Source organism: Labrus bergylta, chromosome 18 (genome assembly GCF_963930695.1).
Source record: "Labrus bergylta chromosome 18, fLabBer1.1, whole genome shotgun sequence".
NCBI classification, from domain to species: Eukaryota; Metazoa; Chordata; class Actinopteri; order Labriformes; family Labridae; genus Labrus; species Labrus bergylta.
Genome location: NC_089212.1, coordinates 21861480 through 21933568, shown reverse-complemented (window position 1 = coordinate 21933568; position 72089 = coordinate 21861480). Strand labels below are relative to the sequence as shown.

The 72089-nt window shown below is 40.4% G+C and overlaps 2 protein-coding genes across 3 annotated transcripts; both read right to left on the bottom strand.

The window, feature by feature from the left end:
• Window positions 1-23893: 23893 nt before the first annotated feature.
• On the bottom strand, window positions 23894-44589 carry ppp2r5ca (protein phosphatase 2, regulatory subunit B', gamma a). Of its 2 annotated transcripts, XM_020642689.3 has the most exons (14): window positions 44391-44589; window positions 36720-36919; window positions 34568-34678; window positions 34150-34242; window positions 33923-34053; window positions 33753-33812; window positions 33246-33354; window positions 32899-32952; window positions 32504-32674; window positions 32267-32394; window positions 30914-31015; window positions 30664-30736; window positions 28631-28747; window positions 23894-27048 (listed from the first exon to the last, which is right to left on the bottom strand). In XM_020642689.3, exons 1-14 carry the CDS (start codon window positions 44482-44484, stop codon window positions 26914-26916), a joined length of 1578 nt encoding a protein of 525 aa, XP_020498345.1. In that variant the 5' UTR covers window positions 44485-44589; the 3' UTR covers window positions 23894-26913. The 2 variants fall into 2 exon arrangements, with proteins under 2 accessions (XP_020498345.1, XP_020498346.1); XM_020642690.3 differs by lacking the exon at window positions 28631-28747 and having other exon boundaries at window positions 44391-44588.
• A 1-nt stretch (window position 44590) lies between these two features.
• On the bottom strand, window positions 44591-53047 carry LOC136183305 (serine/threonine-protein phosphatase 2A 56 kDa regulatory subunit delta isoform-like). The gene is made up of 4 exons (XM_065966660.1): window positions 52552-53047; window positions 52389-52454; window positions 51250-51400; window positions 44591-44670 (listed from the first exon to the last, which is right to left on the bottom strand). The coding sequence occupies exons 1-4, from the start codon at window positions 52576-52578 to the stop codon at window positions 44591-44593; spliced, it is 324 nt and encodes a 107-aa protein (XP_065822732.1). The 5' UTR covers window positions 52579-53047.
• Between the last annotated feature and the right edge of the window lie 19042 nt (window positions 53048-72089).

Below are 72089 nucleotides of genomic sequence, written 5' to 3'. Positions count from 1 at the left end.
TCAGGTTTTTTCTTTGTCATCCAAAAATGTCGTAAATTTACAAGAATAAAGTCATACATTTACGAGAATAAAGTCGTTATTTTAGTCTGCAGTTATACCAGAAGAGCAGCAGTCGACTTTACGAATATGAGGAACGTGGAGCATCTTGTGAAGTTATAATTTAGTACAGGTGTAACAAATAAGGAAATACTTAATCTTTTGGCACATCAGGATCACATTGTCATCAGTATCAGGACCCTAAAAATATACTGCAAGAAACTGGGGCTTTTCTGAAGAAGGAACCACACTCACCTGGAGGAAATTGTCTGTTTTGTGGCAGAGGAAATGCCTTGAGGGTTCCCCTGTCACCGAAACAATAATTTTAACCATAGCCTATAATTTAATCGATTTAGGAATGTAATATTGTAAATAAACAAGTTTATCCTGGTAAATGTAAGACTTTATTCTGTAAATGTTTGACTTTTTTTTCTTTAACGTGGCCCTAATATTCCGTTGTAGTAACCTATTTGAAAAGCATGGCGTACAAAAAGATCATTATCGTATTATGTTACACAGACAGTTCATCGTTAATAGAACAGCAAGTGACTTTTTCTTCAGTTAGGGGATTTATGAATACTTTGTATCTGGTTTTTGAACATTTCCACTGTAGAGTTTTAAATTCTTCAAACTCCATCTGCTCCCTCACTGAACAAACCCCAAATATGAATCTTTTTTTTATTTCAAAAAGTTGAACTCCTGGACACAAGATGTGTGCTACAATGTCAGTATCTGTCCCCTGAGGCTAGTCTACACAGCTCTCATGTAAGTTGACAACAGTACCCGAGCATGATTAGCTTCCAAAGTAGTTTGAATGTCACAAAATCATGTAAACAGAAGTCTTGAACTCAGATGTAAAGGGACTTCAAAGAAATGTTTTGCCCTCGGAGGATTTAATTGACGACAGGCTTCTAGTATCAAACTCTCAACACATGTTTTCAGCAGAGTAAAGGTCAAATACACAAGTGTAGCAAAATACATCTGGGGGGAGTTTCAAGTATGATCTTCGTATCTGTAATCAACCGTCAAACAACATGTGCTGTATAAATGAAAAATGGTGTGGTCACTTGTTGGAGAAATAGAAAAAAACGTAAGTTTGTTGAATAACCTGGTGTAAAATGTGCTCAAACAGAAACTTAAAAGTTGTTTTTATCGCAACATTAACATTTCTTATGGAAATTCATGCAGTCATGTTATACGCAATTAATCACAGCAATTGGAAGGTGTTGGAAAAGAACTGAAACATTTTCACCAAATGAGATCCAGATCATTTGTGAGCCAAACATGAAACAAGGATACGAAACAGAAATCTAAACAAAAGCCGTTCCAGCACCTGCAGCACAGCCTTCACTTTGTTTCAGACACAACTGAAATGAGGTGAGACCAGGTCACTGCGAGGTTGACTTTATAAACTGAAGAGAAATGCTTAGATAGTATGCAAGTCATGGGTTGACGAATCAAGGCTAAAATGTGAGACAGGCACTGAGGGACCCGGACACATCAACTGATTCATGTACTGGGAAAGGAAACATTATCCAAATCTTATGGTGTCGTGATAACAAGTAAACGATACGATATTTAAAAAGAAAAAGGAAATTGAAGACTTGGAGAAAATTCCCATTTCTTCAGCAAAGATCGGATATTGAAATGGGCTATGAGATGTGACAAATGACCAAAATGTTGTCTGCCTCTCTCCTCTGATTGGTTGACAGATCAAAACAAGATGGCAGCATCTGTCTAGCCGAGTGAGCCAACTACAGAAAATGACTAGAATTTATACATAAATTATGGATTACCTTCGTTTGAGGGGATATAGGATCCGGACAGTCTCTGAAATTACACTGATCTTCTCAGTGAGATAGAAAAGCCTCTGGATGTTGGAGAAACTGAGGCAGTGATCAGAGCGCAAAGGATTATGGTCTCTGTAGTTCCAACTTCCCTCCGCTCTGCTCCACTGCGGCTGAAATAAAACTACGCTTTTTCCCCCGTAAGACCTGTCTTTTCATACTGTCACAGGTCCAAGATGGTAACGAGACACTTTTGTGTTTGCGATATCGCGAAATTGACGATACCGTTACAACCCTGCGCACTACTGCTCGTTTTTCTTTGCTTATTTGGTTTCTCTAGAGCATTTCAGTAACTGGTAAGTCATATACGTCTATTTCAAAAACTGAATTTCTATCATTAAAGTTACAATATTCTGTGGCTCACATAAACCAATTAAAACAGCTCAAAGAGTAATCCATGCAAAATCAAGCCATGGTCTAGTTATCATATTAAAAACTCAAAGCTCATAGCTTACAAAGTAACGGAGCTGGGAGCTAAGAATTTTACCGTAAATGCTCCAGGCCATGTGCTCACTGAAGCATCAGTTCAAAGCAAGGGCTTAATGTAATTCTCTAGCACAACAGGATTTGTATTAGTCCCAAAAGGGTCAGTGAGGTTAAGAGCCGTTAAGTAGTAGTGTTTAAATCCTTCCTGAGCTCAGCCACCACAATGCAGGGCCCCCCACACTCTGCTGGACTCATTTCACCTCGGGTTGTGGACAACCCGGAAAGGCAAAGGGGAATGTGACGGCAGATGCATGTGCAGGTCAGCATTTTCTCCGTCACATGACATAACGAGTCGATTACCAGTGATTGGGATAGTTTTAGTGGTGGTGCTTTGGTTTTGACTTAATTGTTCAACAAAGCTTGTTTACTACGAGGGTCATCTTGGGTTAAACAGACTCCAGGGGCTTAACTGCTGTATCATTAGCGAACATGACTTCTCTGTCCACTGAGTGATGGTGTGTCATTGATAACCGAAGGGCTGATGAAGGACTCCTTATGTTAAATCCTACCTGACCTTGTTTGGCCTAAATAGAAATGAAAATTAAATAATATTGCAGACAGGATATATGTTCATACCTGTATTTGCAGAAAGTTTGTCTACGTAGGATTATTGCAGTACAGCAACTACAAATTGCCAGCAAACATGAAGAAAAAAAGACTCTCAATAACCATCTCACACCAAGGAGAATAAATCACAGTTGTAAATAGAAAACAATAGCAAAATGTTTTAGGGCCTTCATTTTTTCTTTAAAACAAAAATAACGTAGAACCACATTGCAAAGCTGATGTGCCGCGGTTCAAAGACAGATTTACTCAAGATTACATCAGAGATTGGCACCCTCTAGGACAGGCATGTTAACTGAGGTAACTGAGGTGGTGGCCTGGTTTACAAATCTCTATCTTCAGGTCAGAGAACAACTCTTACAGTGCATCAGTAGGAATCAATGTGGAACGTGACTAGGGCTGGGAATCTTTAAGTGTCTCACGATTTGATTCGATTTCAATTCTTGGGGTCACGATTCGATTCAGAATCTATTTTCGATTAAAAACGATTCTGGGTTCATGATTCAAAGTCTATTTTTGAATCGGTACATACTTCAGGATCTGCTCCAGTCATCTGTGAGACTGGCTGATTTTCTTGCTACTCCATTTGGCATTTTACTGAGTTAAAGAGCTGGCCTTAGCACTTAGCAGGGAGTGAATGATAAGCAAAAAAAAAAAGATTTTTGGAAGTTGTGAATCTATTTAAAATCACACATGATAAGAATCTTGATTTTCATATAAAGCAATTTTTATCCCCACCTCTAAACGTGACATAGGTGCCCTGTTAATACCAGCACAACTGCAGGAGATAAGTGCATACTTATAGAGACAACAGTCTTAAGTTCAGACCGGTTAGGGTTGTTCTGTTTTGTGAATATTTTAAGTAAGCTAGCCGCCAGTATCAAACACAATACCTTTATTGTTTTTTCGGGCCAACAACAAAATTGAGGTATTCATAGTATCGAGTCACAAGTCTTGAAAAATCAGGACTTGAGACAAACTCAAGTCTCAGTCCTGGACTCGAGTACTACAACACTGCAAAGAATAGATGCAAACCAACTAGCCTAAGTTAACACCAGACAAGTGGTCAAACAAGGTGAACAAGATCGAGATATTTATAGTATCGAGTCTTGAAAATCAGGACTCGAGTTCGAGTCCAAGACTCAAGTACTACAACACTGCAAAGAATACATGCAAACCAACTCTAGTGAGTAAACACCAGATATTCTGCAATTGTTTGCATATATGCACATACTGCATTACAAGATAAGATATACTTTATTGTCCACAAAGCGTCATTTGGCTGTCTACTCGCCGTTATATTGTATAGTTTCTGCTTATAATATGTCTACACTCATGCACTTTAACTTATGTCAATACTGTCCACTGTTTTTTTATTTAATCTTCCATATTTAATCTTCCTATTTAAGACTAGTAATGCTTAGTTAAATCCTGGTTGTATATATTCACATTCTTAGTTTTGATATTTTTAGTACTTATTTACTTGTGTTTTTTTACTCATATTGTGTGTTTGGATAACCTGCTGCTGTAACGCCACAATTTCCCAGTTTGGGATCAATAAAGTAATTCTATTCTATTCTATTCTATTCTACATTCTATTCTATTTGTCTTGGACTTTGTCCTGCAGTTACAAGAGAATAAAAAAGAACATAATCATACAAAACATGTAATAATTCCACATATACATAAAAACACTCCTACAGCAGTGACATATTGACAAATTGCACGGCTCCTTGTCACATCCTACAATACCTCCTATTCAGAATATTAATGGGCATCAGCACAAATAAATGTTTATAGCGGTTCAGCTTAGTCTGAGGGACCCTGAATCTTCTCCCAAAGGGTAAAAGCTGAAACTCAGAGTGAAGAACGTGGGTCGGGTCACGCACTTTTTTCTGTGCCTGTCTAACAGATTGTTCAAAGAGTGTTTGAAGAGATGGGTGTTTTTTTACACCAATGATTTTCATTGTTGCACAAGACGAGCTATCTGGGGTTTCAGCTGAACAGACAAGTGACCATACCAGGCTGTTTTCCCGTATCTGTTCATGCAATCAAAAACAGCTGTGTTAATCTCACACATCATTTCGGAGAGTTTTTATCCAGCACCTTCAAAAATGTCAAGCTCACAGCATAATTTGTTGCTGACAATATCCCAAATTAGGTCCTTGATCTGTCATGGCTGGTCGGCATCCTTCCCTTGTTTGGAATAATCTACATAAGATCAATCTAACTCATGTTTGTTTGTGTTCAAACATATGTCATGCCTTCATTTGTAACGAGAAGAAGAGCACAAGATATTTCTGAGAATAGTTTAATTCACAACAAAATAAAAAAAATAAAAAATGCAATCACCCAAGATATATATCATTATTACCCTAAGCACTGATAAAAGTTTAAGCACGTTTAAGAGCTGAGCCTGAGAATCTGAGTCTTAGGTACAACTCCCCTGGCACCATCCTTTGTACCCTACTTGTGGTAAGCATTTAAGCTTTGTCTGTTATGCTTTCTGGTTTGTTACGAGCTTTACTGCCTGCTGCCTCCCACACATTTGGTTTCATTCCGTTTAAAACTACATGAACATGACATAAGGCTTGATGTACACATGGTCAGCTATTCCTTTACTGTATAGTTCTTAGATAAATGTCAAATGATTGAAAATGTGTCAACCTTTGGATAGTTTATTCAAAAGAACTTTGCAGACTTCTGGTCTAAACTGCATCTCCTATGGGTGTGATTGTTTACCCAGTGCAGATTTACCTTGGATGAACCGAAGTATTTGGCTGCAGGTAGACGTGGGCGAGAGAAGGAGAGATAGAGAGACAGGGGAGAGAGACGGAGGGGGGGGGACAGGGTGAGGGATAAAGAGCAACAAAAAAGGGAGAGACAGAGAGTTACAGAGCGACCTGTGTGAGCAATCCGAGCAGGCTGAGCAGTAAGAGGTTGATTTATAATTAGAGTGAATGTCTGTTCAATACCCCTGCTGTTCCGGTGATGGCTCCATTGCACAGAGAGACGGCTCTGCTGCTGTGAACTTAATTTGAATTCTGAAGCACCACGCATCTTCCAGCATTTGCTGATAGCCTCATATGTCTGTGACAGAAGATATTAAACAAGATTTTCTTTTCAGCATGTACTACATATCTTGGTTGCCACGGTCGCTTGAATGCAGACATATCAGCATTAACTTGAGTCAAAGGATATGTTTTCTATCTTCGTTCAGGTTGGTCTGAGTACAGCCTGAACATATTACTTAACATTTGAATGCTATTAAGTGTTATCTGCACCTCATGTAACGGTAACATGCTAAATGGTTAGTTACTCTGTTACTACTACCATTGCAGGAACATTAAGTGACATAACTTTTGGATATTTTCCATGATGTTTTGAAAGATTTAGTTTTGGGCTTTTTGACTTTACTTGATAAGATAGTGGATAGGAACTGAACCCGGGCCACTCGCTTAGGGGACTACATCCCCTGTGCATGGGGCACGTCCTAACAGTGTTTTCCACATATAGACGATTCCTAGGCAGGCCGACCTGTTTTTATTGAATTTTTCTTTTATTCATAAAATGTCTGCGTGCACAAGAGAGCGAGAGAGAGAGAGAGAGCGTGCAAGAGAGTGCAGGCGTGCGAAGACCTTTTACGGCTCCATGCAAAACAACAAAACGTCCCTCTTAACTACTGCACAGAGATAAGACACAGCAAAACCAAGAGAGCAGAATCACATCAGCTTCAGAGAAAGAGAGAGAGAGAGAGAGAGAGAGAAAGTCCACTGTCCATCCCTCGTGTAAATGCACCGATTGAGGTGCCTTGCTCCTATCAAAACTGAATCGTCTCATGGCTTTGTTTTAATAATGTTAATGTACAGCTGCTTGCTGATGCTGTGCTGAACTCCTATAGATGACGGGATATCGAGTGGAAGTTTTCAAATCGCAAGGCATAGTTCTTGTCTTTTTGTCTGTACGCGGATAAATTGAGCAGATTAAAGTTGTTTGTTGCAAAGACAAAATTAATTTAGAGGGAAAAGCATATTTGATATTAATACAAATATAATATTAAAATATACCCTAAGATAAGTTAAAAAGAAAAGTATGTCAATCCCCTGCATTTATGTGAATACCAATTTAACTGCAGTGTTTCCCCTACCATTATATTAGGGGGGCGGCCCGCCCCCCCTGCTATTTTTGGGCTTTTTGTGTCTTTATTGTAGGGATAGGATAGTGGATATAGTCGGAAGTCAGGGAAATAAGTCATTTAAGGATACCTTTCCGATAGAAAAGGACAGCTGTCATTAAAAGTAACACTTGAACACCAAGATTCCTTCAAGTGTTTGTGTCGCCGTGTCGGCATGTCGGCTTGTCCCCCCCCCCCCCCCCCCCCAAACGCTTTAAACCTAGGGGAAACACTGAACTGTGATAAGTTGATATTATATATCTCGCATCCCCCTAATTTGACTTATTGCCAACACAGATGTTAAAGAGCCCATATTCTGCCCTTTTTGGGGTTCATATATTTAATCTATGTACCTACTAAAGTATGTTCACAATAGCTAAAGTTAAAAAAAAGTGTCTGTTTTCATGAACTGCTGCTCCATGCACCGGCTCGCTTCTGACTCTCTCTCTAAAGCTCTGAAGTGCCCACGTTCAGAGTCCCCACGTGTGCCAAGTCTGATCTGATTGGTCGGCTGAGCAGATTGCTCTGCTGTAATTGGTCAGTCACTCAGCACGGTTCTCGGAAATGTCCCACCCCTTTTGCCATATTGGGAATGCAGCCACTGGCTCCGTCTGAGGGGAGCATAAACAGCACCTTAGCACTACTGTGCTACTGCAGGCTACGGCATATCGTGGGCGTGCTACAGAAGTTAATGGGCGTGCAACATGAGCTGCTGGGCTTGCCACAACGAGCCAATGGGCTAAGATCAGTGATATCACACTGACAAGACGTCACACTGGCAAATTTCTTTCGAGGGGGGCTAGAACCGAGAGTTACATGCAGCTAATGCTACAGCTAATAGGAGGACGTAGGAGAAGCCGCGTTTCTGCGGACTTTGAATTTTTGCACATAGATGTGCCTAAACATGCACTTGGAAAACACACTAAAGAGCATATAAAACCAGAAAAAGCATAATAAGGGCCCTTTAACCACTCAGTGTATGTAAAATTTGAAAAGTTCTTAACAGCACGGACAGAAGATTCACACACTATCATTAATATCTGACTTAAGACAAAATACAGACATACAAATGTACAAATAGGTTATATCTACAGGTCAGCACAAACCAAACCAAAGCAGGAAAATTAAAACTGTAAACAAAGGCATAACAACATGGTACAAATTGTTTTCTGTGCAAGTTCACACCATTAGGTTGAACAGGAAACGTCACCTTCCTATTTCTCAGACCAGGGCCCTTTCCGAATAGTCACAGTTCAGTAGGCAGTACGTACTATTCAGTATGGAGTTTCAGTATACTGAACATTTCAGTATGGATACTAACTTCCAGGTTTCATGCCGTATGGATCGGATGCGTGCTTTCAGTTAATGAATTGTATTTTACCACCCACAATGCTGTGCGAAATTAAACGTAAATCTTCACGTCACGTGCGCCTCCAAATCAAAACAAACGAGCGTGGATTAATTTAATCAATTTTTCATCTAGAGTTAAAGTCCCGACTGAAATCATTACTTTTAATTAACAACAGAAAATATAACAAATGTCTGCATTACTATAAAACCTTTCCCCCTCTATTTAAATCATGATTTCACTATTTAAATGCGTCTTTATTGGTTTACTTTATATTCTGTATATTACTGTCTTTCATTTGTTCTTTATGTACTGAATGTTATTTAGTTATTTAATCTGTCTTTTACTTGATTTACATTGTGATATTGTTTTTTGTTTACCTGACTGGATATGCGCATTACTCTTCTTGAATAAAGCTAAACAAACAAAAAAAACGTTGAATGCGGCCGGTTCGGGAAACATAAATGACGCCACTTCCATACTGAATGAATCAGACGAAGTAGGAACAAATATCTGCCTACTGTGTGTGCATACTGAATAGTAGGTACTAACAGTATACAGCACGGATAGTACGTACTGCCTACTGCCTACTAAAAGATTGAGTAGGTACTTTGCAATTCGGATACGGCCCAGGTGCCAAATTACAAGGAAAGAAGCCAATTTCAAAACAGTTAATCCCTCAGTCTGCAGCAGGGTTTGATGCAGAAGGCAGTGGGCCTGAATTTCTGTGAGACAGGCAAAGACTACCTATTCCCAATCAAATGGTAAACCAGTTGTTGGACCGAGCAACCTGAAGTGCCATAGAGCCACAACACAAGCAAGTATATCAACAACATGTAATCTCCTGGAGAAATTGTTTATACGAGCCAAACAAATTAAAAGTTTATTATAAGGTGCAACTTTTGTCTAATTCGCCAAACCATTTTTGGTTTTCTGCCTTTTTATCCAATACAAACGTTTACATAAGGTATCACTCATGTTTGGCTGTGGACAATAAATGAGCACACCTGGAGATACAGCTGGTACCCAGGTATTAACAGTATCATATTCAACAGCTGTCTAAGAAAGTTTTGACGTTTATTAGGAGTTTACTGCCAGTGTTGCTCATTATGTTGATTTCAACATGAAAAATACCAATGACTACATTCTACGCTGTCGAAGGAAATGCTGCCATGAATTCTTCCAGTATCTATACCACTCAAGAAGTTTCTTTCTGTAAGTTCTTGTTAGTGTTAGGGCAAGCCTTCAACATGTATACTGGAGATATATGACATCCTCTGTTATTAAGGATATGATAGTCGACTGCTTCAGCAATTACAGTAAAGAATGTGTGCATCTGTGATGTCAGCAAAGTGATCTTCAAAGAGGTATATAAACATTTAATAACTATATGCAAGAAAAAAATTCAGTTGGTGATAAATGAGCTTTACATCCTTCCCTTCATTAGTTGCTTCAAATCTGTTTCAAATCTCCGGGATATTTTCTCATAAAACAAAATGGTACCCTATCACACATAATCAAAACCTCGCAAATTCACCCACATCCTCATATTTTGGAAGAAACTGCAGGTTACAGAAGGGCATCTACTTCAACACCTCCGGCTTCTAATACAACTTTCACACCCAAACTTAAATTATCAGTATGTCACGCCAATGTAGGATGTGAATGTATATAATTCTGCAAACATGGTCATTACTGAGGTGAGCATGAACATCTTGCCTTATCATCGTGAAAATTAAAGCTCATGCAATTAGCCTCCCACATTCAAGCATTATTCATAAAGCTGAATGCATCAACATTGCACACCTTCAGGTGTTGCCACATAGATGCCTTGTAAAGTTTATTGGCTTCCATAAGATTACAGATTTCAACTGTTTTGATCAGTGGCCGTCAGTTACCTTTAAATGTACTCTCTTTCAACATTCAGTGAATGTAGAGTGAGGAGGAGAGGTTCAAGATACATGAACACGGCCATGGACTTAACATTGGCGGTTAAAGCATACACGCCATATGGAGGGATCATGAGACACAAATCTAAAGAAAGAGAAAATGTCAGAAAAACAGCTTGCATGTGGGAGGAGTGAATGTCATACAATCATTAGGCAATGTGAACATTTTCTCACATTTAATTTCTGCTAAGCTCTTCTACAGAATGGGTTGGATAGGTTTTAACAGATTGGTTTATAATTTGTATTTGATGAAAACCACTTTAAGTTTGTAGATAAGATATATTGTGTAGAGAGCATATGATCTGAATTAGTGTTTAGGGATAAGACCACAGCCAGTTAAGTCAATTGCAGCTATTCAGGAACTAAATGACATTTACTAATAATTCAAATTGAATCTTCTTAAAATTTGCACTAATCAATGTTATGAGCTTACACTATTTGTTTTTTCTACCAAACAGGGGATTGTTGCCATTGGTGAAGCATGACCATTATTGGAGTTTTTGTGACTGTGACCGATTCCAGTACTGATTTGAGAGGGGAAAAGATTACAAATATGGTGGCCAATATCGCAAGTTTTTGAGCAGTTTTAAAATTACACATTGACTGAGTGCATGACACAGCATTATTGCACTAATATGACTACACAAAGTTGCTCAGGAGGCCTCTCTCTCAAACGATAAATTACTAAAGAAACAATTTGATATAATTATGCATCGTCATTCAAACTTTGGCTGACCACAGTCTACTCATCTGTGAAGCTCTGCGAAATATCGTACTTGATGCTAAATAGAGTTCAAATGTGCTCCCAAAGAGCAAATGATGAAACCAATTTGCAGGAAATAGTCCAATCTAAAGTCTATGCCAGTGATATGGAGCTGCAACAGGTAGCACAGAGGCTGATCAAGATTTGTCCATGTTTAACATGTAGAAGGGGTCCTACACCGGATGCAGAGGCTGGAAGACCTGTTCAAAATACAGACCGTATTACTGCTGCATACACACTCCAAAGGTGACTGTGAACTCTTTAGGATCCAAACCTGCAGGGCGGTGCAGTGCAGCCTTTGTTGTCAAAAAGGCAAATCGAAGCGGGGATGCATTTTTTCCTGACATACTAAGCAGAAACTGCGGAGTCTGGAAGACGAGGGGTGCGTTCGAATTGTCCCTCCTGTCTCCTTTCACTCTCCACTTTACCTTAACCCCGGAAGCATTTAAGTGGCGGCCATGATAAGAGACGTTCGAATTCTCTAAAAGTTAAGGAAAGGTGGGTCAATGCTTCCTTTATAACCTCCTTTAGTATAGGATACACTGGACCATCCTTTACGAAAAGAGATGAGATATGCCGCCCCACAATTCCTTGCGGCTGCTTAAAACATTATGTGTAGGCTATATCTTGCAGAAATGTAACAATTAATTTCATACAATCATATTTATGTTGATGTTGATTTCTGAGTGGACAGGAAGCTGAAGGTTTCACTTTTGTTAGGCTACTTGTAGCCTGGTGGTCTATATTGCTTTTATTTCAATCCCAACCTTGCGGTAATCAGGATTATGTCACCGGTAAGAAGGCACAGGTGAAAGTTTTTTAGATGCGCTTTTTGTAGTCCATTATCTGAACATTGTAGTTTCAACACGGCGGACCCAACCTCCGTCGGCCCGTCGCATTTAATGACGTCGCCTAGTGGAAATGTGGTCGGATTGTCAGAGCGACGAGATCTCCTTTCCCTAAGTCCTTTATGAATTCTCCTAACATCTTTCCTTAACCTCATGACGTTTTCGCGGGGTTAAGGTAAAGTGGATCGTGAAAGGAGATAGGAGGGACAATTCGAACGCACCCATAGACTAACTACTACCAGTTCATGTAAAGAAACGGTACAACAAAGAAACTCAAAATGGAAAAGACTTTTGCACTGAGAAGACATGAAGTTGTCTGTGATGCACCCATGGTTGAGGAAGTCAGTGAGGTATGTAACTTTTATCTCTTTAACAACAAGTTTAAATTAAACTCACATACTGCTAATATCCCTGGCTGAATATTAGTCTTTACTACTATACCATAGACAGTTGTTGTTCTATTTACAAAACCTTTCTAACGTATGATTATTGTTTAACCTGTTCTTTGTACAGATCTTTGTTTTCAGATCAATAAGGAATTTAAGAGAATCACCACAATCCCACTTGAATTTAAGTTCCTGTCTCAGCTGGACCTTCACTCTGATAACCTGACGAAGCTGTTCAAGAAGAGAGGAGGAGAGTCGGGGAAAACGCTTTGAATGATTAATACAAAAAAGGCTGATATAAGTAACACGGCACCCTGAGTTCATAAAAACCTATACATATTTAGTTTGATTTGTTTGAATCTTTTAGTTGCCATCGTGCTCGCATTGCTAAACATTTTTTAAAGTTATCTTCCCAGCATGTACTGCTCTTTGATAAAACCTTTACTCTTTTTTCTTACCCATGTTTATATGTGTACCATACCTCTTGTCCAGTTTTTATAAAGACATCACTAAATGTTGTTTGATGTTTTGATTTGAATGCTTAAACTCCTGGTTGTTGCTAATGCATTAACACAAAGAACAAGGTGCGAGACAAAATGTCATGTGGAGTCAGAAAAGCGAGGAACTATATTCATGTGTCTGTTTTATTTTCATGACAAGTGTGTGCTGCAAAAACTCCCCATAAAGCAAAGCTTGCCACATGTTGTTCAGTGGATGGACCTTCTGCAGCGTGCGTTGCTCTGAAATGACTGAGCATAGTTGTTGTAGACCTAAGATAAACTAATTTTACCGGGGAACGTTTGCACCTTAGCTCATTTTTGTTTATTTTTTCACAGGATTTCCATGCAGAACTCTTTTACCGCTGAAAGCCTCTGGAATTTTCTACAGTTCAAATTGTAACAGTGCCACACAGGTTTTACTGGCATCCGGCACTTATGCTTTTTCATTTTTTTGCTATGGTTAGCAAACAGCTTTGGATGGGCATACAGTACAGCCACCATCTGGCCGCAGTACTGCATTACAACCATTCCCTGGTAAAAACAGATGACATAATAGTCGCATTAACTCTTTATTTTGTAATAAACTAATAACTATTTGAATATTCAAATGGCCAACCTCTGGTTTATTTCATGTACGTTGAAAGCATCACAGTACATTATACTGTAGCTCTATTCCGTACGCTAATTGTTTTTTGAATGAATGTTAAAAAAAGCTGCACAAAGTAAGGATTTTGTTTTTTCTCAGTGCAGGATATGTACAGCCAGGTGAGCTTGAAATTAATGCTGGATACATGACGCATGGATGAGACAGACAGAGACACTGCAAGTTTGTTAGTTTTCAAACTTAATAACGTGTTGTAGCTTACTTCAGGAAGAATTCTACAATATATTTTGTATTTATAGACAATTAGACATTTCAGGGGATCGTATTTGAATTCCATGCAACTCCATATGAGGTCTGGACCCCAATGATGGGAAAGCCTGAATTAAACAAACTTAGTTTGTAGATGGCTACTTCAACAGAGCTACACTCATTTGACAGAGTGGTAATGTTTTACTGCATAATAAAGATTTTATTTAGATATTGCTGCCTATTCTACCAACTTGATAATTTGAATATGAAGCATACATAATTGATATGTTGGTCCTTATGCTGTGACCCCTGTGTCCACAAACTCAGCAAAACAGTCAGAAGTAATGATAATAATAAGGATAAGACTGGCATTAAGTACAAGTCTGACCAAGTAGGTGAGCAACAGAAACTACATTACATGAATGCGCCTTTTATAAAAAGTGGGCATGGAGAGTGGCATGAGAAATTAAGTTTGAGAACCACAGTGTTTTAAAATGTCCCTCTTTTAGAGAACCCCATTTGATAAAGACCACTTTATGAGTGTAATAACACTATTCAAGAGTTACAATTTATCAGCAACAAGGTAAGCCCACCACGTTTAGAAATGGGCTCATTCACAACAGAAACATTAACATGAACAAGTCACTCACTGAGGTGAGTCTCTCCCCTCAAAAGGTCTCTGATAGGCAGCTAGAAGTGGCGTTTGAGGTCGACAGCTCATGTGGGAAACTTTCTGACTACAGGAAAGCGACAGCAGGTCAGGGGAAAAACAAGAATAATCTGCTGACGAAACCGTCCAGAATCCACCAGGTGAGCTGCATTATGAAGGACGTTACTTAGTCTTCTTCTTTTTTTTGGCGCAGCAGTAACTTAGCAACAACAAACGACACGTCAAAACTCCCGCCATTTGAAAAAAGTGGGCGTTAAATAAAGCTCCGGTTATCTGGTTCGCTGATAGACGCAGCTGGATGTTTACACTGCTGTGACGCCCACTGCACCTTCTTGAAGGTTAGTATGGTGTTCATGTTTTGGAGGTGAGCTGTTTGGATTTCTATCTGGATCTATCAGAGGTGTAGTGGTGCCCATAGAAAAGAGATTTAGGCTACTAGGAGGGGTCATTCCTTCACCATCCTAGGAAAAAAATAATTGGAGCATACTAGGCCTACTGAATAGTGTCAATCAATAATGATGGGATTCAGAAAGGGTGTAGAAGTATAGACTACCCTATGGAGACAGAACACTACCCTGCATATATCCTGCATGTTTTTCAGCCCACCTTTTGTTGATTTGAAAGCTTATTGTATTTCTTTACAATATAAATAAATACAAATAAAGAAGAGCTGAATGAAAAATCATACCTAGGCTACATGAAGACTTTGTCTAAAACAGTTTCAACATAACTCGGCCTACTTAAATCATTTGCTTTTCAGAGGATTTTAAATGACTTGGAGGCGGACACATCTGGCTGTAGATGTTCTCCCTGTTGTGTTTGTGGATGATCTTGTCAAACATTTGCTGTTGAAATTTGCCTCTTTATAATAATGTCATTTTTATGTATTTGTATATGTAGCTGCTCTTTGTTTAAAACGCTGTAAGCTGTGAGCTGCTGCCTGTCTTGATACTGTTAAGAAAGAGATTTTTTTTAAAATCTCAAATCATTTATTTCCTGCGGTTGAATAAAGATTAAATAAATACAAATGATAATAAATTAGCAATAGTATGAGGCCATTTTATATATTCTGTACATTTTGAAAATACGTTGCGGCATTTTTACACATCACAAAAAAAGAGCAGAGCCCAGATGATAAATACACGTTTAATGTGCTGTTGGCTAAATCTGATTTATCACTTTAATTGTAGGATCCTGTTATCCAAATTGGCATGCCATTTTATTGCAAGTATAAGAACTGTGGGAGATGATTTTGCATTTTGACTTTCTGTTATTGCTTACTGAGATGCTTAAAAATGTGAAAGCCTTTGTAACTAAGATATATAGACACATGCAATTCTACTCTTGACATGTCCAAACGTCTACTGTAAAAAAGGCCTATTACATAACCATATCTTCTGGTTGCCATTGCAGAGGTCAAGATACATTGAGTCTTGGTGGGTGCACCACTTTGCAGTACTTTGACCTTAAATCCTGACCCCAGGTCCAATTTGAGTCTTTTTGAACTTTAAACCAGCTTGATCAATATTAAAATTGAGTCTGATGCTGTCAGAATCATTTGAGAGTTGACCATCTGCTCATTAAGATGAACATGTGTTATAAAACATTCTTCCAAACACTCAAACATTTGTCAGTAGTGGAACAAAAAGTCAGCTGTTTTGGGAATAAACGTGCCCTGTCCTCTGCTGAACCCACTGTGATACTGGGTCACTGTTTCTGTACCGTAAAATGTCTGTGGGGGCATTGTGGTCCATATGAGGACAGATTAGGGTTTCGATGACCCCTCGATCTTTTTTCAGCTTTGTCCACTTCTCTATCTCAGACCTTTGACCATTACTCGCTGTTTATTGAATCACTGTTTTTTTTACCTGTTGTGGATTTCCCAGTGATGGATTAGGTTTTGTGTTCAGATTTAGCCTCTGTTATTTTAAAGAGGTTACATAGGCCCGAGCAAGGCAATAGTTTGCAAGCTATACGTATGTTCTGTATAGCTTTTACCTCTAATTATTCCCCATTGCAATTTATATATAGCCTATACCGTGTTGTGTATGAGAGATCCCTTCAAGTGATCAACAGAATTGCTTGAAAATCATGTTTTTGGTTATTAAGGTTTTTGAATGGAGGTTCATGTTCATTTGCACCAGAAATAAATGAAACTTTAAATTGAATACAAAACAGCAGAAGAATCCCTCATATTTAGGAATTAATTTCATTTCACCAAGCAAAAAAAAGAATCTCTAAACCATGTCTACCTGCAGGGGAAACTGGCTGTGTTATCAGTTGTGTTCAAACATCTACATACCCGATTGGAGATAATGAGATGAGGTGCATCATTTGAAAATGAGGAATGAGCTCTTCTCCTCTCCCATAAAGTGAGAGAGAGAAAGAGAGAGATGCAGAGCTCGTCAGAGGCCAAGAGCGTCTCTGAAACAACTGATTAGATTACCCCGCTGCGGCTGTGCTGAGGTTTTTAGGCTACGCCTGCCACTGCCGACGCTCACCTCAGCTGCCCTCTTCTCTGTCTCTCATCTTCCCTTCATCCCAGGCTCACAGTCCGGTCCCTGCAGAGTAACACCTCCCCCTGTAGGATCAAGGCAACACTTCAACCTGGAAAACCTCAAACGCCTGGCTGCGGCTCGGGAAGTCTTCTGAGGTGAGCACACTGCTGCGGCACATGTTTTGAGTGGATTATTTCTTTTGATTTCCTTTCGGTTTTGTAAGGAAAAAAAAAATATCATGATGATTTCTGCTCAGGGTCTAAGACTACTCAGGAGGCAGATGGTGCATGTTCTTCTTTTTCTATTGTTACAGTCTTTCCCAGGTAAAGCTTGTTTATAACACGCAAATAATAACGAGTGCACCCTGTAGACAGGATACCAACAAGTTTTAGACTGAAAGCATAGAAAGAGTTCATTTTCAAAATCCTGCAAGACTGATTAGTTTTGAAGGCTGAAAGGAAAATGAGAGACAATCTCATCCAGTGTCTCTAAAACTGTTAATATATTTTTAATATACTTAAAAAATGTGTCAATTGCAACAACTCTGTACCTTTGGAGCATATCAATATACTGTGTTTCAGCAGCTGCCTAATACTGCAATTAGAGAATGAAATTACAGTGGGTGTGTCTGCGTGTGTGTGTGTGTGTGTGTGTGTGTGTGTGTGTGTGTGTGTGGGTGTGTGTGTGTGTGTGTGTGTGTGTGTGTGTGTGTCAAAGCTAAATAGCACCAAATGGTCAGGTTTTATTTAGAGTCACTGCCAATTAATCCAAAGGTCTCACGAGGTCTTCTCGAATGACTCATGCGCTGCCCCTTTAAATGAGAGATTTAAATTCAGCAAATGACGGTCGAGCCGAGTCAGGATCTCAAACACCCAATGAATGAATGTGTCATGTTTGAAGCGAGCAAGCATCACTGACTCTTCCCCCCCAAAAAAAAAAAAAAAATAGTTCAGAGTTAAAGCCAGAAGCCTCAGGCACATTGGATTGTGAAACGAAAAGCTGCAATTTATCAGCAGCGAATGTGAAAGATCCCTGTCAACACAAAACATCCTTCATCTCTACTAGGAATTGTTTATGAAAAAAAGAGTTTTAAAGCTTTGCTTGTTTATTTTTTTGTCTGCATTACCAATTGGAGACATGCTGTATTCTGTCTCCAGGAATGCTTGATGCCTTTAAGCACTGAATGTCTGATGTTATCTTTTAAATAAAGGCATAATGCAAGAAAAACAAAATACAAATGTGCAGTTGTAAAGGAAGACTGTGCGACTTTGTGATCCAGTAGATATCGCCCTCGAGCACCAGCATGAATCCAAAACAAACTGTTGTTGTTGCACACATGAGTTATCAATTAGAACGCACCATAATTAAGCACCATTAAGGTCAAGCAGCGGACAAAATTGTTTGTGTCCTAGCAACCTAGTTAGCAGGCAAATGTTAGCACACTTTGGTAAGCTCGTAGCTTCCCATTGCACATAAACCTGACAGGGAATGATCTAAAAACGATTAGGTGACATCCACAAAAGCAGTGAGTAGTCAATGTTATTCTTCCTTTCTCTAGTCCATGACTAAAACAGCTTCATATGCAAGGCCGTCCCGTCCATGAAAACATGATGTAAACACGGCTCCAACAACAACACAGCTGGCGAGACTCGCACTTCTCCTTCAGTGTAGACAGTCATGACTCAGAGAAACATTTACAGATGCTAAACTTGATTTCTTCTGTGTTTATGTGTAAAATGTTGCACTTTCTTCCTTTAATGGATAGAGCGCTACCTTACTCGAGCCAACTAATTAGTCAAGGAGATTAAAACCTTGATAATCCTTGTGGATGCACCTCTACCTTAAAACCAGTTACAGTCTTAAACAGTTAACTGTTTCTCTCTAAAACACTACAGCCCCCAGTTACAAACATGACAAGAGAAACAAAGCACCATGCTTTTTTATTTCACTGCCTTCTTAATAAAAGATGAATTTGGTGTTCATTACAACGTTGATTTTAAAGTCAGGAAACTGATTTTTCCATTTTGATTTATTTTACTTATCATGTTTTAAGCAGCTCATTGTGCTCTGATACCAGAATTTTAAACTTTGATGTGATAATAAAAATAACAATATTGATACCTGTGTCAATACCACAAAAACAGTTTCTAGGTATTTTTACTGATACTGGTGATAATTAAAAAAAACAATGATCGTATTGCTTTAAACAAGTGGTCTCAAAAAGTATCAGACTGTTAAAAGTCTTTTCCACCTCGGTGCACGCTGTCTGACGTCCCTGTGACATTGTACTCATGTAGACCTTCAAAACATTCCCCTGTGCGTTACTGAGCTCTGCAGAGTTAGATCACTTTCTGAGTAAAACGTCTCTTGGAAATTGCACGAGTCTCGCAGTCAACACAACAGAATTAAACGCATACTGCACCTCCTCCTGTTAATTGCACAATCCTCTCTATCCTCTCAAATGTCTCTGCAGTAAATGTCAATACTTTAAGATAAAACACTTAACACAGGATCTGAGGTGTAAAAAAAAACAAGGATAAAAAGGCTCATCAAGTCAGGTCAAAGATAGCTTCGAGCAAAAAGCATTGTAGATAGATTGATAGATAGCGAGGTGGGGGGGGGTTGTTGAATCTATGAGCTGGCTGTTGCTGTTACAGGCGGCCTGTGATGTTCCAGATGGTGGCAGGTTTCCCTTCCAGCAGTCTGTCAGTGTTGGCTCTTTGCCACCTGTGAGTCAGGTAGGGCAAGTGAGGACAGCTTGGCAACAACACACTGCGATACACGAGTCCAGGAGATGTTGTGGGATTTGAGAGGGCAGGCCAGTCTCTGACCTGGTTCAGTGAGAATTAATTTCGGTATTGCCTTTACATCGCTTACATTAGAGTTCAACAAAATCAGCTAATGTGATGTGAAAGGGGTTACGAGGTCATTTCTGTTAGCTCTTTACGTCTTCTTTTTCAGCTTATCAATTATTACAGATTATTACAGATGAATTCCTTAAACAAGCGCTGCAGTGAATGTCATTTAAATGGATGCAGCTGTAATATCAGTACAAAACGTACACCATGTTTAATCAATTCAGTTACCGGAGACAGAGTCTGCGGCAAAGTGAAGTTGTGTGGTATCATGGGAGTTAAAAATATCTTTGCCCTGATGCATAGGTTCAACATCATTATTGGCCGATATTAGCCCTGTTGACAGACATTGGCACATTAGCAAATAATGTAGCATGAAGAATGTCAGTAGTCCATGTTTATTTGTTGTGCCAGATCAATTTAATGCTGGCGTCTACACCTAACTACTTATTTAGAGAAGAGGTTGTTAATCGGGGAGATTAAGTCACCTCGTGGAAAAACTCTGACTTGTTTTCATTAAAGCCTGACTGATATGGAATTTCTGGGTCCAATAAGGATATTGGTAAGAAAAAAAACGATAAGAATATATCAGGTGAGGAGTTGATCCCAGCTGTCTTTGGGCGAGACACCCTGGACTGTTCCCCAGTCGGTCCCAGGGCACTCATATATTTTGAATAAAATGTGTTGCTGCTTGGAAACATTCAGGATGATGAAAGTTCACTATAAACTAAATACATGATATGATACTACTGATTTTTAAAAACATGTTTTTGAGAGCTCTGAGAGTTATTTTAACTTGTTGAAAAGGAGGATCATATGTGACCTTTAAGTGTCTACTTTTGATCTTTGGTCTCTTCGTAGTTATAATGGTATCTTGTCAGCCTGTTTTGTGACGGGCATTTTGATCAATTAAAATCCATAGATTGACATACAACAGTGGGACATTTCTAATTGTTGAAATGTACTTCCATACATATGTACTGTTCATAAAAACCTACATGTTGTATTTGTTCTTAGCCTACCTATAGCCTTGTTTTGGGATTATTTTTGTGTCATTAATCTCGCCTATGATTTTGTTTTGTTTGCAGCTTTCTATTTTCCCACTCCCTTGTAAAACAAGTTTCAGACTTCAATGCGTAAAGAATCAATTCATGACATAATTATATCAACTTGTTCTTTTGTTCCAGGAAAAGGACATGTAAAGCACTTATTTTTTAATTCAACACAGAAATATTGTATCAGAAAATATTTTGATGACTTACAGACATAAAAATCACAGTCAGATGTTTGAACTCACTGAGAAGATTCCCTCGGGCCTGCAGCTGTTCTTTAAAAAGAACATTTCTAGCGTTGGGCGGGGGAGTGTGCCTCACAGCGAGAAGGTTCCTGGTTTTGAATCAGGAGACTCTCTGTGTGGAGATTGCATTTTCTCCCCGTGCTTGTGTAGGTTCTCTCCGGGTACTCCGGCTTCTTCCCAAGCTCGTTAGGTTAATTGTCGACTTTACATTCCCCGTGTGTGTGAATGTGAGTGTGGCTGGTCGTCTGTGTCCTGTGATTGACTGGCGAACAGTTCAGGGTGTACCCCACCTCTCGGCCAATGACAGCTGGGACCCACATCAGCCCCCAGGGACCCCGAACAGGTAAAAAAAAGCAGTATGGATAATAGAATGGATGAATATGATCGCCCCAACTCATAACACATCAAAACCCAGGACATACCATTATAATTTTCAGGGGAAGAGTCCATGAATATTTTTGATTGATTGATGAGAATGAAACTGAAGATAAAGACTTAAAGAACACAATATATCATTTCATTAATGTTGGATGAAAAATATTTTATTTCAAATTTGCCTTTTAATTGTTAAAAACAGTATTTACAGTTTTAACCAACAAGTCTACAGGTGTGTCCAGGTAGTGGCTTGTAGAGAATGTTTTTGCTTCAGTCATGGTGGTGCATGTCAGAGTGGTATAGAGAAGTGTCTGTCACAAAGCCTGCTTTCACCTGAACTAGTAAGCACAGGAAACATCCTGAAGATACCTCTGTGGAAGTGTTGTAAATGAGACGAGATGGGTTTTGGTGTTCTTCATTAATATGTCTCACTGACAACAGCTGATGACTGTGCAAACATCTGTTGATGACATTTGTTGACATTTTGCCTAACCACTAAGTCCAGTCATCGCTCCTCCTCACTTACCCTCTTGTAAAGGAGTACAGGAAAGGAAGTTTTTGACATTGGCACTTCCGACTTACCGGGTATTTAAGGATTATTCCCATCGGCAGTGTCAGGTCAGGACAAGTCAACAGATCTTGCGGAAATGTGTGGGAAGAACAGCCAATGTCTAAATTCTCCGAAATCATCCTCTCCCCACCCTCCACCCTCAACCCCCTAAAATATAAAAAAAAAAACACACTTGTTTACAATTGGCCTTCTCCTCTCCAATCCTTTGTGACTCCCCGGCTTCACCTTCACCTTGTATAACATCCCGATTTAATACTCTCCCAAACTGGGAGATAAGCTACAACAGCCAACTGTTACAGAAATATCAGGCCAACATCACAAACAAAAAACAATGTCATTACTGAAACAGGAAGTAATCCATAAAGCACGTGTTATCACCCAAAAAGAAGTTTGTTTTTTTCCCCCCTCCACTTCCGAGAAAAGACCTAATTCTTCTTCTCTACCTTAGAGGGAGCTCTGTACCCTCCCATCGCCCACTGACATCCGCCGGATGTGAGAGGAATATGGACTTCTTATTAAGTGATTGGAGCTCCAATATCTTGATATGTGAATCTGAAAGGTGCTTTCTCAAAGTGTGCTAATATTTAGAGTGTGGGTACTTATTTTTGCTCTTTAAATCAATCAGAAATTTAAGGCATATGCATGAGATAATGAGATTCATTATATATTACAGCGCTCCTTCACTTACCTGATGGATTTGTATCATAATGGAAAACATGGTTTAGTATTTCAAATTGTTTGTGTCGGTGAGGCCATTCCCAATAACAAAGCGTGACGATGACGTGTCGGAGTGTTATATTTAAACTGCAGTGTGCGAGAGGGACTGATGACTGCGTCAGTTTAACCTTAAGAGGAGCACAACACTTTGCATGTTGTGTACAGTGAAGGATTAGATACCTGTTTTTCTATCTCTTTTAGTTGCTCACATCATCTGGTCCTCCTGGTCTCCTGTCATGATGTCGGGTTCTTCTGATGTTCTTGTGATGTTTGGTTTGAAGTTGTGTGTCTGTTTAGTTCTCTTGTTGTCTTTTTGGTTTTCATTCTTTAGTGTTTAGGATTCTCTTCTTTGTCCTTCTGTTACATTTTCACTTGTCTATCACAGAGCTTTGTAATTCTGTTTTTTTAAAGGTGCTATATAAATAAAGTTATTATTATCATTATTATTCATTAAGACTTGGCAGGATGCATGCTAAGTGTCTATGTACGTAAGTGATGCTGCAGATGTCATCCTCTACATTTTGATAATGGACTCTTAGCAAACGTTTGTTTTCAAGTATCTGGCTCCCCCTGGTGGTCAACGCAATCTACTGCCAAAGTGGCTATTTGCTGGTAACATAATGTGTGTATTAAAGCAAGTAAAGGACAAGCTAATACTTCAAATGTTACAGCATTATGATGATTTTATTTGTCATAAAATATATAAATGTAAAACCAGCCTTATTGTTCCTGTTAGGAGGAAATGGACTGCAGCATGTTCTATTGATTATTGATTGGTGGCTTGGTTGGTAGAGTCGGTCGTCTCCTAACCGCAAGGTCTGGGTTCGATTCCTAGCTTGTGCAGCTACATGTCCATTGTATCCTTAGGGCGAGACACTTAACCCCAAGTTGCTCCCACTGCTTCCTCGGCGGCGTATGAATGTGTATGAATGGATTAGTTAATACTGATGGTCACTGTACACAGCAGCCTCTACCATCAGTGTGTGAATGGGTGTGAATGTGTAGGTGTGACATGCGGTGTAAAAGCGCTGAGAAGTTAGAAGACTAAAAAATAAATACACAAGCTCAAGTCCTTTTATCTGTAATCTTAATACAAAGGTATCACAGAGTCAGTTACAATGTGCCCTCCAGTCAAGTAAAGCCAATGGATGCATGGTTGAAAATATATTCAAATAATCTCTTTATTCATTCTATATAGTTGTACACCACTAAAGACAGTGATAGGAGCACACAACGGGCATGAACATTTGTCAGTTATATAGAGGAGGGAGGAAACTTTGCAGGTTTTGATCATAAAAATAAGAACATTTGTCGAAATCCTCTGGTTGCTGCGAGTACATCAAAAACAGGAGAAATAAGACGGTATGTGCCAGATTGACTTCTTTCACTTGCTATTGATGTTTTTATTCTGTACAGAGGGACAATTTTGTACAAAATTAATTCTAGATATATAACACTACATGAAACAAGGTAAATCATATATACAATATTAAATGAATCATATAGTACAGGTCACATACAAAAGGACACTTTAAGTTATCATGTTTTGGAAATAATATGTTAAAATTAAAAGGTCTGCAAGGATCCTGCAGAAAGAGAACAAGCCAGCGAATCATTTTTAAATCATCTCTTCTTATCGCGGACGACTTGTTGTTCAGCACTAAATGAAACCTCAAACATCTCTTGACGGAAACTCATAAAATCCATTAAACATCTCTCCCAGCAAGCAGTACTGTTTCATAATAAATGCAACGACCTCGACGACAGAAATCAGTCAGTTTGGTGAATGGCATTCCTCCAGGGGTAAAAGGTACATGTTTAACATGGTACTTCTAATTTACATTTTTTTTTTTGCATTCAAGCAAATACAGTATTAATACAGTTAACAAGCCAAGTCACAATGTATTTTATTTGTTTTATTTTCAGCATCTGGCATTTTTGTGGCCGTTTGATAACCAGTGTGTTTCAACGTTGGCCAATCGTGAAAGGCCAGAAAACAAAAGTCCAAAAAGAAATAACCTGACATGCAGGCTACGAACCTCCAGAGACAAGACAAAGAAATACGACACGTCAAATATGAAGAAACTAGAAGACCTCCTTTTAGTTGAAACAATGGTACTGACTGGAAGATATTTTCCTTCCTCAAACCAAACACCTGACAGGAGGCGCGGTAGCAACACAAACATGCTACACCTTTAGCCTAAAGGATTTTTGGTAGCTCTCATCAGGTCCTTGGTGTATTAATCATTTATTATTATTATTATTATTAACTACTAAGGTTACAAGCTCTTAAAGGTCACATATTCTCCTCCTTTTTTAACAAGTTTAAGTAAGTCTCAGAGCTCCTTAAAGCATTTCTTTGAAGTTTTCTTGTTCTAAATCCACTCTGATCCTGTATTTGATCATGTCTATAAACCCCTCTATTTCAGCCCTGCTCAGAAAAGGCTGTTTCTGTACCTTTAAATGTAAATGAGCTGTCTGACCACGCCCCTATTCAAGGGCTTTAATGGTTCAAGCTTTCTCGCTCCATGCCCTATTGTTTACGATGACAAGGCAGACTCAGAGGGCAGAACAAACACCTAGCTGTGGAAGTGTCACCCACCTGGGGGAGGGGTTACTGCCCTCTGTGATGTCACAAAGGTAAAATCTAAAAACGGCCTGTTTGAGCACACATTTTCTGAAAAGTGGAGCAGGCGTAAGACGGAGAGGATGGACTTTTCTCATAGTAGACAGACCATGTACACATAATTGTGTTTTCGAAAAACATATTCATTGTTTTTAGCATCATATGTGACCTTTATGTTTGATAATAAATTAATTTATATTTTTTTAATTAGGAGACTTTAAAATTAAATGTTTGCTAAAAGCCATCAGCAAGTGGCATTTGAAGCCATTAAGTAAAGTGTTTGCTATCTTCTTCCACATGATCTAGTTTGTGATTATATTTCCTTTATAAAGACAATCATTCCTATTCATTGGACAGTTTATATAAAATCCTACACCACTCTCTCTCTCGTCTTTTATATTCGGTTGTTTTTGTGCAACGGAAGGTTCTCCTTGCTACATCCAAGCATCAGCTAATGCTACTAAAGGTAGCAAAGACATGCAGCTTTCAATCATGTTCATCATAATCCACTGAACTGAACATCAGTTAGTACCATTGTTTGAACTGTATACACATCACTATGGTCTGGGTTGTCAAATATTGCCAATGAACATAGGGAAGCAAGCATATCAAAAGAGCGGCATATGGCACAAAAACAATAAAATGGAAAGTGTTGGATGTCCACAGGACAACGTCTTCTTTCCTCGCCATCTTTCCTGGACATTTGCAAGGCTGAGGACAGGCCTCAGTTTGGTCTGGCGTACTCTAAACTAAAATTTTTAAAAACCCTTAAACACCAGTGAAAAAACAAAGGCAAGTGTCCCTGTTAAAGTCACACGTAGAAACATGACACAAACAAACGCAAAGAACACAACGGTCTTGGCACTGACAAGATGTCCGTTAGTTTGAGCAACAACAAAAAAAAAAAAAAAAAAAAAAAACATACGACAGATTGACAGGAAAGTCTCGTCTTTCATCTTTCACCTTTCACCAACCGGTTCTGTTCTTGATCCCTTAAACAGAAAAGAAAACCAAGCAGAGACCGAGAGATGATCCTTAGACAGTGAGTCAGTCAGTTCCTATGTTTCCATGTCCAATCCATTGTGAACACGTTTCCAGGAAGGAATGAAGGAACCAGCTTTGTGACGCCCGTTTCTCCTAGGTTCCACATTTACAGTGAGTGCAGAGAGGGGGGGGGGGGGGGGGGTTGGGGGGCGGCTGGAGGGAGAAAAGAACGGAACTGATAGGGGGGATAACTAGAGAACACACTGAACGTGGCAAGGGCTAAGAGACACACAAACACACTCCCGCTCGTCTCCAAATAAAGACAAATAAAACCTGAGAAAGCAGAAATCAGAGGGACGGGGGGGGGGATTCAGGGCGTCTGCACTGGGGCAGCAGGAATGAAGGAGAGCCGAGGATTGTGGGTAAATTGATGTTGAGGAGGATGGATGGAGAGCCCAGCGTGGTTAACCAATAATTCTGGCAACTGGGCGGAGAGGATGTCCGTGTCTCTACTGAGGGTAAAAGGGGGGCAGTTGAACCAAAAGAGCCGGCAGGTAACAGGATAACTAGAGTCCATCGTGGGTGGTCAACATGTCTTCAGCTCTGCGGTGGGACTCCAAGGCTTTTGTGGTGTAGATATCCTGAGGCAACTCAGATTTGCGTCGCACCATAGGCCGCTCTTTCCGATGGTCATGCTGCAACTGAGAGGTAAAAGACGAGTTAGGGCTTAATAACGAGTTCTCGTGTCATCTCTTCCTGTTAGGATGCCAAATTACGGCTGCTCTGATATTATCACTGAGACGGAGCACAGCAGCTCCAGCAATATTCAGTTACATCAAAATCTAATTAACAGGAAAAAAACAAGACTTGAGTGAAAACACGGTGCACTGAGTCAACGACATACTTTAAATTAAATACACAACATTTAATATCCTGCACTGATTAAATGGAGCCCAAACGTGTGCAATTTTCAAAATAAAGACGTATCATGAGATAAAAATATACATAATATTGTTTTTCATGTCAAATATATATAATAAACACAGCCCTTAAAATGTAAATGTACCAGTAAATGATGCTATTTTTTTTACATGAATTATTCAAAAACTTCAAATAATAGCCTGTGCTTTTCTTTTATTCAGTCTATGAGATGACCCTGTCTTTATTTGGGACCGGCTCAGTACCAGCAGGCCTTTAATTAATTTAAAACCAAACTCATGCACAACAAAAATGGTAACGACTTGAACATTTTTAAATTTAACACCAGTAAGAATAATTTACACAATGAGGAGATGGCTAAAAATGTAATTATAAATCACTCATTTGATCTTTCTTTGACAGCATCTATGCCACCCTTCTGTACTCCCTTTTCTACATTTATTTTGGATCTGCAAACTAGCCCAACAATAAATGGAAATAAGCCTCTAAACATGACCGTAACACCAGGAGAGTCAAAGGGACTGGTTCTTAAATTGGAATGGCTTTTATTTGAAGTTTTACGGTAATATTTCACAGTCGTATGGAGGGACTAAAATGTCCTTTTTGAACGTAACACTCAACTTTGGGACATCATGGTTAATGGTTAAAACTACTGTTGTCATGACTACAGTGATGCCAACATCAATAAACCTGCAAAAGTGTCATCCCCCCCGTGTTCGGTGGAGATATACATTATAGAGGTAATCAAAACTATTTGTTAATTCATGTGTGTTGTATTTAGGGCTGTGAAGGAATTTCCACTGCGGTGATAAAGGCTGGTTCAATATCGCACCACCCCTTTTTAATTTATTTAGCAAATTTGTTCGTGAATCAGGGGTCAGAAACGTGCCTGCCAGCACACTGCTCCATGCTGTGAATAGTTGGTGTTTATCACTGAATGTCACGGCGTTGTAGAAAATAATAAAATAAGTAAAAGTCACAATCCAAACAAGCTTGTGGGACAGATACGACCTCAAATTAGATCGTTTTTTATTATGTGTTGTATTATTTATTTCATGATAGCTTATTTATCTGTATTATTAACACGTTAAGGCTCCATACTTCTAAGAAAACATGCAGGGCTGAGTAAAGAAGCTCTTGATTCCATTGTTTAGTCCATGTGGTTCATTACAACAACTTCAAAAACAGACATTAAACATGACTTTTAAAGATGATTTAACAGAAAAAGTAAACAATCATTATTCATTTAGCTCAGACTAGCTTAGAGAAAATAAACTTTTATAATTCAGAGGACTTTGATTAAACAGAAAAGATAAACAGAGACCGAGAGAAAGGCAGGTTTACCTGAGTCGCGCCCTCCTCAACTGTCTTTTTTAACCTCTGAACATCTTCTATCAAAGGGATATCCGTCTCCATTGCTACAGGACTATTGAGGTCAGAGGAATCAACATACATAGAGAACTATGTTGAAAACAAAGGGAAACAAAAAAACAAGAACACAAAAGGATGGAGAAAAGACTTTCAGTCGCATGCAAATTAGAAGGAATCAGGCTCTGAACTGATGAAGAGGAGCAACTCATAACTAGTCAACATGCATTAGATGTGGTGTGTGGGAATCTAAATGAAAGAGGATTTCTTTACTGATGTTTTAGATTTTAAAGCAATTTGTTTGTCAAATTACGTTAAAGATGGACGCCTCGTGAGAGACCCTAAATAGAAATCATTTAGAAACTGGGAGTGGTTAGTTTGCGCGGTCCATGCACAGAGGCTGAAGTCCTCGAGGCGGTCGGCACGGGTTCAAAACCGACCTGTGGCTCCTTTCATTCCTCTCAAAAACAAAAACAACAGAGCGCCGCCAGCCTGGCAGTCAGTGCTCCACGTACAGAGGCTTCAGTCCTCCTCTCTCTCCCTGACTCTATCCACTGTCCCATCTCTCCAATAAAGGCTCAAAAAGCCCCAAAACAAATCTTTAAAATCTCAATAATTCATGGCACATTGTGTCACTTCATTACATAATAAAATAATGGGGGTTTCTACACTGACAGGAATAAATAAAGAAACGGTCTTTTTCTTCTGGCTGAGATGAAAATAGATCACTAACGTCTGCACTGTAAACACTGTGTGTTTGACTTGAAGCTTAGCTCAGCACTAAAGCTGGAAACAGGAGGGGGGGGGGGGGGGGCTAGCATAGCCACATCCAACAGTTACATATTAGCCGCACCTTAAAAACATAAAAACAACAGCTGGGTTTTACAGGGGTTTCTACGTCTAAGTATCAATCAACAGGGTCGCAGTCACTTCCTGGATTCTCCTCCTGGTTGCTGGGCAACCGTACAGGGAGTCCATAAAGCTACTGTTATGAGCCAAGAAACAGAATTTTACGAGTGTAATGATAGAGACAGGCAAACCGTTTTTCATATTTTTGTGCTAATGCTAAGCTAACCAACTGCGTAGCTTTATGTTAATCAAATAGATATAAGTATCAAGCTCGAGTAGTGACACAATACCCGAGACCAGAATGCTCCGAGATCGAGACAAGACCAAGACATTTAGAGCTCTTGAGGCAAGACCAAGACCATAAATAGTATTGAAAAATCATCATCTTGTGTTCAGTGGGCGTGTCACTCACTTAGACTTAAACACCAGGAAGGTTACGGCCGTAACCAGGGGATAATAATCAGAGTTATTTGTTCTTGTAGAAAGATGCATTTTCCTTCTAATCACAGTAATGACTTGGAGAAATAGCCTATCAGAGGTGGTCTTGATTTAAAATCCAGAGTCAGCCCAGCCTGAGACTGAGACAAGACCCAGTAAAAATACTTTTGATTCCAAGATGAGACTGAGAAAATAAAAAATTGGTCTCGAGTCGAGGACCGATTTAGAGTAGTACAACACTACAACAAAGAGTCAGCACATGTCCATGGTGTTTCTCTAACACTCAACTCTGACGTCATATTGTGTAACAGTTGATGCCAAAATCCGTTTAAAGGAGAGAATCTAAAAGTAGGATCATAAAGTTACTCATGAAACGTCTCTCTGACAAAGAACTTGATTCATTAAGAGAAGTCCGACTCGAACCACACACACCACAACTAAGCACATTGTTAGAGCAGAGCCACTCATCAAGATCTTTCCATCTTTAGCAGCAGTGTAATTTGGAAAAGAAAAAACAACAACACAATAACTACTAAATGAGAGCATGAACAAAGAGTCTAAGCAAACTTAACTTAGGATAAGATGAAAAAAAGGAAACTACAATTCAATGAGCAAAAGTGAAGGCATTCCATTTCTAAAGTATTAGCTACAGACACACTCACACTTCAGTTATGAGGGGGGGGAAAAGCATGCATCTTTACAATAACACAATCACTGCTCACCTGTGGATTTGACTTGGCAAGGTTCTCGATTTTGATCCAAGCCTCTTCACGTTCTTTTGACTTTGCCTTCTCTCTGTCAGGACAAAACACCAAAACTCCACGTCATTAATCTGCATCACTGCACGGACAAATGTGAAACAGCGGACAGTTAACAAGCTGCGATGAAGGGGCTGATTGCAATAATAAACTTCAGACATCATTAAAGGAAAAAATTAATTTGAATAGTGGGAGAAAAGTCTGAGGCGCTCACTTGTTTTTCTCCGCCCTGAACTGCTGTGTGCAATCATCAAAGAGCTTCTGATTCATCTCCATGAAGAGCTTCAGAGCGTTGTAGATGAGGCCGTGGATGGTCCTGTTAACACACACACACACACAGCAGACATTTATGAATCAAATCATACCAACAGGAAAGGCCTTTACTTCAAAGCCAATGTTTCCCCTCTGAACTACCAACTCACATGGAGGACACTGAAGAGGAGATTTTATTTTATGTTTAATGTTAAAGGAAGGATGTGCAACTTTTTGATCCAGTAGATGTCACCCTTGAGCACCAGCATGAAACCAAAACAAACTGCTGTTTGGCCACACATGCCTGTGGCCTTCATTGTTGTGTTAGCATGCTAATGTTAGCACACTTTGGTTAACTCATAGCTCCATATTGCACATACATTGATAAGGAATGGCCGTGATCTAAAGACACTTACAACATCCAAATAAGCAGTGAGTAGACTATGTCATTCTTCTTTTCTCTAGTCCTCGACTAAAACAGCTTTTATACACAAGGCTGTCCCGTCCATGTAAACATGATGTAAACACAGCTCTGACAACAACACAGCTGGCGGAACTCGGACTTCCTTTGCACAATCTTCCTTTAAGAAGCTTGGTTTTATAGTACAGTAGGATATAAAAGATTGACATCAGTCTATATATTCGTTTTTTTGAGAAACTTTGAATATCACATGGATTTGGAGAGAGTAATTTCAAGGCTGTTTTTGGTATTTTTGAGGCTAATGTCAACACGACCTCGGAGGTGCAGGCCTCTTCTGGATGTCCTCCATTGTTGCCCTTTTTTTGCTGTGTCGAATTCTTAATCTATGTTGAATTTATTGGTGGGCTACAGTGTGTCACACTGCTATGATATCACACCAATACCTGTGGAAACACAAGGGGGGGTCAGGGTTTACCAATCCAAACTGTACTGAAAAACCAACCTGGACTGCATGCTGGAAATGTGACTTAATGAACCCTCCTGAATCCCCCCTCGGGATCAATAAAGCATTTATCTATACTGAAATCGGCAGAAACACTACAGAGCATGTTGAAAGTCTCCAACTCAAGAGATCCATTCAAGTCTAAATGAAGCGAACAAAAGGCATGCATCTAAAGGTGAACATCCATTTATAGATTCTTCATGATGGAGTATGACTGAACACGAGAGTTTGGCTGTACACGAGAGTACATTCTGTGACCACACTCAGGTCTCACACACTTGTAAGTACTGCGAGTTATTGTGTCGGGCTGGTGTGACATGCAGTGTGACGTACAGAGCGTATCCGGACATCACAACAGCCTGCGTGTAGAAGACTACGTTTGAGGGTCTTACTTGTTCCAGTGGGTCTTAGAGTTGCGGTACAGAGCAGGGAACATGATAGGCAGAATCTTGGCTGCGTTGTCACTGATCAGACTCATGATGTACTCGTTGTTCCAGTAGTACAAGGCTCTCTCCGCCACCTGTTGAAAATACAAAAAAAAAAAAAAAAAAAAGAGTCAGACATGCACGGAAAAAAAAGAAAAGCTATCTGGAGTTATGAAGTTCAGATTGTGGTCGCCCTTCGGTTACCTGGAAGTGCGGGCTGGACACACATTTGGCCAACTGTCTGAAAAGAGGCTCCTGTACTTTGACAAACTCAGAGGGCTCGATCACGTCCAGGATCTCCTCCAGCTCGTTGAGGAACATCACTTCCTTGGGACTGTGAGTCTTTGGCCAGTACTTTAGAAGAGCCATTACCACCTGAGGGGGGAAAAAAGATGGAGGCCATGTTTACAGAAGCTAACAAGGAGGGTAAAGGAGCTTTGGAGGTTCAAAGAAATTATCATTCAAAGAAACTTCCAGGAATGTAATGAACTATAATGAACAGTTTTACAAAACAAACCTCAGCTTTAAATTTTTACAATAGATTTAAACAAATTCAGCGACAGTATAAAAGCATATAATATGAGGGTTATTTGACATACCGGCTCGGTTAGAGTGCTGTCCTTTTCTAAAAACTGCACCACACAGTAGGCCAGCTGCAAAACACATAAACAAATACAACCATTAAACTGTCAGAAGTATTTCAATTTACGCACAAGCAAAGTATAGGAGGGGGGACTCGAGACGCCTCGGGGACTGACTGACTGACTGGAACTTGTAAAGCCACTTTTCTACATCACCTGCAGAATGACCTGCTGCTCTCCCGTTAAAGCAGAGGTGTGTGCTAATAACAGGTTTGAACGAGAACATTTAAATACACACATTTCTCCTTTTTCTTGCACAGTAAAAGTAACATTAAGCTACTTCATTTTGTGTCGGACAGACGTACCTGTGGATGGTAGACACTGAGTGATTTGACTTTGTGCAGAGGCAATAAAACCTTCAACAGGAAAATCTTGTGCTCTTCTTTGAGTGGTAAGGCAAATCCATTGATTATGCTGAAAGATAAAAACGGATGTACAATGAGAGCAGCTGAAACAGTGGCGTGCAGGGATTGAATCATGCTTTAGCACAACGTTGCCTAGTGTGAGTGCACCCTTAAAGTGAAATGAGACATTCAAAGATGCAGCAGAGTGTTTTTCTCAAACTGTGACTGGGAGACACTGTGGATAAACCTCCGCAGTGTGTCTAAAGAGACAAAATATCATACGATCAAACGCTTTAAAAAAAAGAATGAATGCATTCAATTCAGACCTTAATTATTCATGATTCACTAGTTAATGCTGACAGCCATAGTTCAGATGGATTGTCATGGATTGCTGCTTTGTGTATCCAGGGTTCGGCCCACTTTCATGAAAGAGTTGAACGTACAACAAATTTGAGCAAACGTCCATACCTTCCAAGTATTTCCAGTAGTTCTGCTATACCATTATGGTGCTCTGTCTCATAGATAAACCTGCAAGAACAAACAGGGACGTGTTTCAGCATCAACGGTCATGGCTTGTATAAACTGAATTACAAATGATTCATCTATGGACCATCCGTCTCCAAAAAGACTGCACTGACCTATAGAAAATGTTATTAATCTGTTTTCTGATGTATGCTCGGAGCCCAAGGAACTTTCCATAGATCCTGTGGAGGGTGGTTTTTAGGAAGTCTCTCTCTCTGGGATCTTCACTGTCAAATAGATCTAGGAGCTGCGGGAAAGAGAGGAGAAATGACAGTCAGCTCCATCATGTCAGTTCAGTATGCAATCATATGGGTTTGAAAATAGGGTTTTTTCTTTTTCCTACCTGCATAACAAATTTCTGGTCGATGTATTTCTTCGCTATGTTGGGCTGAAAGTCGGGCGATTCTAAAAACCTAAGGAAAAATTCGTAGACGAGCTGCAAGAAACACAAGAAAACAGCAGTGAGTAACATAACTTTAAACGGCTTTTTTTTGCTCCTAATATTGTCCATTATTCTTCGTCCAAAAAAACTTCAGAAACAAAGAGAAGTGAGGGCTACACCTTGGAATAAACGTCTTTGTGCGGCTGTGCATGGGTTACTACTGAGCTCTTTGTCACCATGCATCATCCTAAATTTGAGAATTTCCCCAACAACCACACATCTAAATCAAGTCTAATCTTCTTCCACAGTGACTTGGATGTTTTCTAGAGAATGGGATGTTTTATCCATTTGCAGATGACTCAATGATTTAAAGTTCAACCTGGAGGTGTGGCCATGCAGCTTCAAGCGTGGGCTCATCCTCCTCTGGATCAAACTCCGCTCCAGTGGGGTTGGACGATGGAGGCAATGTCCTGAACATGTTCACTGCAAACTGCAAGAAGACAGAAGAAAATTATACCATGAATGTTTATTCCACCAGCGGGAAGTGCGTTCAGTTAACTTCCTTCTTTTGTTTTGATAACCCCAGAGTCATAGTTCATGTTGTGACCACACAAATGCCAAAAGCTCTACCCAGATCTGGTTACAGGTTGGGAAAAACACACAGTTGGTACTTGACTTCCTGTTGGAAGTTTACATTCACAACATGTGGTTAAAACAACAATGGAGCCCGTTTAGTGTACTGAATCTTGATCATCTTCAACACTCCCAATTATTACACCATTTTCATACATTTCCATTTGAACTTAAAACAGAGCCATCAATGCAAACACAGTCAAAGCAGTTAAAGCAAAGCATGTGTGTGATAAAGTCCTTAAAGCACAGCTTCCTCTGGGACACGTTTTCACAGTTGGAAGCACATGAAGTGTGTTTAATGGTTGATTATAAACCGTTCAGCCGCTTGCTCATGTGTTCAAAGATCAGCTATAAGGAGTGGCAGTAGCTCATTCTGAAGGGACTTGGGTTGGGAACTGGAGGGTCACCAATTCAGGTCCTCGTGTTGACAAAATCTGGAAATTGGTCTGGTAGCTGGAGAGGTGCCAGTTCAGTTCCTGAATACTGCCGAGGTGTCCTTAAGCAAGGCATCAAACCTCCCCCAATCAGCCCAGAGCGCTCACTCAGGGCAGCCCCCTCCCTCTGACATCTCCATAAATGCATGTCTATAGGATCCTATATAGGATATACTTGCATGTGTGTGTAACATGTCTCAATAACAGTGTAAAATTGAATTTCCCCTTGCAGGATTAATAAAGTAAATCTTCTTCATGATGTTTTTCCCAATGTTCTGTCAATTCTTGGTTTAAAAAACTAATAACTACTTGAAAAAACATGATGTTTGATATTAGTCTCTTTGTAACATCTCTCAACTGTTGTGTCTGAGGTATTCCAAAATAACTTTTCTTTTTGAGGTTAATGTTAACTTTGTCCTTGCAACTGGCCTCCAAGGGTTTGGTCCACAATAATCCAAGTGTGCTGTGTTTCTGGTCTCTCTCGCAGTGTCAACTGACTCCCCTGTGGGCTTTCTTTTCCCTGCTAGGCAGATCATGGGACAGTGCAGGTGGCCTACTAAAACACTGGGAGCCTTGTTTGAAAAGACAGGCTACAAGGTGGAAGGATTGTCTGTGCTGTGCTGCGCTTCAGCCCTGGACATGCTGTGAAAACGACTTTGAAATAACTCCACAATGGGACCTTTAATAGGCAACGTCATGAGTGAGATTACAGCTATTCTTCTGATGGCTTTGATGATGAAGAGAGAGGAGTTTTGTTTAGGAGGTGGAGGGAGACTTTGCTGTTTAAATCATGTTTATAGCTTTATTTTTGTATGTGTGAACACTACCTATGTGATAAGATGGTGAATTTATTGTCATGACAACTTCCTTTTGGTTCTCTGTTGATACATTTTACTTGTAAATCCTCTACTTCAAACAACTCGCTGTCACTTCTGCTGAAAATGAAATATTTATTACATCCCTTTTCCAGTAAAGTGACTAATTTGTAACACCCAAGCTTCATTTAGAGATTTTTATTTGAGTCAGTTGGCAGGGTGTATAATAATTCTAAATCCTTATTTAATAAGCAGTAGATCAGTCTGTAGGGACTTGGGTTGGGAACCGGAGGACCGCTGGTTGAAGTCCCAGTGTGGACCAAATCTCAAAATTGGTCTGATAGCTGGAGAGGTGCCAGTTCACTTCCTGAGCACCACCAGCGCTCGCTGTGGGCAGCCAGTTGTGTGCTTTTCCCCTCTATTCTTTACCAATTATTTAAAGGAGAGAGGATGCTTACTGACTGAACAATCAATTTAAAAAAACAGGTGACTGAATAGATTGTTTGAAATTCACACCTGAAGACAACCAGCTCCATCGCCCCTAGAAAAATAATGTCCCATTAAAAATCCAAATGATAAACATCAGCCCTTGTTTTATTTCACCAAACTTCCCCACCTTCAGCTTTAACCACCTCACACGTCTACTGACCATGTGCACCACCTCCGGGTAGATGGGCTCTGTGATGACATTCCTGTTGTGGGTGATGTACTCCACCATCTCGCTCAGCGCCGCCCGCTTCACTTCCTTCCATTTCAGGTCGCTCAGCGGGTCGGACAGGAAGTCGAAAAGGACACAGCACTGTCGTAGCTTCTGGATGAAGAGCTTCTCCTGCTCTGCCGGGGCCACATCTGAGGAGACAAATTGGAGTGAAGTGAAATAGGGTGAAGCAAAAAGCGGGGATGGATTAGAGCAGTTCAGAATATAGGACAATGGAGCCATGTCAAAGGGTGAGGACTGTCAGTTAAAACAGCGATGACATACACGAAGGAATCGGAGGCAGCAAGAGAGTAATGAAAACTGGCAAATGAGTCATGAAGACTAAAGTGCATTGAGAGGTATGCTAAAACGGTCGAAGCCCAGATTAATGTGAAGGGTTAAAAGGCAAGAAAGAGAAGGAGACGAGGATGAAGGATTTGGGAAGTAGGTTAACGGTCACAGTTTAGCCATTTGACACTCACGCTGAGAGAGAGAAAAAAAAAAATTAATAAAGGAAACCCAGCTATTTAAGTCTGTCATCTTATTTGTCCACGGCGGTTTGAGGAGTTCCTGTTTCGCTTCATTTCCACCGAAGCACTCAAGAAGAGCACGGGCTTGTAAACAAACAATCTCTGCCAGAGTCAACGCTTCACACATGACACCACAGAGAGGAAACAACCATTTGGGGCGACTCTAAAATTCCTACCTGCTGATGTGGTAAAACAACACATAGCGACACCATAATTATGTCGTTATGGAACACAAACTGTGTTGTAGCTTGTTTTTCTCTCTTTTATACCGTTTGGTTTTTTATGATCGATATGCCACATTTGATGAAAACGAACAAATCTGACTCGGCAACCAAAATAACTCCTCTTATGGAACAATTCATATCAGAATAGATTCTGCATAAAAGCATTAAACTGTCCAAAACGTGGTTACACCCTTTAAGTTAGACGATGAGATAAACGCCACGCTGAACCTGTACTTGAATTATGAAGTAATACACGGCAGCCATTTAGCTTAGCTTAGCATAAGGCCAGAATTAGAGGGAACAGCTAACTTACTATTTTTTAAAGGAAAACTCTTTCTACAAACACCTGTCAATAATAAAAATAACAACAAAATGTTGTCGATCTTGTCACAATTTCAAGCCAAGTTAGCCTATAGCCCCAAGCTAAGCTAACTGGCACATGGCTGAGCCTTACATTTACTCGACTTACATCCAAATTGGCACATTTGAAAAATTTTCAAAACACTGCTTAAAGACCTGTTTACTATGAAGTAGAGACCGACTGATAAATCTGCCTGCCGATAATATCGCCCGATATTTGCATAACCAGCTACTATCGGTATTGGCAAATTTTATTGCAGATATGCAACGATATCACTAGATTTGTTCACCAGTCAAAAAGCATTTCATTTGAGTTTCATTATATTGCACTAGCAGTTCTCTTTTACCAGCAGAGGGCGCTATATGGATTACATCAAGCATTATCACTCTCCACAATGTAAAGCAGTGATGCTCGTACATGCGCAGTTTCTTTCCAGTTGAGCTTCCATCTTATCTTCATTATACATCTTTTCTACAAGTGTTTGATGACTGCATTTAAGGGTTCAACACAACAAATGTGTATATCTATCTCTACAGATCGAAGATTGAAACAAGAAAGATATCGGCAATATATCGGTATCAGATATCGGCATCAGTCCCAAAAGTCGCATATCGGTCGGGTCCTACTATCAAGTGATTTCAACCTGCTGAACTCTGGAGCCATGTACCAACATTACCAACATTGTTCCATCAACACATAATCAAGAGTAAATAAAGTTATCTTAAAAAAATATCAGATTGGTTAAAGACTGTTCTCTCATTTCTATCCGGACTGCCACATGTACGTTTGTCACAGCATGATCCCAACTGCAGCTGTAGTAAAATAGGCAACTGTATAACGTCAACATGCTCGAGCCATAAACTCAGGTGTGCCAACAGAAGCAGCTGCATGCGACATTGATAAGAGGCGTGTCAAATCAAACTGCTCTCATCTGGTTTATAGTGATTTAAAATGCACAATAAAAAAAGCAGACTTAAAAGCTGTAAGTTTGCCAGTCTGGTATTTATACTTCTATCGTAGTACAGTAAATCTCTTCCTAAACACATCGTGTGGTGCCTACAGTTTTAAGTCAGGATTTTCTGCGTTTCCACAAATTGCACATTACCTCTGATAAAAACACACGTACTCAAATTGAATTCCAGTTTTGTAAAAAAATTTAAGAGATACAAGGACATCGTTTCAGAGGTAGTGCAGGCGAGGACATCCATCCAATGTTCATATAAATGCATAATGAAATGTAGAAAGCACATACAGTGTTGTGGAACCTTGATAAAACCAGCGTTTTCTATATAGTTACTCATCAGTTAAGGGTGTGGTGTTAACAAAGGGCAGGCGCTGAGACTCGGAGGCTGTCTGCACATAAGGATGTGGACGCCATCGGGTGATTCAGATCCATGGCACAAGTATACATCAAAGGGAAACAAAAGAGATGAATCGCCTTCCTCTAATATTGCTTTACTGTAACCTTTAGGCTGTACTCTTCCAATTACTGAGATAAGAGAAATGGTGGTTAATGAAGAAAGCGCAGGGTTCAAATCAGGAAAGAAAGAGTTTGAATTAACCGACCGAGACTTGAAGAGAACTGGAGGTTATATCGAATGTAGAAATGTATCTAAAACGACTTTATTATTAGTGTGATTCTCTTTATTCTGTACATAATCAGCAAACTAGAACGCAAGGATTTCTCAGATTCAGCCATGAATGTGAAAATGAAAAAAAAAGCAGTGACAGGAATGTCATGGAGACACTTGAAGGAGGCAAACTGAATCTATCCTCCGATGCAAAGAATGTACAGAGTCACAAAGGCCAGAGAAGGGCACACATGCACGCAAGCATGCACACACCCTCGCACACACACATACACACACACACTTGACAGTCTTGCAAACAGGCAGATTCTAGGTAAGAGGAGAGTGATCCTGTTCAGACATTATGGAGACTTGGCTCACACACACAGACAGACAGTCACACACTAACACACTTCTGCAGCGTCAGTTTCAACTTTTTGCCAATTTGTCTTGATGACAGTGAGTTGAGAATTCCAGGGGACAGAGGGTAAGTGTGTAAGCGGCCATTATCGGCCATTTACAAGAAGCTCTGACAGCCAAAAGCATTGTGACTGTCACATATTGCAATGAGGAAACGGCTTTGGTTTAAGAGAACAAATACGAAAGTAGGCTCATGAGCTAAACTGTTTCTATTATTTTACAACTCCACGGTCTGTTTAGAAGACTTTCAGTCCAAAGTGACGCACATCAGAACGAAAGTGCAACTCAAGCAAAGATCTAGAGAGGAGGAAACGACGTCACTGCCAACAAACAGCTTAATGTCCAATCAGAAATACAGTATGTGCTGACAGGCAAAGCACAGGATGTAAAGAGAAAAAAAAGGCTTTATTTTCTCTTCCTATTTCAGATGTCTTTGTAGAGTTTCAATAGAACCGTTTTCATACACCAAATTTTCCTCACACTTCTCTTTTTCTGCTGCCATCTTGCTAGCTTAACTCACTGTCACCAGCACCTTTCATTCAATCCAATCTGAGGGAAGCTAACCGCTAGCTTGAGCTTTCATCTGGTTGGCATGATGGTGTAAATTCACGGCCTCCTGTTCGCCCTGAGAACAACAATTCCACAATACCTGTTGTTTGCAACATGAAACCTGCTGAATTTAAAGTAAATAAAGCAAGCCTTTTTTTCCCCCACCAATTCATCTGAGGGTAGCCGTCAGCTAGCGTGAGCTTCATCTGACTGACTCCTACTGGTGTGAAAGTCATGGCCATGATACCCATCAAACCAATGGGTCAAATTTGCTCAAGCTGAGGAAGAAAGAATTCATGTTTTACTTTCTGCATATGGAGTGTTTCATGCATTAGCACTTATTGGGGCGGTGGTGGATGAGTTAGTAGAGTCGGTATCTCAACCTGAGTCGGGGATTCGATCTCCGGTTCCTGCAGCCACATAAAGCTAATTTGCAAAACTTGTCCCTAGCATAGACATTGAAATAACTGACATTTGTTCTGTACGGCTGCATTGTCAGGTCGGGAGGTAAAGTCAAAGTTAAATCCTTAATATGTTTGCATTTCTTATTTTCATTTTACTTTATGAAAAGGCCATGCAGATTTGTTTTTAAAAAAGGGCCTGATTGGGTAGAAAAGTGTATATTAAAGATAAAGTAGAGGGTCCATGCTGGACATTTTTATTATTTCTAAGTACCGTCATTGTGTAGCTAATAGAATGGAACACTGCACGTGTCAGTATGAGCCCTTTAAAGTCATGAGGTGCTCCAGATAAACTCCCCAGAGGAAACTTGAACAACAGTAAAAAACTTCACTAAGCGTTACCAGCTCTCTCTCTCTCCTTGGCATAAGCTTTGTGCTGTTAACAAAGTTTGTAATCTGTGCTGGTTGCACGGGGACGTGAAGCCGGCCTGGAATGTGTTGCCATGCCTCGCACCCTGACTGTGTCAGACTTTCGCTGCTCCTATTACATAAGTCCGTCTGCCTGTGTTATAAAGTTTCTGTACACTCCGAAAATACCCAGCAGCTTGTTGTGTAACAGATAAAGGCCCTCTGTTGTGGTCCTTAAAAAAAAAAAAAAAAATGATGTTAACCACAATGTGACCTCTATTAATGTAGCCAACAGAAGCCTTAGGAGGGGAGGAAGAAAACACAAGTACCGTGTCTTGAGGAGAACAGAGAAAAGATTTATCTTAATGTCCCCCGTGTTCAAAACATAGATAACAAATGATTAGAAGTGAAATGTCATCGGAGCTACAGTTTCTATGTTTTCTCTTGAGATGGCTTGAATGAACAGCCAGTATTCTGCACTTACTTTGCTGTATCGGCAGAATATTATGATCAATGTAAACATTGACTGATTCCTATTTATAGAGACGTACGGGGACGGTGCGTCACCGCTCTGAAAGCGCCTCATCAACTCTGTTTTGGCCACATTCATTCATTCATTGAAGAGCAGTGAACAGCTGAGAGACCGAGGAGAATTAATGGATCAAACCCATGTGATGTTGGGGGGGGGGGGGGGGATTAAAGGTATGCATCATCACAACACTTGAGACACATTCATGGCAGCAATTTCAAGACTCCCTCGTGACTAATAATGGTGAAGAGTGCTTCGCAAGGGCTCGATGGTAAGGTTCAGTCGTGCATCTTAATGTGAAAACATGGAATATTAAAGATTCAGAGACGCTCTACAAGCATCTCTGGTGAGACATGTTCCATCTCCTGCAATTCTGATAACACAAACAGGGACTTGGAGGGCGGTTTCACATTAGGCATGACTGTTTCGCACCGTGCCCGAGTACGATTGCCCCCCCCCCGCTGGTCTGCGTTCACATTAGTAACAACAATGTTCCGTACCCGAGTACTTTTGCATATGTAGACATTCCGATACAGCGGGTGGCAGTATGCACATAGTTCAGTTTGTAAACCTGCCTAAAAAGAAGAAGCAGCAACTATAGCAACTCCAACAGTGACCCGCTTCCTACTTCCACATCTACAAGGGGACGAAACAGACCCCGTGCTGTGCGGCTACAACGGTTTTTTAAGCCACAAGCAGGAGTAGTTTAGAATACTTCATATAGCGGTCCACTTCCTTGTCGGAGCATGGTTGTTCACATTTCCTTGGAGCGTACTCGAGTACACATGAATCCTGACCAAGACCACCTCTTCAAAGCAGAGTCGGGCACACTTGATCAAATGAACCCGGACTTTTGGGGTCAAGCGTACTCAGATCCGGGGGCCAGGGTCACTAATGTGAAACCACACAGAGGAAATGTCTGTGTCTGTTACCCTCAACCTGGTTTTAAAAAAAAAACAACTGTAGTAGAGTTGTTCAGATATCGACCCCAGGATTGTCCTCTAGTAGGTACAGTAAGCAAGTTTTTTAAGTCGATGTATGGATATTTTTAGCACACTAGTCTGGGAGGCGTATCAGCAAAAACTCAAGTACAGGGATCAGATTCAATAAGGGGGAGGAAGACAAAATACCTGAACAACAGTATCCTATATATGAGGGCTCGACCGATACGGGATTTTTGAGGCCGATACCGTTAAATCAGATCCCTATATATCGCCCGATATCTTTCTTAGATCTATGTTCGATCTGTAGAGACAGATATGTTCATTTATTGTGTTGATCCCTCAAATGCAGTAATCAAAAACTTGTAGAAAACATATACAGTCACTGGATATGCTAATATCAGTCGATACTATCGGCTGGCGGATGAATCGGTCGGGCTCTGCTATATATACACATATCAAGGTGTATCTGTTTGTGTCCATATAGACATGTACACATCGGTGTGGTTTAGCAGTAGTTTCACTTCCCCTAACAAACACAATAACTCGTGTAAAAAAAGGGGAAGTGAAGGCACGCTACAGATGTCACTTATACACTCGACTGAGACGCAGTTTAAAAACACTCTGGATACGAGGCACTCGGTCTGAACCGGGTTAGGCTGACCAACAAAAAAAAAAAAAAAAATGCACAAAAGAGAGGAAAGAGAAAAGAGGCAAGAGAGTCTGATTGTTCCCCATCACTGAGTTGTCATTCAAGGCAGTCTCCTCTGTGGCTCAATAGAGTGTGATCAATAATCGCCCGAGGCTTCATCTAACGCTGGGCTGCACCCGGGTACAGTGGTAACAGGCTGGGCCTTTCAAACATGACTGAGTACATTGTACACACATTAAGAGGCCGGGGCCTGGTGTGCTGTAGTCCTAAAAACATTAGCTACTGTGCTCTTGACATTAGCACAGTCACATTGACAGCAGCGCTTTGTTGACATGTTTAGTTTCTTGGGATTTGTTACCGAGAGGAACACCTCGAGGTACCTTAGCAATGCCGCTAACAGGAGGATAAAGGGTGGAGGGGCTGAAGACAGGGGGGGCTTGCTGCAGAGCTGTGGCTGCCTACAGCCTACACACTATGACCAATGTGAGCCCAGATCAACTGGAGTGTGACAAAAAAAAAAAAAAAAAAACGCTCGGCTTTGGTTGAAGAAGCCAGGAGGAGCTGAGAACGTTTGATCCCTCTTTGGCTTTTTCCTCAAAGAGATTCACTTGATAAACGGTCCAGATAATGTGGGAAATGCAGGAATACAATCAAACACATGAAAACTAAGGAGAAGACCCTTCCCTAGGCTATGACCTCACTTCCTTTGACATCACTAGCTCGGCGGGGGGATGGGCAGAGAGAGAGCAGCTAGCTAGTAAAACCAGATTTTTATGTAGCTCCCGTGTCTCACAGTAACCCACACAAGCCATATGAACAACAATAACCCTGCTCCCCTCTCCAACACTGAAGAGCTGCTGTGCCAAAGCACACAGGAACAAAGATGGTATCTCAAACATCTGAATGCTGACTAACCAAGCAGTAACCAGTGGAGGGGAACAGGAGCACAGCAACACACAGCTCCCTCTCTCTCTCTCTCTCTCTCTCTCCCTCTCTAATTCCCCAGGACAATACAGGAAGAATAATGTGTCCGTACATACCTCTGAAGTGCATAAGAGCCACCGGCTGGAAAGGCCCATTGGAGTTAGGTGCATCAACAACCATCCTGTCTCCAGATTTATTGCATGTCAACATCTAAACCTCAACCAGGAAGGCGATCAACTCAGGGCGAGAGGCCAGCCTCCATTTTAGCACAAAAGCAGATCAGAAAATGAAGCTCTCTGCTGCTGGAGGGAACTGGCTAGTTAGTGATGTAAGCAGCGAGGGAGGGAGCTGATTGGTCGAGCCGCGGCTGCTCTGGAGCAATGAGGGCAAAGGCTGCTGGGAGAGAGGGAGAGTGATTGGATGGAGGGGGATGAATGTGGGAGGGACATACATTGGAATTTTTTTTTTTTTGGGTCAGGCTCCTCCTCACTCACTCGCTCGCTCACTTGGATCTGTGGTGGAGGCAGGCCCCTGCAACAGATCTCAGATCAGACTGACTTAAGTCTTTTGCACAGTTTTACCATTAGCAGGGTTTTCAGAATAATCTGACTTTAGATAAGCAGCTGGGAATAACTTCAGTGTTCTTAGAGAGAGAGAGAGAGAGAGAATCCTCTAAAGTCTTTCACGGTTTTCTCCTGTCATCTCGGCTCGGTTCTTTATCACAGGGAGGAGGAGGAGGAGGAGGAGGAGGAGGAGGAGGAGGAGAGGGTCAGAGGGGCCAGAAAATCCTCGGATTCAATGAGGAGCAGGAGGAATCAAGTAGGAACCACATGAGGGGCTGAGGAACGGGACTATTGACCACTCAAAGTGCAGCGCTCTCCAGCAAATTTAAAACAATTATTCTGCACCAAAATAATAAAGATATGGTGTAGTGTCACCCTGGATAGGAAAACTTTAAATGAAAACAAATATATGATTAGATCTAGTCCAGTAAGATAAGATAAACAGACGTGAAAAAAGCTGATTTTACACTTACAGTACTTTCCATAGAGAAAAATTTAAACTTTGCATGCACATAGCATTCATGGTGATGGCAGAATTTGTGGTTTATTTGAGTGACGTGGAGTTTTTAACAAAATTAGCTTAAAACAAGTGTGAAAGCCAGAGATATTAAAATGCAAAGATTTAAAATGCAGGACACTGAAGCCTTCCTGAGTTATTAAATTATCTGTTTAAAATGTGAATATTATGCATATTCAATTATATTGGCAAAGTTTGTTGCAGTTTTTAGCACTATCGACTCACAGAAAGAAGGTTCCTGGTTCGAAACGGTTTCTGTGTAGATTCCCTCTGGGTACTCCCGCTCCCTCCCCCATGCTCAGTGTCTCTAAATTGTCTGTATGTGTGAGTGTGACTGGTTGTTTGTCTCCACATGTCAGCCCTGTGATTGACTGGTGACCAGTCCAGGGTTTACCCTGCCTCTCGTCCAATGACAGCTTGGGATCGGCTCCAAAAAAAAAACCCACGACCCCGCACGGGATAAGCTGTAAAAATAATGGTAATGTTTGTTTAGACTGTCACATTTCTAAATAATTATCTCAAGAGCCAAGGCAGCAAAAAATAAATCCAACTCCAGGGAGAAAATTGCATAATCTGCATGTCATGTTTGCATAATGAGTCGGCTTTTCTCCTGTTTCATGTGATTCTCTTGGAGGGCACGCGAAGTGAAAACCACATTCGCACCACAAGACCAAACCAAAGTTTCATAACAGTGGGGGTACTACACAACTTTCACACTTGTTTCACAGTCAGCTCGTAACCAAAGGGCGCTGCTGTTCTCCAGCAGTGAGCCACAAGTATCATCGACTATTTCAAGAGTCTATGTGACATTTGTCATATCGCCGAGTAGACACAAAAATCCCTTTAAAATGTTAAATGAAATATAAACATTGGTTTATTTAGACAAGGAAATATGTGTGTGACTTTTTATGACATTCTAACCACTTCTTTCTTTCAGGGTTCTCTCTATACTCACAGTCTACATTAAAGGAGCAATCTGTAAGATATTTACTGAAAATCTACTAAAATGACCTTACTGTATCATCTGACATTAAGGAAACATTCTATGTTGAAGTGCCGGCTTCTCTGACAACAATGCAGCAGCCAGTATGTCCTCTTCTAAGTTTAGATTCTGCTCCTGAATGCTCTGTTTTTGTTTTGACCAGAGAAGGTAGGCAGTTTTAAGGCGACCCCCACATGGCCGTTTTGGACGCCCCTCAGTTTGCCAGGCAAATAGGAAACCAACAAGTGTTGCAGCGATGGAAGCGGACTGACAAACTGGTTCAGATATAACTGATTCTACTTGACTTATAAAGCCTGAGTATTTCTAATAAGCTCCACGAGCAGAAACGTGCTCAAACTAGGATCAATATTGGAGATGCTTTTGAAAAGTAGAGAGAGGTTAGAGCGCAGAAAGGTTTACAGACCGATGCAGAGCTGGATAAACACTGAAGCTTCAGCAACACCGACATGGCAACCAGCATGCAAATCAACTCTAGGGAGGAGGGGACAGGGGGAGACAGCTCTCTCTAATGTTTTCAATTTTGACTGCAGTACCCATTTTAAACACTAGGTGTCAGAGTTACATACTGCTCCTTTAATGCTAAAAGAAATGCATCAGATTATCTTCACACAAACATTGTCAAGATGTTCGATAGTTTGATCCTTTTTGCTACCACGTGTTTTAAAACAATACAACCTCTGTTCTTTGAACCACTGATAGTATCAACTACCCGAGGTTTAAAACGACTGATCTTAAACCTCAAGCTGCCGCTAGCAAGAGAGAGAGAGAGTGAGAGAGAGCAGTGGTGGTGTCTTCAGGGTCACAGCTTGGCAAAGACTGATGTTTCTCAAGCTCTTTTGGCGTCACATAAAGAAGAAGAAGATGCCTTTATGTCTCTTCCAAACAGACAGAGAGCAGAGGAAGAGACATTCACACATATACATTGGGAATGTTTTGGTAAAGAAAGGTTACAAATGTATTTGGGCTTTGGCCAATATTGGATGCCAAGGACTTTGTTGCCATGGTAACAAAAGAGGTATCAATATTGTTCGATCTTTAAAAAGTACAATATCTAAGTTTGAAGGTCTGGTCATGTGACAACTCTACTTCATACAACACAGAGGAAGGTCCAGGTTTTTGACAAGAAGAAAAGGAAAGGAACCAGAGATGAAGGAAAGAAGGCCAAGTGTAGAAGTGTATCTGTAAGCAGTTCTCACTGAGGGGCCAAAGCCTCTCTGAGAGGTGCCATTACATTCCAACGCCATGACAACGAGCGGCGGTATTTTCTGAAAACTGTCACTTGCTTCCTACTGGTTGGACTGGCTGGTTAGGAGAGTGTTAAGGTTCAGGACGACCCCCAGGACACCCGCTGACTTTGTATTAGCATTCTTCTAATAGTTGAAAAGAGCCATTAAGATGAGACACGATAAGATCAGATTTTATGATGCAGCAGCAAGACAGAGAAGTAGGTAATGCAAAATCAAAAATCAAAACAGAAAAGGTAAGGTCAATACAAATAAAATAAAAATAGGAGGTATACACAAGAAGAATATAAATAGATCAAAACCAACATGATGGACAATGAACGACTACCAGTGTGGAGCGTGTCTCCTCTGTGCCAACGACTCACCGTCTGTCATTAAAACACATTACATTACTTTACTAAGCATTCACATGTTCCTTCATTATCATGAACGCATGATATTGTAGCTTATTTTGAGTCACGCCCACAAACACAACACTTCTTAAATACTCACAAATGCATCAAAGTAAAATCGGTCTGCAGCTGCAATCAGTCTCCAGAACCCGAAATAGTTACTGTTGTTATTAAAATAACCTGTGACGTGTTTTATTTTAAATCCATGTCGTCACTATGTGTGTATCGTCTAGCTGCTGAGTGCGACCCACTAAAAGTAATGTGAGGCACACGGTCATGTTTTGGGTTTCAGTCTATTCAAGGCATTTATTGACACTAATACACCAAGTAGCACTGTTTTATTGAACAGTGTCATATGATAACAGTGAAAAATAAAAACTATGTATAAATATGCACTGAAGCTTCAGCTTCTGCCTCAGCCCAGGAAACAACAGAACTGAATTTCCATTTTCAGCCAGCAGAGGGCAGCACAGGCCCATTACATTTACTGCATGTGCAACACAAGCCGATCACTGAATGTTTGACAAACACCTGGAACAACAACAAATGGCTTATCCTTCTCCATCAAACATGGACCGCTGCCCCGGTGACAACATTTTGTACTCACAAGCAGTTAAGACCACATTCTGTAGGCACTCCATATAAAAACACTGGAATGATAAAATGTCTCGTATCTGATCCATAATAGAGATATGCGACTTTTCATTTGTTACTGGCATGCAGACATTTATAGACCCACTTTCCATCCTTCTGCCACAAGCACACACTCACAAACACAGAGAGAGAGAGAGAGAGAGAGAAAGAGAGAGTACAAAAAGAGCCCGAGGAAAAAAATGTCTGTATATAAAAAAAAAGGACAGCTCCTTAAGCTACAAGCAGAAATCCATTTGCAATCATCCTCATGACTTCTTTTGTCTTTGCCCTGATTATGACTCAGCTAGCTTTGTCAATATTTTCGAGTAGTTTCTCTCATATATATATATATATATATATATATATATATATATATATATTATATATATTTTTATAAAGTACTGTGGCAGCAGTTTTTTATTTGTGTATTGTGTGCACAAGTTGCAAAAAAAACAGAAAAGATTATAACATGTTTTGAATGCTTAAAGACATTAATAAAACATGCAAAATAAAGTTTTTCCAGTGTAGGGTTGCCTTATGTTAAACATCTACATTAAAGCTCCTGTGAGGAGTTTTTTTTAGCTGCTTATGAAATGAATCCTGATGAATATTCATCACCGACAAAAGCAAATAAGACCATCTGCATCATGATTTCTTATTTCTGTTGACATTTTTAATACCTATATTTCTAGTCGCAGGGTAGCTGTCAGACGAGGCGATCAATAGCGTGCCAATGAAACAGCATTTTTTTTTCATTTTCCGAGCAATTAGTGATACATGTTACTGGGAACTCTTGACTGTTGTCTAACTCTGTTTGTTTGTGTTATTCTCTGTTTTTCTGTGTATAAATGTTCTTTGGTGGGACTTGTCTGTTGGACAGTAACGATGCTGTGAAAAATAATTTCCCCTCGGGGACAATAAAGTCTAAAGTCTAAAGTCTACAAGACAGCAGGGTGAGATTGTTCATCAGAAAACACGGATTGAACAAAACCAGGCAAGATAACTGAAGAGATGAGACGCATCACTTTGTCCACAGGGGGTCGCCAAAATTAACTCACATCAAGAGTTTCTCACAGGAGCTTTAAATGTGTTCCTGGTGAGTGGATATTCACCTCACAGACTTTCCTTACAGCACGCGACGGGAGCGAGCGTCAGCTACAAAATCAGCTTGATTCTATTGTTTCCTAATGAAGTGTCATAGAGATGCAGCGTGAGCCGCTTTTACCCCCGACGCCAAGTTTCTATTTTCCTCTCTGTGGCCCAGATAGATGGACAAGGAACGAGGAAAGAGGGGGCTCTACACGGCTCTACCCAACACATTTTTTTAGCTTGTTTTACACAGTGGAGATAGTGACGCATTAATTAAAACTCATGTCCGTGTTAAAATGTTGTGCTTTGACTTGTGTCAACACCAGAGAAAAAAACGTGTTCCGGCTCACTGCGAGCTGCTCAATGACGTGTTGTGATTTGAGTGAGCAGCTCGTCGATATGAAGCACTACACAACCTTCAAGATAAATGCACCAGATCTCAGACTGTTTGCAAGAGGGAAACTGAAATTCACAGAGCAAAGAATGAAAGATTACAAGTGATGTCTTCAAATGCCTTTTTTCCTAAAATTCTCAAATAGTCCAAAGACATTTCAAAGACAGATCTATTGAGCAACAAATCAGCAATCAATTAAATGTCAAGATAATTCAAGTTTAAATTGTGCTCGTGTCTGAAATATTAGCGTTAACGCTTCAGTTTACACAGACAGATTTTTGACAGATAGCAACTAGAGTAAGTCACCCATAACCAACAGGAGGGTGATTGAGCCTCTCCTGACAGCATCTGACCTCCTACTGCAGAGCCAAAAAATCTAGATAAAGAACGTGAAACTGAGTCTTTAATTATTTAATTCTCTGTCACACGTGGTTGTCTCCCTCAAACCTGCAAATCCGCTGACCTGTGCACCTCCATATTGTCTGCCCCTTCGTGTCACCCGGCTCATCCGGCTGTGAGAACAAAGCGTGGCCCGGGTATAAGTTTACAGGAAATCACTTAAGGCCAGATCCTGCCTGTAACACCGTGTGTAAACAAAGAAGCCATGAAAGATTGATGTACATGTTCAAACCTCGACATCACTGTCCTGTCACAGAATCCCCATCAGTGGTGGTAACTCGCTAACACCGCCAATCACAACTTTAAACTGACAGAGAGAAGCTAAGAGATGTTATTGTCATCATCTCTTCATCACTAGAGATTTTACAGGATTGACATGTTTGATTTGGACCTTTGTTTTCTCTTTCCATTTTACATAATCCAGCCACACAATATCTGTTTCCTCCAGGTCAGGCTGTAGAGGCACAGCTGATTGCACATCATTTGCATTACAGATAAAGCTGACGGGGCAGTCTGCTTCGCTATAAATTATGTAGTGGGCAAAAGACCTCAAGGTTAAAAAAGGCCGTTATGAGGATCCACTGAGGCTATGAATTGTTAATATGATTCCATGCGTCCATATAGACCGAACATGCAAACTTAGATTAAGATCAGCTCGAGTTTTTCCACAAGAAAACGAGAGCACATTTTTGTGTTATTGGAGAGGAGGGGGGCATGGAGGAAGTTTACATTGAGGCGTACCTGCCAGCGCAGGCAGCTTGTGCAGCTCTCTGTTAGCGCTGAGGGGGAAAGAGGAAGTGCTGAACCTCTTCTCCCTCTTCACGGCCGAGTGTGACCCCGGCTGCTTCACCCTCATCAGCTGAGTCGCAGGAGGCACTTTCTTATTGGAGCCCTGCAGAAACAAGAGTCACAAACAAGAGGTAGAGCTCCCGTTACTGAGGCTGTAGGAGCAAAGGATGTAGCGCAGGAATCACTTTACTGAAAAGAGTATAAAGGAGGAGAGGGTGGGGGGGGGGGGGGGGGGGAGAAGGGGTGAGGGGCGTTGCGGTTAAGGGTCTTTTCCGAATCAGATCAGGTGACTCTCGGTGATGCAACCCGATAACAGTCGGCCGGTGTACTGTGCCGGCATCCGCTGACAGAGTTTTGGGACGGACCTCGCCGCACAGAATAATTGAGAGCACAGATGGGAGCTGATAAAGCCGTCGATAAGAGCAACACAGCAGGTTCCAGCAGTCAATCAATCAGGTCTCTTCCCAATCTCAGTTGTGCGATACGACCACATCGCTGATGCACGTCAGAAATAATGAGGATTAAAAATAGCCCCGGCTACAATGGATCCTCTCAGACTCAGAGGCCAAACGAGGCGTGCTGAGGGGGAGAGAGAGAGAGAGAGAGAGAGAGCTGGGATCCCAATGCATGTGTAGAGGAAGTCATAAGATCATGATGTGGTGACACATAAGGGACTTTTGTCTTCTTTTCATGAGAATTAAAGTATGAAAAAGTAATGAGAGAGGTTGGAGTTTATAGAGAACTAACAAGAAAAGTCAGAGGAAACATCTGTGCAAACCTGCTCAGGATACTTTCATGTTTATGCGCCTGAAGCTGTGGCTCTTAAAACTTATATTTATTTATGAAACAAGCAAATAAGATCACTAAAACTTACTTTTCTCGAATGCACATTAGTGTAAAAAGAGCATTTGTCTCAATCAAATTCTCAGTAGCATACCATTTTGCACAATTTAAGGAATGTATTGTATCCTGGGGGTCATCAGAGTTCACACATGCTGTTTACATGCTAGATATTCATTTCTTACTATTTAAAACAAAAGTGCTAATGCAGGTTTTCCTGTGTGGACAGTGAAAAGTTGAACAATACTTACATCTTGCTCTTCTCCAGGCCCATTTTTACTTCCAGACTTTTTAGTTCTCCCTGACTTGGAGGATTCCTGCAGGAGTGAGAAACATACAAAAACTATTTCAAAACAACTTCAAATTGTGCAAAACATTTTAATAAAGCAGTAAAAAAAAAAAAATCCACGTTACCTTTTCTTTCTTGCTCTTGTGAGGCATAGTACTGAGATGGGAATCCCACCCCCCCTCTGTGGTCAGGTCGGGTCGTGTGTGAAGCTGCGGTCACACAACTGTCAGGACACTGTGGTTAACACGTCTCTGCTGCACTGATGTGGTTTTAGCGTCTGGCCAACCAAAGACCATGTGACCGAGTCCGAGTCCACACACAACATGTCATCCTGTTTCCGCAGCGGTCACGCACCGTAAGAACTCATTGCTCGCTCAGAGAGACAGAGCTCATAATGGAGGAAAGAAAACACCAAGTGGGGTTCGATGTAAACGTCCAACTTACTGCTGCCGTAGTAGCTGCACTTTCTGGTAACCCGCTGTATCCTTCAACGCTGAGTGAGAGATGTGCGTCCATGTAGCCCGGCTGTGATACCTGCCGGCCGCCGCAGGGGGGCGGTGTTGTTCTTCAGAAGGGAGGAGGCGAAAAGTGCTGAAGTGAGTGAGGAGGTGTCGATCTGGGTCCTTAGGTCTTTAGCTGTCACTCAAAACTGTGATGTCATCAGGTTCACAAGAGTAGTCGGTGCATCTACTTGACCCAGTTTTTGTAAATCAGTATTCACCTGGTTGGCGGATTGTTTAACGACATCCGAGGAGACAAAATCCTGAAGGTGTACTGAAACAAAAACGAACAAAGAGCAAAATAAAACAACTTTGACACAATGAATCATGTTTCCCGTCAGGACTTTAAGCACAGAGTTTTAGCCTTCAGTACCAAAAAGCTGTAAGGATGCAATCCCATTCAACCTTCTGATCCACGCCCAGTTTATTAAAGGTGCACTCTGGAGTTTTGGTAGAGAAATGGGAAAGTTGGAGAAGTGTACAGATTCTGTGGTCTATGTTCATAACTCTGTACACAAACTGTCCTCAAAGGAAAATTTGGTCCCTGTAACACTGTTTGAAGATGAGTTAGGGTGGGGGGCCCTAAACAGTGACCCCGTAACTCTCTTGGTAGATTTTAAGCTCCAAACAGTGTTCAGGGACCCATTTTTAAACTATAATAAAGTTTGTGTGTTCATTCAAATTCCACTATACCAAATCTCCACACTGCACCTTTAAAGTGTCATCTAATTCCCCTTTAAAAAAAATTAAATACTTAATTTTTCTGTCTCCTCGTCAGTCAGATGAAAACACAGAAGTAAGACGTGGTTGTCTTTTCCTTGTATGTGTCTTGTGTTGTTGTAAATTAGACTGAGTCCATGTGGTGGCAGTGTTGCATGCTTCTGTGCGCTGTATGAGGTATTACTAATGGTTTTCATTTACCTAGAGGCAGGTGCACAAAAGGTAATCAATACATCTTACAGTTTTATTAGAAACAATCTGATGTGGAATAAACATGAAATGATTTTGTCTTTTCACTTTAATTCAGGGAACTTAGAAATCATCCACATGATCCTTTAATTCTTAACAACATCAATGAGATGCTTGGATTTCTTCACTTTAACTCTGTTGTTTAATCTCCCCTTTAATCCAGAGAGTTTAAACTACACAGATTATCTGTCCTTATGTCACGGGATCCTTGTTTTTATGTCAGATCCGCAGGGAGAACACACACTTTTTTTTTTATATCCAAACTGATTGGAGAAGAAAGTAGATGTTGACATGAGCAATGAATGCATGTGTGGGCTACAAACAGAGTAGGATTGTTTTCTATTCTGGCTGTCGATGCGGTACACTGGTGCATATTGATCAGACTGTGAGAGCGCTGTGTTCCCTGAATCATTGTGTTTCCATCTCTCTCCCTCAATCCACGGCCAGAGCTTCATCATCAGTATGCTGTTATTACAGGGGAGATACGGCTCCCTTCATTTCCTGCCTCTGATATACCACTGAATGCAACATCATGTGTGTGTGTGTGTGTGTGTCTCACAGCACTGTATGGTCTTTCATCACAATAAATGAGTGTTTCTCTTGCAGCTGGCTTAATGAAGAGTATCAGTGATAATGATTTTCTACTCTCCTTGAATAAAATGAATGAAATATTTTTCGCAATGAAAAGCCTTTTTTCCTCTCCATTGACCTCAAACTTTTCTCACTCAAATATTATCCTCTGTTCTTTTCCTCAGGCTTCGGGCCTATTTTTTCTCCCTTTAAATTCTTAACCTTTGCGTCAATTGGACCTCCTTCACCCCGGCGCTGTGCAGCTCAGTCAGTGGAGCGAGAGTTGCCATAACACCAGCTTGTTTTGTGGGAAAGCTGTCGAGCCAATGGGGCTAATGAGGTGGGCAGCTCAACACATTGCTTGTTTACTTTTCCAGAGAAGAGAAAGGAAAATAGGTAACAGGAGAGAGAGAGAGAGAGGGAGAGGAGAGGGTGGGGGGGCTTGTTGTGATGGAGGGAGTTTGATGGAGGGAACAAAGGAGAGCCAGAAAAAGAGTGAGATGATTTGGTTGACTGTAATCAGTGTGTTGCATCACAGGTGCACGATCTCCAATGATAACACTTCAATGTGTATTGATTGTGACGCAACTTGGCACATCCAAACTCACACATGCCAGCCTGTCCGTTATACGCTTGTCTGTTTGCTTTCATGAGAAAGGGTATTCTGTCATTGAACAGCCAGTCTTAATCAGCTGCTTTACTTCCCTTTATTTTTATGTCCTTATTAATTTCCTACTAGCTTCAGTCGTTGTGATGCCACAAATTTGTTTCTGAACTTTCTGTTTTGAGGACTAAAATTAGCGTCACTCTCTTTCTTCTTATTTTGGGCCAGAAGCTCCATCTGCTACATTTTTATTTTTGTTTTTGGGTCATTATGATGGCAAATTGTTAATTTCTGGTAGCCAAGCCCTGAAACATACCCTGATTTATCGTCAATTTTGCTCTAAATGGAATCAAAAATACACAAAATGAACATCATGCTGTGCAGGATAAGACTTCATTCTCCGGATTTATCCCATAAATGTATTTGGATAAAATGTCTTAAATCACGTGAAAAGCACGGCCATTATTTTTGAAAACGGGAGGAGCTGGTTATTAGAGAGAATGCAAGTTGAAATCAATCTCTGAACCCTTCAACAATCATCATCCATCACTGTTTGAAAGTCAATACATGCTTCTTTGAATGGATGCTCATTCCTCTGTAATTCTGGTAGAAATGATCGACTTCCAGCTAAGATTTTGTTTTGTGTTTTGCCATGCGGCGTCATCGTCTGCAACGTGAGTGCTTAAATGGTCCGTACCATCCCGGAGTAGTTCCCAGTCATCTGTTAGGTCTCAGTTCAGTTCAGTCCTATCGCTCACTTCTGATGCTTTTCAGGCAGTCAGGAAATCTAAACACCGATTGGCCCTTGGTGACACAGCGTTTAGCAGATTTGTAGCTCAAATTGAAATTGAAAATCCATCTCTAATGGATTGTCTTTTTATCCATCTCACTGTTCATAGAGATCAATAAATTATCATTAGATTACTCTGACTGGCGCTGGTATGTATGTCATTAGCGCGGGTAGCACTCCACCTCAGCCTTCAGGCCCCGACCAGCTGTTTACCAACCTGTGGTTCCCTGTGGTCTCTCTACATCTTGACACATTTCTGACTGTATGAGTACACCTGCTGGCTCCCTAACCTCTGTCTGTCTAACTTTCCATGGACTCTAATAGCTCTAAATTTACAGCACTGGGGTTTGCCTGCTTGTTTGTTCCTGCACCTGCTGAGGCGTTAAGTAAACATTGTTTGACCACTGTTATCCATGTGCTGCAATTGGCTCTGTTACATAAAAACTTTTTTAGAAAATGTTTTAGAAAATTCCAGACATACAACATGATCTTAATCAGCAACAGATTTCCCAATAATCACTTTAGATAAAGTGTAATAAAAGGAAATAGCTGTTCAAAGTTTATAGTATTTGTAGTTCTCAGCCCCTTGCAGCTAGTGTAACAAACATGGGCTTGAGCTAGAGGAAAACCTGTTCAGCATGCCCCTGTAAGCATGTTAACAAAGACATTAGCAGCTGTTGGATGCTGACATGTTGTTGTTTAGCATGATGGAGCGCTCTCACTCCGTGTACACAGATAGCATCCTGCTGCCCTCACCTCGACCCTGCAGATGTTTTTGTTTGATGGCTTTGGATAGAACATCCTGTACCGTCTGCTTCAGGTGCATCGTCCTCCGGGATTCAACTTTCCAGTTTCTCCAAGGTGACCTTTGAGTCTTTTTTAGCCAGTAGCTACTTTGTACAGTCACCTTGCCTCCATGCCAGCTCTACTGGATTCTCCCGTCATGTTCTGCCGCCTGCAGCTCACTCTGCACCAGCTTCAACCTCTTTTCCGTTCCCCCGGGGGGTATTTGAACACTCCCCAGGCAGCTCATCCCTCAGTTCTCCTCTGTGCAGTCATGTTTCAGCCTGATTTCTGCCTTTTTTTTACAGACATCTTGTACTTTCAGACAAGTTTCCTCATTCAACCTGAAAGGATTTAGGTTGACAGTGCGTCTCAGCACATTTTGAGTTTTTGAAATGTTGAAATCCACAGAACAGAGAAAGAATTGTAATTTCTGTGTTTTTGAAATAAGAACAACATTTAGTAATAATGAGGGGGAATATAATTTTGTATTCAATTAATCTTAAATGCACAGTATGTAAATTCAGCCACCAGGGGGCTCTTAATAAAATTGTTGATAAAAGATGACGTCGAGGCTGGCGGGGAATCGTGGGAGTGATTCTCTCTGCTGCTACACCCCGATGAAAACAAACTCCGAGTTCACCGTAGTCATGACGATCGAGTGAAACCGACCTGAGGAAGAGAACATTTTTACCGACAAGCTAATGTATCCAAATATAATTTACCTGACGTTTCCATCACAGCAGCACCTTCAGCAACACTACGGCAGCTTTCAGTAGCAGCGGTCTTTGACGTGACATCTGGTGTTTCCACGGTAACGATAAAGATGTCGCTGTGCTTGTCATGGCTTTGCTGTCATGGCTGCCACCATGAAAGAAACTTTAAAATTAAGGATTTCCTTGGCTTTGATAACTGCTGGAAAAAATTGAGGTAATGTAAGTACTCAACAACAACAAAAAATAACAAAGCTTGAGTACATTTTTTAAATTAATTTTTATATTTTAGTGTAAAAATTCTGCACACTGTATCTTTAAATACACAAAATTCTTGTTTATGGATGTTAATATAATTTATATTGATTTGATATTTACATCACTGTGAAGGTCCTAAAGCAATTGTGATACTGTCTAGATCATTGAAACTTATTTTATTTACACAAAACAACTGCCATGGTTCAGTCCCTCTGAACCTTTGTCAAGTGTGTTCTCTAAGTGTGTTTGTTATGAATTCACAAATTATCTAAACTCTCTGAAACGATTCTTCATTTTAGATCAACTACAGGGAAACCTAAGTCAGAGAATCTGAGGTTAATGTCCTCAGGGTAGAACGTCTTTCCCCCCTTTTCATCCCGGACATGTCACTGTTGTTGATGGCAGACAAGTCACTTCTAATCCCGAACCTCATCAAGAACAATCACACCAACCATTCAGCTTGCATCACACATAAAGGCTATTGGCTGGCTGATTTTTAGCACTTTGCTTCAGTAGACTCGTACCCTGTCAGTTTAAAGGCTTTTCAGGGTAAGCTTGTAGCTCATTGATACCAGGGTCTGATCTCCTCATCTGTATCACCCCTGGAAGAGTTAAAGACTTTAAGTGAGGGGGGTTCAGGTTATACATATATGCTTTGTTCTTCTCATGTTCTTGTATGATATTTATATGGCAATCTTTTAGCTTAGCTTAGCATAAAACTGAGACTGGTTTAACAGCTGACCTTGAATCTTGGGATCCCCAAATGGTGTGTTTTGATGAAACAAAAGAAATGTGACATGTTCATTCTGGACCTTTGAAGATGCTCGCTGGCAGATTGAATTGCCCAAATCAAGAGCCATGCTAGTTGCTTCCAGTCGTTATGCTAAGCTAACTGGTTTGGCTCCAACTTCAAATGGAATGGGTTGATAGTCTCATGAAACTCATGCTAAAAAAAACCAGAAAGTGTACTTTGCTCGAAGCCTTAAAGCTTCTGTCAGGAAGTTTTTTATCTGTCAATTTGGGCGCCCCCCTGTGGACAAATATCTCATTATACTTTCTTTTAACAGTCATGTGTATACTCTCTTTGAACCTCTTTAATCTAATCAAAAGTACTCCCAGTTGTTGACTTTGTGTATGTAGTTACAGCCTAAAAAGTATCTGCACACCCACACATGCCAGCAGAAACAGTTTGAGATCAGCTAAACAGAAATACTGTAAAACACATCATTAACCAAATGACTGCACAGACTCAAATAAAGTCTCTGTTCTGTAGGTTACCTTACAAGATACCTGCTGCTGTCATCCATTCGGGGATTGACAGTCTGCAGCTCTAGCTGTCAGCTCACTGTGACGTGTGTTCTGATTCTGCTTTGTCATGTCATGAACCAGTTTAGGTTCTTGTAGCAGGGAGGACTTAGTGCTTCTGCTGCTGCAGCAACAAGAACAGGGATCGTTGTTAAATCAAATCTGTAGCCTCTAACACCATAGAGAACATGTCAGCATTGTAACTGAATCCCCTCTGTGTGGAGGTCAGACCTTACTAATCTTTTTAGCCCATTATGGTAACAAAAAAAGTAGAAAAGGAATAAAAAGGCCTGTCACACTAGATGCTGTGAGGACCAAAATAATAAAAGAAAAAACTTTATCCAAGGAAAAAACATTTTTTTAGCTGCAAGAGTTGTAAAGATTGTTTGATTATTTTTTGTTTGATATCTAAATTACAACAGATTACAAAGAGTAGCAATGGGTTGTTCTTCTTGGTGCTCCACAGAAAGTTCTAATTATTACTAAGTATATTGCTTGTTGTAATTTTGTCAAAAAAAAAAACGGAAAAAAAAAACAGAATACTTAAGTAACCTAAGTGGGTAAGAGCACAACAGGCAATCTATGACTGTATTAAGACTAAAACCAAGCTTTTTAAGTACTCCACCAATTTAGCTTTCCACTCCATTAACTTTCTAGGGCATTTAAAAAAAAAAAAACAAGTATGCAGAATTCATTCATTTCACTCAGCTCTCGTAGGACTCACAAAAAGCTTTACACAACTCTTTTTTTTAAATATCTGTAGTAGTACTCCCAAAGACCTGTAAACAGACTAATGGAAGATCATGGGAGTTCCTCGAAGAAATTCAGATTATCTTGTGTGGTTTTCTGGAAATAAGTGTTTGGAGAAATGTTAGAGCTGGAGTATGTTTAACTTGAACGAGTTCCAGACAAACATTTAGAGCTGTTTTTTGTTTAAAGTTTTCATTGTAGACATCCATAACGCTGCACCATAGTTTATGTACGGACAGAGGAGCTCGAACACTCAAGCATCAGCTATGTTATAGTGTGATGTCATAGCAGCGTGATCCAGTGTAGCACGCCAACAAATTCAATGAAGAAGAAGAAGAGCATGACAGAAAACAAAAGGGAACAAAGGACGGAGTTAAAATGACTATTTAAACATGTTGTGTCTTGTGTTGGCCCTTAATTACCTCTGTCCAGTGGGAAGTGACCATTCTTTTTCGACCAATCGACGGACTGCAGTATTTCTAGCTCCACCCTTTATTGGTACGCTTGCCCCCCCCCCCAAGCAGAAGAATATCAAAAAAGTTGAGCAGTACTGATCGGTTATTTTGGTACCATTCCCAACTTTTGACAGAGGAAGCACCAATAAATGGGTCCTGTACCGAACTGAACTGAACCGGACCGCTTGGTGAAAACAGGGGCTTTAGTACATCTTGCACATGTGGAGTCATATTTCTTCTTCTGCAGGAAATGATTGAAACTGCTCTCGTTACAACGCTTCTAAACTGTTCTGACCTTCTGGTTACAATCACACAGCCAATAAAGAGCGGCCTTTTCTTAAATACAAAAAATAGATAAATTTCTTGAAATGATGACTGCATGGAATAGATTGTACCAACCAACGCTGTGAATTAACTTAACGTAAATGAGTTGGTTGGTTACAGTATATAACAGGCTAAGAGAGAGGGGTTTATATTGTCAGAAATGTTCTATAGTTTAGCAACAATAATATGAGAAGGTGAGGAAACTAATGTGTTTGGATTGCTTTTAAAAAGTTTGATGTTTTGTGGTGTTTTTCATCTACAGTAGCTTTTATAAACCACATTTCATCAAAGATAAGATGAAATGAAAAAAGCACTCTCTCCTGCTGTCAGTCAGCGGTCGCTTTGACCTCTGCACCTCAGACTATCTCAGACCATCTTTTTATCTCTCTGTGCTGTTCACATTCTTCATCATATCTCTCCCCCCCCCCACTTCTTCACTTTCACCCACCAAGCCTCAGCTCAGCTCCTCTCTCCTTGTGAGTTTCTCAGGTCAGAAATCAAGGCAGCTGCCTGGGCTAATCTGGTCAATACAGGCGGCTGGAGACTGAGACAGAGGTTGGAAGAGAGGCCAGCGTTTCCACAACGATAAAAGGGCTGCACTCTGCCTCGAATCTGATACCATCCAGCTTGACCTATAAATGTACCTGAATGCCACACCAAACGCAAATGCAGCTTCATGTCTGGAGCGTTTCCATCGCCTGACTGAAGTTCAAAATCAGCCTAAAGAAGCGGGAATTAAAATCTGACATAAAGACCTCAGAGTATTGGGGGGAGGGGGAAATCTGCTGCATATCTGCAGTTTTGAGGATTAAAATAAACATCAGTGGATTTAATATGTATGTAAACATGAATCTTCTATCTGTAAATAAGCAGCTTTTTAAGGGGTAATTACAGATCGTATAATGCTGTGTGTGTGGGAGATGAAGATTGCTAATGAGAGTTTGATCATTCATTTCTAAAACCCTTTATCGTTGAAATTAAAAAATTTTGGGCTCTGCCTTCGGCTCCCGGCACAGATTTAAACATGTAAAAATGTGATTCATGCCAGGTACAGATTCCAGTAATAAGCCTTAATGGGGATTTTCAAAATGTGCACAAAACCGGCTTTTTTGTTTTTGCCATTCCACGCTAATTAGTCCCACTGTTACTTTGCAGGCATGGTAGCGAGTTGCGGTGATGTTTTCCCCATTTTTATTTCACCCAGTGGTTATATGGCAGCGCCTCACAAAGACAGGAAATGAGGATGAAATTATTTATCCGGCAACGTTAGAGCAGGGAGACATTCTCTAGAAGGATTTCAGTTTCCCTTTAGGAAGAGCGTGTTCTGATGGCTGACTGTGTGTGTGAATGTGTGTGTGTGAATGTGTGTGTGCACAACTTGCCTGGAAGGAGAAGAGCAGATTTTCAGGAAAGTTCAAAATATTTTGCTGTTGGGCATCGGGGGAAAGCAAACCTGCTGCTGATGGACTAACATGTACAGTATTCTTGCTGGTGCATGGTTCTGATACCTGCAGGGTGTCAACACGTTCAGTCTGATTTATTCTTCTGCAGTGAATCTTTGAAGTATGTACACTGCAGCGTTAAGCATTTAAGAAATGTATACGTTGTGTGATTTAGCTTTGTGTGTGGCAACTCTTGTTTGTCGGGTTTGTTAGTCCACTGCTTTGGTTAAGAATGCACTCAAAAAATACTTTTTCAATACACACCTCTGGATCTCTGGACTCAGGTTCATCACACACCTCTGGATATCTGCATTCAGGTTCATCACACACCTCTGGATCTCTGGACTCAGGTTCATCACACACCTCTGGAATGCTGGACTCAGATTCAGCACACATCTCTGGATATCTGGACTCAGGTTCATCACACACCTCTGGATATCTGGACTCAGGTTCATCACACACCTCTGGATCTCTGGACTTGGGTTAAAAACAAATCAGTTTCTTGCCCTGTATGACTATGTTACTTTGCATCATCTAATAAATACATGCAATTTAATATTAATATCAATAGAAAAAAGTATTGTCAGACTTTGGAAAGACAAAACTGCAGCATTGTGGGCCTGAAAACAAGACGTTTTGTTGTATCCCTAGAAGATCCTGCAGGAACAGAAGAGATGAAGTATTTATTGGAGCCGTCACAGGAGAGAGTGGGAGGATCGCTGTTGTCCTGATGTCCACTCAGCAGTGCAGTCGCAGCCCAATACTGATGGCAAAGTCCTATTGTAATTGAATTCGAGCTGCAAGTGAAGCAGCTTTTTGCCTACGTCGATAAAGAGAACTCAATAGTGGAGACAGTCATAAACGAGGACATCAATGCCCAGAAAAAGTACTCCGTAATCTGTTTTTAAGGTTTCTTGAATTGTGTAACAGCTGGTTAAATGCATATAAAAACTGGAAGGTTATTAATTAAACCAAAACTAAGAAATCAGACTTTTAGTTTTTGCATTATTCCTAATGTACTGCTGCTTTTGAAAGGAGGTTCGAGAGGATTATGGTACAATATTGCCCACTTTGAGGGATTATTTTTCTATAGAAAGAGCACATATGTGTCTCTGAAATAATTGCCTCTGAATAATTTATGAAATCTTTTCTCCTAGATACACCATCTTATCCTTACAAGGATACAATTTCTATTAATTAGTTACAGAATGACATTAAGGCAGCCACGTGTTTGATTTGTTGTCCCAGAAGTTAAGTGTTTTACATCTGGTCTGTGCAGCAGATCTGACGTTATGTAACATTCAAATTTACTGGAGGTCATAATTAATATTATACTCCTTCCAGCCAGTTTCTCTGCTTATCCACTCCAGTCAAGGAAAACACATGAATTAGAAATGTGGTTTAAAAGGAACCGGAAGGTTTAATTTTGCTCCATTGCCGAACTGTGGATGCGGTAACTTTCAAAAACATCTGCCTTAAATAATTTGAGGAAAGTAATTCTTCTTTAATTAAAGATGAACGCCATGCCTCATTCCATTTGGGTTCAACTTTGGTTCATGTGCTGTAAAGTAGATAGATCTCTGACTGGAAAAAAGACAACCTCTGGGTTGTGTTTGTGGCTCCTTTGTTTTTTCACCTCCTCTCTCTCTCTCGATACTGCATTTCCTCAGCCAGGAGCTCCTCAGCCAGGAGCTCCTCAGCGTGATTAACATTGTTATGAGCTGTACACACCGTGTCACTGTGGAGTCGTTATGGCAGCAGTTTCTTTGTATTTCCTTATGTCTGTCTTTGTGTGTCTGTATCTATTACCTGTGCATGCAGCTGATGGGGTCACTGCATGAAAACATGTGCATAAAAAGGTTTATTCTGTTCCTACTTTCCCCCCCATTGTTAAAGTGTCTGACATCAACACTGAGAGTATTTTCTTTACCAGTTACCCGACTGCCATGAACCGGCCTGTCTATCTACAAAATGGGTTTATCAGGCTAATCTTTTAATCCATTGTGACTGCCTATTCCCTTCATTACAGGCTTTACCTGCCATGTGTTTGCTAATTGCTGAAGTCTGCAGTGCCCACAGTGTTACAGAAGCCTTTAGTCATCTCTAATACCCTGACCTTTTCCTGTCCAACACCTCACTGGGTGCACAAAGAGGAGAACATCAGAAGGCTGAGGCCAAGTTTGTCATGGTAACGCAAAAATCGCTTTGGTTGACTTTCTTTTGAGCAACTTAAATGCAGAGTCAGTTTGGAGCGCCTCGCTAAGGTTTGGGTTCTAAAATATTATTGACTTTTAACTAATTGCCGGGGGCGTTCTCATGGGGTGGGTTCGGGTGGCAAGGCCCACTCCTGAAATCTGATTGGCCACCCTGAAAGCCAGCACATTATCCAAATATCTCTATGATTGGCTCTCTGCCCATTGAGGCAGGGTTTATGTTCAAATCAATTTATTGGGCTGTGTTGTAACAGGATGCTAATAGATATTAAGACAATTTAATGAAGCCCATGTCATCGTTGGTACACTATCTTTTGGATTCCTTAAAGAATCTACAATTTAAGATTTGTAAGTGGCCTCTTTGTGGTGTTATTTTGGGCGTTGAAAAACATTTACACAGGAGCACAACATCTGTATAATGGTTTAATGTTGGTTTTATAAGTAGATTTGATTATTTGGGACAGAAATGCAAAAAATGTGATCGAGGCATATGTGTACACACACAAACTTCATGCCACCGCTGAATAAATAATTAGTGCCAAAGTTTGGCCTCCACAGTCAAATGAAGTGTTGATCACTTTACTCCTAGCTGACTCCGTTTAAAATCTAGAATATAATCTAAAATCCTTCTTCTCATTTACAAACTTCTAAAGGGTCAGACAGCATCATATCTTTAAGAGCTCATAATGCCGTTTTACACCTCTCAATCGTTACGCTCCCAGAATGCAGGCAAGCTTGTGGTGCCTCTAAAAGTAATATGGGGGTAAGAGCCCTCATTTATCAGTCCCCATTACTTTGGACATCTAGGGGGTAGACACTATGGGTGGAACTACCATCACGGTTTGGACGTCATGGTTCAATGCATTGATTGGACCCCGGCTTCAAGTGTGTAATTAACGTGCAGGAGCCGCATTACAATGTGTCATCAGGTGCGTAGATAAGTCAGTCCATGGTGTCCTTAACGAGCATCCACGAGCAGTGATTGAGCCCAAGTTGTTGGCTGTACCCACCAGTGCACTAACAAAAAGACGGATCTGTACACTGTATTCACTGACCCTGCGAGTCCACGGCAGCACAAGAGAAAACCTTTGTTGTGAATTTGTGCTATATAAATAAAGATTGATTCATTAATATGCCTGCGCTAATGGCACCAAAATGTGACGCTGTAATTCCGATTTAAATGTTCCATGAAGACAGTCAGGTTTGCAGAAATGTTATCAAGAGACTCTCCCTAACTCTAAAGTTCATGACTTCTGTGTTGCAGATCTTTTTTGGAGGAGAGGAAAGAGGTTAAAGAGGGACAAAGAGCTCTCAAAGGGAGTGCTTGAAAATGTTCAGCTTTTATGGAAACGCATCTCAAGAGATAAAAGGTCCAAACTACTTGCAAATGGGGAAAGGCCAGCTTTTGCGAGAGCTGTAAGTATCAGAGATGGGATAGAAGTGATGAAAAAGCCTCTTGGCAAAGTATATATTGCTTCTGTGTGAGTGCCCTCGAAGTACTATTTAGAAACTTTCAGCTCGTGTGAAAGGTTTGAGTAAAGCTCATCTAAATGCGGATGTGCTCTTCTGTGGATTTATTTGCAGTTTGAATATGACACAGGAGTTAAGATAATAAAAACATATCTGAGTTTTAATTATTGCAAAATTCGAGCTTGCACATTTTATGAATTTATTTTTGATTTTACTTTTTTTTTTTTTCCATCACAGAATCTTCTATAAGACGTGTCACATCAATATTTCATCAACACCTAAGCTCAGTGGTTGGACCAGATGGGTGGCCACCCCTTATGGTGTCAATATAAATAGTGCAGCCAGTGTAGGGTCGTGGGGTTAAGGGGGCCAGTGAGGAAAGCAGCCCAGTCAAAAAAGTCTGGACACGCCCCTGCCTAAGCTACAATATTATCTCGTCTCATATCTTACATATTTTAACTTCATTCCTTACTTCACTGACTCTTTAGCTTCCTGCCTCTGTGATGATCAAATATTTATTTCCAACCAACCCACCCAAGCAACCAAAAATATTTCCCACTAAATAGAGATCTAGTAAAGTAACTTCTGCATTGCATGAGGAGGATTGGAGAGAGAGAGAGAGATGGTTTGTACACTGATTTACTGAATTCTGCCCCCGCAGCTATTTATCATGTTTTAAATCCTCCAGCCTGGCAGCCATGCTCCCCCTGCTGCACAACACTGCTGCCTCAGAGTCGATTTTTCCTGCATGGTTAACTTTCAATCCAATCTGTATTTTCTGGTGGAATCAGCAAACACTCAGTGCGCTCCCTGTACGCCCCGATTCAAACTTTTTCCAACAGAATCCTACTCCTCCGTCCAGTGAAAAACAAAGCCTCAGTCCGGACTGTTTGTCGGGGGGTTTTGCAAAGATGCAGAGCGAGCACAAAGTTTTCTGGTAAGAACTCTGAGTGTACTTTACAACACACCTTAAGAGATAAATCCTGACACCGTAAAAAAAACAACATTTTTTTTGAGAGACTCTGACTACATTCATGAAATATAAATTCTGTCGTGTTGAAAAGCTGCTGGCTGTGTGTTTGTACACACATGGAGAAGAAAAGAACAAAGTCTATCGGCATTAATTATTCATTTTTATTTTGAACACTGCAGAAAAAGTGAATGCCTCAGTGACATTAATCTAGTTGTCTACTTGGTGTTCATATTAAATGTGAATTCAATTGACATTTTCACCAAAGTTTCTAAACTTTATTTTTCTTATATTCTTAAAACAAGCTCATAACTTGGTACTGTCTCCCTCCCTCTCTCTCTATCCTGTCAGTAAGAAAGCTCTCTCTTTGCACTTTGCACCCCTACAGACCTGGAACACTACAATGTGCCTCAATTTTCAGAGCAAAGTAAATGTTCGTTTTTTTTTTTTAATCATTATTATTATCGTAGGCAGAGTGACTGAAGGTACTGGGTCTTTGTTAAACGTTTAAATAAAGTGAAGACAAGTGAAACGACCTTTCAGCGTCCGCCTGAGTTTCTGGCTGCAACATATTTTGGAGTACTTATCAATTACTCCGGTGATAAGAAAATTAAACTTTGCAGTGGTTACAAATAACTTTGGCTCTGTCGACTGCGCCGTCTGGAAGAACTTTAAAATGAAAATGGCCATGTAAAGGTTTTGTACCCTTCTCCATGCTGGATTATCCGTCAGTTCTTTTCTGACTGTTTCCTCTTTTCTGTGAGCGCCGCAGCAGTAAGCAACATACTAGGCTCGCTCACGATGGAATTTTACGAAATAAAAGCCAGTTAGCATCAGACTTTTACAATAAGAAAATAAATAATAAAAAGTGCGTTAATGCGAGATAAAGTAATTGTCGGCGATAATTAATTAATTAGTTAACGTGAAAATAACGCGTTAACTTGCCCAGCCCTAATTTTTAACACATTTTTTATTACTATTTTTAATTCTTTTACATTTTAATAGATACCTATCTCTTATCAAAATATATAATTATATGTATACTCAACTTAATCGCACAGTATGTAAAATCCACCACTAGGGGGCTCTCAATTAAAACAATAACAAAAGATGATGTCGAGGCTGGCGGGGAATCATGGGAGTGATTCTCTGCTACTCCACCCCCCACTAATTTTCATGTTCTATCAGTTTCATTTTAGCAACCAGCATGTTTTCTTTTCTTTCGTTTTTAAAAAAAATCCATCCATACTGTTCCTTTTTCTGCTCTCGTACATCTGAACGGTTTTGACTTGAGTGTCTCGCACTTCATATGAAACATCAAATATTCAAGCATCCTCATGAATCTTTCAGGTCCCATGTTTGCGATCATGTATGTTGAATAGGTCCAGGTGTTTTTACGAGTGTGTGTGGATGTCCATAAGTGGGAAGTCTATATCAAAAGTGAATATTCATGTGTTTTAGTCTAAGTGAGTGGAGCAGGAAAAAAAAAAAAAAAGAAGCTTGTCACATTGTGTATGTGCTTGTTAATCAAAATGTGAGCCAGTTGTTGACAGCACTCATGTCTCATGTAGAGAACTGGTTCATAATTTATATACTGTATGCTGCTCACTTTCTAACCTTCTGCAACTCTTTTCTGCAGACTAGAAAACACAAGACACTTTTCAAAGTGTGTCTTTTGGTCTTTTAGTGAGGATGTAGTGCGCATCGGATTTTTAAATAGCTTCCTACAAGTGCTTGATTTTAAGATATCTACAGTAAGCTAGTTGTCGTCAAATAAAGGTGACCATATTTCCCGATTTAATCAGGACCGCACTGTTTTCCAGCTCTGTTTCCCAAGTCTCCACAAATATCTATGTCCCGGTTTTAACCATCCAAAACAGTAGGCTACACCATGCTTGCGACACTGATTTGTCTCCATATATGTCAATCAATGTCGCCGCCAAGACTTTCGCTGTTTTAACCAACAGGAAAACATCACTAATGCACCATTGGTCAAAGTTCAAGTGTCAAATCAATCTCAGTGTTGTGGCGGCGTCTAAGCTAGCCTAGCTTATCATACTAACAGGACCAGCTGTGTTATGACGGGTAGGATAGCTGTCATCTGAAAAAGGAAGTCAGTGTTTTCCAAAGAGCTCAAGGAGCGTTACAGCTTCCTTTGAAAAGTACCAGGCAATGAATATGCGGTGTGACTCACTGCAAGTGTCCATTTTCAGTCACCCACGGTGGGAATGCTGACATACAAAGCCATACTAAACCGAGCAAACACAAACGAAGGTACAGGCTAGAAGTAGCACCGATGAGCTCTACAGTGAAATAAAGGATGCTGACAACCAACTTAAACAATATTCTCAGAAGTGCCCCTTTACCTTCCACCATGTGGGATCAATGCAGGTCACTAATCTGTGGATCGATGACCTTTGTTTATTGATATCCTAATTTTGTCCACAGTCAAATATTCTTTCTAGTGTACATTTACTACTTCATAGTCTTTCTCATCTTTGCTTTGCACCAGTTTTGTTGGAAAACAATTCAAAGCCCGTCTCGTATTGACACCTGTCCCAAATAAAGGTGGGGTTGTTTCATAGACCGAAGTCAATAAAAGCTCGGGCTCTTCGTTTTACGGTACACTTGGGAGACACATTGCACAGTTGATTCATAAAAAGCAGCGCAGATCTTTTCAGCTCACTAAGTTAAATGTTGTATTTGTTGAAGTGGCACCTTATTAACCTTTAGCCAGTGCCTGTTTGACTCCGTCTCAGGGGGCTTATTGTGTTTGTTTGCTTTTCTCTCCTTAGTTGCAGGGCTGTCTCTCTTTTTTTCATTCACTTCCCCTCCTCCTCCTCCTCCTCTTCCTCCTCCGACTGTTTTCTTCTCAGCTTTACTCCTCACAAGAGTCAAGTAGTGACAGTCCTCATTCCTCGAGGTTAAATACAGCGTGACCTTTTGGTTTCCCTACTAAAGGCAGCCTATAACAGTATCTAAAGCTGTCACCTCTCCATGCTGATCTAGAGGGACAGAACTACTTTGGATGCACTTTATTTTGAAGCATGCAGTTTTGTGTTTCTTCTCTTTCTTTTGGCCTTTTAGCCTCTTTTCTTTGAGGCTTCACATTGAAGACAGACCACACAGATTCTGATTCATACCCAAGCTGTAGAAATAAAGTAATTCAGTGTCTTACCTAGGGACTTTGCACATTCATATTCCTCCATTTATCTTAATTTATTTTGCATGCAGTAATTGGCTAAGACACATAGTACAGCTCAATGATCCCCAGCTGCATAAATCAATAGCTGCTGGGCTAATAGAAGGATCTTCTATGTGGCATCCTGATTAATTAGGGTTTTGTTAAATGTTATTAAATGTGACCCACCTTTAAATGCAGAGATAACATATTGTTTATGACCACCAGTAATGTGGCCTCTCTTCAAACAGCTGGGTTTATTAATGCAATTAAAATCACAATCCCATCTCAAGGGTGGCCACAAATATGTTTAAATCATATTCCAGCCAGAGGGTGTTCAGTCATTTTACTTAAAAAACAACAAAAGAGAATCCTCAGGGATTCAGTGAAGGAAGAAAAAGGTGCTCTCTAAACTCTGCGGAAAATATGTTCAGCTTAACTTTAGAGTTTTGTGGCGATCCGTCCAGTTGTTGAGATTTTTCTGTCTCATTCAACGAGGTGGAGCACACAGTAAACCACACATCTCATAAGACCTTGCACATAAGACCAATTGCAAATTAATAATAAATGTTTTTTTCAAGTATCTCTGTTTCCTGTGGACTGAATTCAGTCTGATTCAAGATGACTCTACGGTGTGTGACTATTTCAGTTACTCTGCACTCCACTGCTTCAGACTGGTGGAGAGCGACTGAGAGCGCTGCAGGTATCCTGGATATATATATATATAAATGAATGTACACACACAGGCACTCTGAGAGATGGACATGAAGAATTGATGGCAGAGACAGGTGGAGGTCCATTAGGTCACTCTGTGTTTGCTCTCCAGAAGTGCTGATGGTTTGACTCCGTCTCATGTAGACTTAGTGGCGCGCACAGATGTCAAGCCAAAGCTGCACTTACTAATGCATAAAAATGAAAACTATTCCCCTTTATATAATAGTTTCTCTCTGACTTTACAGTTAGAAAAATCCAAAATCACTGAATATGATGAGTTCCCTGCCGCCCACGCAGCCGCTTGAACTGATGCCTGCTGCACATTTCAGGTAGCTGGCACACACTGAACTGTGACCACTACAGGCGTCCCTACTGAAAACAATGTACCTGACGAACTGCTGAAGGTCGTCCAACTTGCACTGTTTGACGCCTGTTTGTTGATTCTACTGATTAAAGTCTGACAAGCCTCACGTTACATTGTTGCTGAAAATCAACGGCTGTAAATAACACATTTTTATTCCATAGACGAATAATAAACTAAAAAAAAGGACCTGCAGCACATTTTCCCCTCATTATCAATAATTCCTCTGTTCCTTTCTTTGTCACATAAACATTGTGAATCCTGAATTATGATAAAAACATATTTTTTTCAAATTTGCATTTTCTTTTCTTTATTTAACGTGCTCTATTTTCTAACCGTAATGGATTCATTTTTCTGAGTGAAACTCTTCCCGCTCTTTTCCCCCCTTCTTGTTTGTTTTACATAATTGGATTCAATTTCACTTTTCCTGTAGCGCCTAGAAGGATAATTGGGGAAACACAATCCATGCTTTCATGTTAGCATACCAATTACATGTGATACTGATTCTCAGCGAGGCGCTCCTCCAGATTCATTCTTCACATAATCAGTATGTTGTCTTTCACTTCTAGGTCCGGGCCCTTATATGCTCCCCTGTAGACTCCAGTACCTCGCTCCTGGCTGGTTTGCCATATTTCTCCATCCATCCGCTGCAGCTCATCCAAAACTCAGACCCGTCTTACATGTATCCCATCCTCTCCCCTCATCTCTTCATTTTGCCCTCAAAAAAATAACCTCAATAAAACAAAAGTTTCTGCTCATTTCGAGTACAGAATTCAATCGAGAGACTCGGGTTAAGGTGCTAAATTATTCAGAGTGTTACTGTAGCATACCCAAAGGTGAATAAAAGATTGAGCCTGAGAAATAAACATTGTTATTTATGGAGTGTTCAGTGTGCTTAGGATATACAGTTCTTTACTAATGGATGGAAACAACACTTTCAGTCGTAGACAGTAGACTTAAGATCGGATCCTTTTTGTTTGTTTTGACAAATCTTCTTTGGAAAATTTGAATATTGTCATTCTTAGAAACTGTGTTTGTAATTATCTAAGTTTGGATTTGTGTGTTATACATTTGACATGTGCTCAAAGCAATGTGTTAATAATAAACCACAACCTGGTTTCACCAATCTGTTTCAAGCAGATGAGCTGTTGTAAATAAGCCAACAACATGATCCACAAAATGCTCACTGAGACATTTTGCCTGCTTGTTATTAATAAAAACTAAGGCTTTGTAAATGTGTTTACATTCATGCCAACACATTATTATATGTTCCCAAAAGTAGACTCAAATA

What these genes read in the sequence shown, in the direction of transcription:
- LOC136183305 (XM_065966660.1), bottom strand. Translation starts at nt 52,578, where the DNA reads ATGCCTCACAAGAGCAAGAAAGAAAAG. An exon ending in GGCCTGGAGAAGAGCAAGAT is followed by an intron (nt 51,401 to 52,388) that starts GTAAGTATTGTT and finishes TTGTTTCTGCAG; the next exon opens with GGCTCCAATAAGAAAGTGCC. An exon ending in CAAGCTGCCTGCGCTGGCAG is followed by an intron (nt 44,671 to 51,249) that starts GTACGCCTCAAT and finishes CCTCTCTCCCAG; the next exon opens with CAGCCTTTGCCCTCATTGCT.
- ppp2r5ca (XM_020642689.3), bottom strand. Translation starts at nt 44,484, where the DNA reads ATGTTGACATGCAATAAATCTGGAGACAGGATGGTTGTTGATGCACCT. An exon ending in ACCAGAAATTTGTTATGCAG is followed by an intron (nt 34,054 to 34,149) that starts GTAGGAAAAAGA and finishes TCTTTCCCGCAG; the next exon opens with CTCCTAGATCTATTTGACAG. An exon ending in CTACTGGAAATACTTGGAAG is followed by an intron (nt 33,355 to 33,752) that starts GTATGGACGTTT and finishes TTTATCTTTCAG; the next exon opens with CATAATCAATGGATTTGCCT.